General features: G+C 43.1%; 1 protein-coding gene across 1 annotated transcript; it reads right to left on the bottom strand.

Annotated features, from left to right (window-relative positions):
• Positions 1-2368: 2368 nt before the first annotated feature.
• Positions 2369-33332, bottom strand: COL8A1 (collagen type VIII alpha 1 chain). The gene is made up of 3 exons (XM_088533951.1): positions 33244-33332; positions 5932-6265; positions 2369-4317 (listed from the first exon to the last, which is right to left on the bottom strand). The coding sequence occupies exons 2-3, from the start codon at positions 6260-6262 to the stop codon at positions 2408-2410; spliced, it is 2241 nt and encodes a 746-aa protein (XP_088390077.1). The 5' UTR covers positions 6263-6265; positions 33244-33332; the 3' UTR covers positions 2369-2407.
• Positions 33333-60948: the final 27616 nt, after the last annotated feature.

Raw genomic sequence — 60948 nt, 5'->3', positions numbered from 1 at the left:
GCTTGTTTTTGCAAGGCCACTTCTGTGTGCGTGTCCGGGCCCGTTATTAGTGGTGTGTGACGTAAATACACTGTTGTTAGATGTGTTATCATGTTTCCGAGCAAACTTTTGCAGCGAGCAGGGCAAATGGGACTGAAAATCTTTCAGTCCAGGTAGGCCGAGCTGTGCCAGGAGAAGAAACATCACTCCAGTAAAAGCAGAGTTGGGATGTGTATTTGTGAGTAAAACCAAGAGCATCCTCTTGATATATCAATATCCTCTTGATAGCAATGCTTTTTAACCTTACCTGTCTTACTGGCAATATTCAGGAGAATGTGAAGAGACTTTTAAAAGAGGAAATGGTGTGTGATGCCAGACTTTAGATGGGGACCAAGCGAGAGATGCTGCTCGTCCTACTTTGATGTTTTGTTTCCTTTCCCCTTGCGCTGTGAAAGCGAGATGGGGAGAAGCTGCTTAGCCATCGGCTTAGAGACGAGGGTGACGTGTGAAAAGCCGCCTGCCGCGAGAGGGTATTCAGCCCCCGCGCAGCGTGGAGGCAGCGCCTCGCTTGGAGGGGAGGCCAGGCCCACGCGCACCCCGGCGGGTAGCGGGGTAGCTCCCTGACAGCTACCAGTGCTGCTTTGACGCCAGCTTCTCGCTAGGGGTGGAAAACAAGCAGAGGAAAACCAGGAAAAGCTGTTTTCAAACTGTGGGGCAAGCCAGGGACACAGCGCACAGCTCCTTGCTGGTGCAGCCAACAGCACCTTTGGGGAGCACCAACACTTGGGACGTCTCCGCAGGCTCCCTCCACCCCATCCCGCACTCCTTTTCAGTGTTTACTGGATTCAAAGGTTCCCCTGATCTTTCAGCCATTCTGTTCAGTGAAGAGAGGATTTTTTTAAAGATATTTAATAAGATATTTTCTTCAAATCAGTACAAAAATTTTAAATACAAAATTATTTGCTTTCGACATATCTCATATATTCTGGAAACATACTGAAGTCACCAATGTCTGGTAAGCTGTCCATTCCTGCCAACGTTCCATAAAATTTCTGAGATTGAGCACCACATTATATCACTGGAGTCCTTAGTCAATGTTAGACTGCATTAAACTCTGCATTTAAATAATGGTAATGCCAGTTAAATCCAATTTTAGTTTTGCATGAAAAATTCTAGTTCATTTTGAATCAAAAGCGGTAGCGTTAGCTAAGACACTGAAGAAGTGATGAGTACTTAACTTTTTCAACTAACATAACAGTGTGTGATGTGCAGCACTGTACAGGGAAACACAGAAAAATACACTGTTATTTTTATTTTTTAAATTAATCTTAACACTTTTGAGGTGAGATTAGCACCATTGATGAACAGATAGTTCTTGCATAAAAGTAGCTTTCCCCACATATAGACAAGTTTGAGGCCTGCAGATTCTCTTAGACAAATCAGTAACATACAAAATATGGATCAGAAACCATCTTTTTCATGAAATAAAGTTCTTGGGTAAATTTGGATGACCAGCGTTGCTGACAGAGATGAGCATTAATCTCAAGTGACAAATTAGTTAATTAGCAAACAGCTACTACTGTTTTGCTACTTGCTGAAGAGTAAAAAGTGACTTAAATTTTGGCTAAGTTGCAGAATACGCGTATCCTCTTAGAGGGAAAGTAGACTGCAGATGCTTAGCACAAGTCCAGACAGCCAACCAAATTTACACCACTTTGCTGTGTTGCCATGTGTTGGCCAAAGTGCCTTAATCACATGGCATAAAGGGAATAGGAATCCCTTAGAATTTTGTCTCTCATCTACCTCATCTATTTCAACTTTCTAAATGCACAGGAGGCATCAACATTATTTTCATACAGGTATTGTTCAGGAGAAAACTGCAGGAATATTTTATATAGGGGGAAAGGAATTAAGGATCTCCAGCTAAGAGAACCTTTGCTTGTCAGGCAGTCCTGCTGTAAAAAATATAACAAATGAAAAGCCACTCAAATTGCTCCCTGTAATTTGAGGCTGACTTGCTCTATTTTAAGTTACTGTTGTCATCTTAATAAGCATGATCAATGCATCAGTCAGATACACAACAGGAGTGAGTGACTTACACTGATTTGAACCTTAGTACTGTATTACTGTGAATGAAATGGAGTAAGCATGGTATCACAGAAATATATAACGTACTGCTAATATGTCCCCATTGGGTACAAAACGACTGTTTATGAACCTGATACACATCTTTAAATATGTTCACCCACCATGTTTTTTTTTATAACTAGCTGTGCATAATGTTAAACTTTGTATTTATTCTTTTTGTACAAGATGGTCCGAAATGGTCATTAAATGCATCTTTCATGGTATAAAAGATTGAAGCAGAGAAGAAAGATTTTGATTTTTTTTTCCTTTCGGTCTGATTTTTGTTTTGTTTTGTTCTGTTTTACATGAAATACAATAAATATCCTGAAAAAGACGAGTGAACGTACTGCCCCGCGTAGAGTCCCGCTGCCTGCTCGGAGGGCATCTGCACGTAAACTTTGTCGCCAGGCACGAGCTGGACGACGGCGCTGCCCGAAGCCTGGTCCAGGAAGCCCTTCTTGTACTCGTCATAGGTGTACATGAGCGGCTCGTTGTTCTTGAACAGGGCCACCCACACGCTGGCCCCTTTGCAGTGCACGTGGTAGGCGAAGTAGTAGATGCCGGGGATCTCGCACGTGAAGATGCCCGTCTGCGGGTTGTAGTTCTGCCGCCCGTTGTAGAGGAGCTTGTCGAACTTGACGGGCACGCCGACCCGTGGGAAGGGGGTCAGCAGCTCCGCCGTGAAGGCCGGCATCTCGTAGACAACGCCGACGCCGGGCTTGCCCTTCTTGCCCGCGTAGCCGTAGGGCGGCTTCACGCCGTCCACGCCAGGACCCACCTCGGGCATGTACTGTCCCACGGCCGGCGGCGTAGGCGGGATGACCACGGGGGGACCGGGCGGACCGGGAGGCCCGGGGGGTCCCTGCAAGCCAGGCTGCCCCGGGGGGCCGAGCGCGCCGGGCTTGCCCGGGGGCCCCTGCAGCCCCGCGGCGCCGGGCTTGCCCACGCCGGGGAAGCCGGGCGGGCCGGGCAGGCCGGGCTCGCCCTTGGCCCCCGGCAGCCCCGGCGGGCCGATGGGGCCGCTGGGTCCCGCGATGCCCGGGATGCCCGAGGGCCCCTGGAGGCCCTGGGCGCCGGGGAGCCCCGGCTCGCCCTTGGGCCCCACCAGCCCCGGGACGCCCGGCAGCCCCGGCAGGCCCTTGTGACCGGCTTCGCCTTTGGGCCCCGTGGGGCCTGGCAGCCCCCGCAGGCCCGGGGGCCCCACTTCCCCGGGGAAACCCGGCTTGCCAGGGAAGCCTTGCAGACCTGGTTCCCCCTTGGGCCCCACGGGTCCCGGAGGCCCCACGGCGCCGCCTTCCCCTTTGGGGCCGGGGAAGCCGGCGGCACCCGGGGGGCCCATGATGCCCGGCAATCCCGGCTGCCCCGGCTCGCCTGGAGGGCCTCCCATGCCTGGGGGCCCCACGTGTCCTTTCTCGCCCTTGGGCCCCAGGGGGCCAGGCAGGCCACCCATGCCGCGGTCGCCCTTGGGCCCGGGAAAGCCCGGTTTGCCCACGCCAGGCAGGCCGGGGGGCCCTGGCAGTCCCGGCAAGCCCTGCTCCCCTTTGCCGCCGGGGAAGCCGGGTTGGCCAGGGATGCCGTCCTGGCCTGGCTTCCCGACCCCCGGCAAGCCCGGGGGGCCTTGGATCCCTGGCACCCCTGGGGGCCCCTGCAGCCCCAGCTCCCCTGGGGGGCCGGGTTTACCGATGGGTCCCTGGGGGCCTGGAAACCCGACCATCCCTGGCTTCCCGACCCCTGGCAGTCCCACCGGGCCTGGTGGTCCGGGAAGTCCAGGGGGGCCTTTCAAGCCAGGTAAACCTGGTATCCCGACGCCTTTTTCTCCTTTTGGGCCTGGGATGCCAGGGGCTCCCGGAGGCCCCTTCATCCCAGGCTCGCCCTTCGCTCCTGGTTGTCCTGGCAGGCCTGGAGCACCTGCTTTTCCTATGCCAGGAAGTCCATGAGGTCCCGGTGGTCCTTGGGGCCCAGGTATGCCCATGGGCCCCACCTCTCCCTTAGGTCCCATCTCCCCCCTCTGCCCCGGAGGTCCCATGACTCCTGGTTTCCCGGGCATGCCAGGCAAACCTGGCTTCCCAATTCCAGGGTATCCTTGCGGACCCGGTTTTCCTTTGGCTCCTGGCACTCCGTGGCCTGGAAGTCCTGGTGGCCCTGGTGGCCCTCTTGGTCCAGGCTCACCAGGGGGACCTTGCTCGCCTCTCAAACCGAGCATCGGCATCTCTGGGAATGGGGAAGAAAAGGAGAAAGAAAAGAAAGGTGGGGAGAGACAAAAGGTTATTGTAATGTCATCTTCTGAAAAAACACAAAGGCAGTTTTAAATGAACTGTGCTGCTCGTGATACCTCCTGGTTTTGTGGGAGCTGGGAACGCAGAGCTGGCCAGCAGCATGCTCTTGGTGTTTCAGAGAAAGAGGCTCTTCTTACAGTTTTGCATACCCCAAATTTACATGCACAGTTTTGTTTCCATGAAATAATTATTTGCATCATCTTTGCTTACTTCCTGTAGTGTAAAGCCATTTACCACCGTGCATTTACCACATTCTACCACTGTATTCCACAGGCCAGTTTTCAAGACAGCTTCTAGTAAGTGAAGAAATGCAAAAAACAAAAAACAAAAAAAACCCCACCCAACCAGCAAACCAACCAACCATCCAGGAAGCAAAATCCTGAGCTGAGGGACATTCTGCTTTTTGTCCTATATCATATAATCTACTCTTAAAATTTTAGAAGGACAAAGAAACTGATTGATGTCCTCCTGTTACAGGAGGAGTTCTGACATAGAAGTGCTTTGGATGGAGGGGCTTATGTTAGGCTGATCAATTAAATAAGGTTCTGTCAGCAAGATGGTTATATGCAGGTTCGACTGCATTTTTTACCAAGGCCTACTTCATATAAAAATGATAGTGGAAACCTGCAGCCTTTACCCAACATTGCTAAGCTACCAGAATGCTTTTATGCAAATCCACACTTTTATGTGTGTTGGTGAATATTTAGCATTTTGGGTCAGGGTAGTGGAGCTGCTGCTGGGGAGCAGTTGTTTTGGGGGTTAGCAGGTTGCCTTTCTAACTGCAGGTTTCTGTGCTAAGTGGAAAGTCTGGTTCTTCCAGCTCCACTTGGTCCATTTTAGCAAGAAATGCGGGGTTTGGGGGAAGGGGATAGCTGAGGTTTCAGAGCCAGTGAATTAACTGCTCTTTGTGAGGCAGAAACCTCCCCTCTCTGCCCATTTTGTGTTTTATGCACATTGAAAACCTCTTTTGCTGGCAGGATGGGCGGGTTTGATGTGTTCAGAAGCTCCAAAAATAGGCCTTGAATTCTTCCCTTTCCCACTGAGGCCAGCGGAGGCTTCGGTTACTCCAAACCCTAAAAAGGGCAAAGAGTTAATCAAGCCCAAGGTCACAGAGACCTCTCTGTCCCTGCCAGGATTTTAGGCCTGGGAGCATCCCTTTTGGACTTTTTTGTTGCTTTCTTCAAGATTCTAGTAATTTTCAAACCACCTTTACTGAATACCGAAAACATGTGTGAATGCAGACTTGTGCAGTAATACCCTGTAGGAATGTCTCAGTTACTCCTATATAGAGCCTACAGAAAGCTAACTTCATACTCAAAAGAACACTTCTTGTGTTTTTTCTCCAAGTCACAGAGTTGGGACAACACTATAATATTTCCATAAACTCCAAGGTAAACTCTCAAGGCTTTTAATATTTATTTTGTGCCTGGTTGCTGCAGTGCTGCAGTTGGTGCTCTGTCAAGTTGCCAGCAGCCCTGCTCCATGCTGCTTATTTACCCAGGGCAAACGGGGTGGCAGGGAGATGCACATGAGAGCGCAGTGCTGGCACTGGCCTTGCCAAACCTACCTTTTTCTTTCTTTGGAGCCATGTCCTTGCCGAGCAGAGGCATCTGTGGGACCTCCTTCATGTACTGAGGCAGATGGGGATACTCCTTCCCGTACTGCATGTGCGGCACCTCCTTGCCCAGGTGCTGCATTGGGATGCCTTCCTTGCCCAGCGGCATGTGAGGTACTTGTTGTCCGAGGGCTTGGTACTGGGGCACCTGGGGTGGCAGCTGCTTGATCCCATAATAGACACCGCCCTGGATGGATCTCACCAGCTCCAAGTAAAGGGTGACAGCCACCGCCAGCAGCTGCACAGGGGCTAGCAGCACAGCCATGACCTGAAAAAAAAACCAAAAACAACAACAACAAAAAAACCCCACAGTTGGCAGAAGAGGTTTAAAGGTCTTTGCACTGTGCATTTCCCATGCTGACCAATGTGGCCTCCCCATATTCTGCAGGAAACCGTGCCCAAAACTCCAAGCACTCTCTCTAGTTTATTTTATGCATCATCCTTGTGGCTATCCATCCTGCAGACCGCCCTGCGTCTGTGTTGTAGACTCTTACCCGGGTACTACCATTACCACAAGGGTCCTTATCCACATTGAATTTTATATTGAATCTGGTTCCTCTTTTATGGTTGCTACCTCTACAGCTTGTTTCCACTGTGCTGCGCATCTTGGTAAAAATAGAAGCTGCACTGCAGAAACTGGGTGTCAGGGACTAGAAATTCAGAGCAGGCTGGGCCGGGCTGCTTGCCGGGCACGCTGGGAAGAGTGGGGAGGAAACATGTATCTTAGCAGTGTGAATAGCAGGGTTTGGGCAGGGATCTCTTAAAAGGATTTTTTTTGGGCTAAGGGAAGTAAATGATCAACCCCATCTCTGCCATGCGTTTCCTAGCACTGCAAGCTCAGGTTCTGCAGCCTAAATTTCTTCTCTCCGGCTGTGCTTCAGTGCCACTAGAGCATTCAGTGAGGGGACAGGGCCGCCTAGGGGCTACACGGTCCATCATGGCCTCTGGGCAGGATCAGCCATCCCTGGGGTTTCTGAGAGACGCTTGCTGCGGGCTCCTTGGCGGCAGGGCCTTTTTATTTCTCTGCCTTAGCACGATTGAAGCTCCTGCCTTCTTGTCCCATGTAGCCTTCACATTGCTTTCTGCACTACTGGCATTAATGACAGGTAAGCAGTAAATCAGCTCCTGGGAACTGCCTAACCAAGTGCAGGTCTGGGGGCAGCCTGAGGCAGCAGCAGTCACTGCCTGCCCCTCACGGTCCATGCCCATGCTTGGCACAGCAGACAAATCCCACTCTTCCAGAGTGCACAAGTCAGGTACCACTCGTTTGCTGCCATGTAAAGATACTTTAAATCAATGCTGTGCATGGGAGGCCTCCACACACACCCCTTGGCACAGCCTTCCCAAATGGCTCATCAAGATTTGGCCCCAGCAGCTGCTGAGGGGTAAGCAGGGGCCTGCTGAACAAAGTGTCTTTTACTACCTGCTATATATTATAAACCCCAGCCTGCTCCAGGGCACAGTTGCAGGCAACGAAAGAGCCTGTTAGCCTCTGGCAGAGCAGAGTATATTTAGCCTCCTGCTCCCTCCATCTTGTTTCTGTTGCTTCCAGAGGTGTCTTGTAGGAGGTTTCCTTCCTGTCTCCTGTCCTGGTGGAGGCCAAGCCCAGTGTGATCCCACCTGCCCAGAGGCACCAGCTTCTGAGCAGGGTGTATGCAGAGAGCCTAGGAGCCTGAAGCTCGAGGTGGTTGTGCTCCACCTCAGGGTGATGCAGGCAGTGGTGGCACCCACAGCATGGTCAAGGGTGGTGGTGAGCGTTGCTCTCCCCATGAAGACTTCAACCGTGTGTCCTGGAGGAGCACGTGGGCACTCTGCGACATGGGAGAGGTATGTGGCATTTAGGGAAAGGAAGCCTCACTATGGATGGGGGGTGGGTAACTACCCTCCTTATAGCTGTGTGGTGTGGGGGACTTCTCCTGGAAGGGCTTCCATGTATGTCAGGAGGGTGGGATTTTGGAGAGGGACATCTATCTGGCAGCAGAGCAGCACCGAGCCTTCCCGAGCGCCTTAGGTGAGGCAGCAGGGCTCCAGGGATCAACCCCAGGGCTGTCGACTCACACTTTCCTCACTAGTCACTATGCAGTTTGGCTCAAACCCTGGGAGTTTTGCTGGGGAGTTTAGCAGAGAAGCCTTTCCCTGAGCGATTCCTGCTGTTGCTAACTGGATGGCACTGCTGGCTTTCATTTAGGGTTCCCCCCTGTGTTTTCCTATAGCTCCTCCTAGAGTTTCAAATCCTCAATACACTTTGCCTCCACGGAACACTTGGTAAAATACCTTCTCTTTTCTTAAAACGCTTTGCTTTCATTTTCTTCTGTGAAATTTATTTAATCTCTCAACAGAAATTAATGTATGATTATTAGCGGAGGTGTAAATGGACACTAAATTAAAATTGTATAGGAAATGGTAATTCTGAGATATTTTCCTATTTTTGCCTTTCAAAATATTTTTAAAATAACTACAACAACAACAAAAAAACAAACCCAGATTCAGTAATCTTATCATTGATGATGATGATAATATTGATTAGACAGAAGATGAAATACTGTTTTAACAGCAGAAATATGAGTGAGCAAACACTAGATGGGGCAGCTGTTACACACTTAAATTACGACTTCTGCTCTTGGGAATTGTAAGGTCTGCGCTGTAACTAGCTGCTATGTGGCCAGGAAAAACCAGAGCCCAGACGTAGAGGAATTCGTAAGTGCACAGAAAACTCAAGCTCAGTTGCTCATCCTTGCTCAGCAAAGCTGTTAAGTGCTTCATCTCCACCGAGTTCAATGCATACTTCAGCTCTAAGCTCTGGGATGGAGTAGTTCTGGTTAAAAGCTGATGGCAGCTGCTTGCAAGAGGAAAGGACCTGTGGCTCAGCTGAGGGGTGGTATTTTGTTATCTTTCTGTCCCTGTGTCTTCCTTGATTTTAGGCTATCCCCACTTTCTCTTCTGTCAGCCTTCCATTCCTTTACTTGCCATAACAGGCAATTGGCCATATCTTTGACTATCAGTACTTGGATAGGGTAGTGCTTGTCTCAGTTTGCAGGGAAAATCCCAGCTACTGAAGAATTTGCAGCTCTGCATCTGTTCTAAATGAAAAGCCTTCTCTGTGTGGAGAGAGAAATGCAGTGTAAACCTAAAAAAATGTTAGAAGTCATTGGGTAATTTGGGATTATTATTGAAACCTAGAAGTACAAAGGACAGGGTGGATTTTGAAGAATGAGGTGATTAAATAAATGCCTTGGCTGCTTGGCTCTTCTGGTGGCCAGTTACTCTTTTAGAAAAGAAAGCTTAAATGGAATAAGTGGAAAAAGAAATAGATAAAATTCCTTTAGATTTTGTTTTCTCTTTGCTTTTATTACAGAATGGGTCTTGTGTGCAATTGGGAGCTGTTTAAAATAACTGAAAAAATTCCTATGGAGAGACATTAGCCTGTCCACAGTTCAGGGTGAACTTAACCTCCAAATGATGGTGATTGAACTTGTCTTGGCTGCCAAACATAATGCAACCCACCTGCAATTCAGCCGACGTGACCATGGAGCACACTAGATGTTTTTGTGTGGAAATTTTGAGGGGAAATTGGGCAAGACTTTTAAGAGATAGGAAGGTTCCAGAAAATGAGATGATCTCACTGCATCTGTGTTTTTCTTTATTTTTTTTGACTCATCATAACAAAAAACAGCATGGCCTTGAAGTTACAAATTTGTTCAAATCTACTGATTCTTGTCCTAGCTGGTGCCTGTGATGAGCTCTGGTGGAAGGTGTGGGGCTAGCTACCAGATACTGTGGCATAGGCTTGGCCTTCAGTGTTGCAGCTCGTGGCTTGTTTCATCCTAGCTAGCTCCTCTAGGAAGTTATCTGTGTATGCAGAGGAGGAAGCTGACGTGTTTTTGTCTTGCAGGTTGTTTCTGAAAGCTTAGGTGTGTAGCTGTAGTTCGAAAGCCTCTCTTGAAGGCTGCCAGCATCTCTAATTGCCTAGGATCTACTGGAACTATTCCTCTTTGGTTTTGAAAGAAGCTTGTAGAAGCCTTCCAATTTAGGATCTAGAGCATGCATAAATAGCAAAAACAGACTCTCAAGTGCTGACAGTACTAAAGGAAAATACCAGAAGGATAGAAATCTGTGCTAAATATGCAGCCAGAGTGTAAGACTTCCCATGCCTTTCACTCTCGTCTCAGCAATGTAGGAATCATCTCCAAACACATTTTTGCTATACAATCCAGTGAGCTTTCAAAGGTATCTGTCAGCAGAGCAGTAAGTCAGCGTCAGGATGGGATTTTCCTGGTTTTCTGTCAGAAAGGGGTATGTGTCTGTTTATGGCAGGTATATCAATGCATTCATGCATCTCTTTTTTTCCAGATGTGGGGAAAACAAAACTTTATCTCAGCTTGTAATGTCTGAGGAAAGACAGGAGAAGTTGCCTTGACTTACTGCTTCCGAGATGGTGTAAACCTCTTGGGGTAGCAAATGCAGTGTGACATGTTTTACTCTGATCATTCAGATTTGCTCTGATTGTTCAGTAAACACTTTGACACTTTGCTTCACCTAGGCTGAGGCAAGCAATTTGAGGATAGAGGGGGGCAAAAAAAAACATCCTACAGCACAGTGCTCAGCTGGTTGTGTGTGAATGCATGTGGTTTGCTCTCTGGGTGAGAGAGACTGCTGGTCTCTGGAAAAAAAAAATGCAGTTTTACGTGTGAAGCTCAAGTGAGAATATTTCTCAATCATTTTTTTCTGGCATAGCTTTTCTCCCAAGAAAATAAGGAAGGATCTCCCTCTGGCTATTTGCAGTTGTCAGTAGAAACTGCAGACAAAACAAAATGTACCAGTGGTCATAACACTTAGATTAGTGTGAAGGAATAATGGTTGTTTAAAACTAACTGTGTAAAGAAGGTATGGAAACTGGGATGTCTGCCCCTGTGGATCTTGGAATCACAGGTGGTCTTGCAAAGAGTGGAAGCGAGGCTTTGATTAACTAGGTGTTACAGGGAAGTAATTGCTCTTCAATCAGTTTGCATTAAGTGATATTTGCCCTGCCTGAGAAATTCAAATATATTCTCCCTGAGACTAACCCTAAAGGCATAATTAACTGCATCTTGACTTTTTTATTTTTGTAGTCAGTGACTTGCTGTGTTTCCTACAGAGGCATGTGTCATGGAGAACAGGTCTTGGTGACCTGAACTCCACTGCCCTGGAGTGCTTTCCATGGGAGCTACCTACATTTGTGGGGACTAGTTTCCCATGGCACAGAGGGGATTTGCTAATGCTCAGGTTTCAGCATGGAAAAATGACTATTGCAAAACCCGTGGAACAAATCATAGCAACTCTGCAGAGGCTGTGTCTAGCAGGCAGCTGCTAAAACTGTTTGGTGCAAAAAGCTAAATGATGATGTGGAATATTGCTTGTGGCTTTAGACACACAGGAGCCCTCAGTAGTCATTTCCCTTTGCTGTCCCCAGGCTCACAGGCATGTGGCAGCACAAGCTGAGTGCAAAAAAAAAAAGCGCCTGGAGGAGGAAGGCTGTTAGGAAAATGACCAATTTGCTCTTTCCATTCTTTGTATTACTTGAACAAGCTTGATAACAAATTAACCTACACTATTTCTGTTTTGTATAGGTATCGTTCTCCAACCCCCCATACGATATACATTCAAGCATGCATTTACATGCATCTGTTGCAGGTTTTTGTGCTCTAAAGAGCAAGAGATCCACCTCTAGACATTCGTAATGCACTTTCCATTTTTAAAGTATGTAAGCCAGTTAACTTTTTTTCAAAGAAATTTAGTACAGGCTGATAGGAGCAGCTGTAGAGGAGGAGTCTTGGATGAAGGTGGTGTTAATTCATGTATTGCCACTTCACCCCGGTGAGTAGCTGGAGTGACTCCCATGGGCAGGGGGGATGTCTTCATATATGAAAAGTCAAACATGTGCCTTGCTTCATTCTTGCAAGCATTACAGCAATGCATGAACTACATGGGTGGTGATCTTCCTAGTAGCACAGAGTTGCTCAGTTGTCAAAGACACAATTTCAAAAATTAATTTTGTTTAAAATTAATCTCTGCGTCGCTGATCTCCTTTGAGGACTAATTTGTCAGTCACTGAGGACCTTCTGAAGGGACCTGAGGAGTCTCTGTGCTGCATGGAGACTGACCATTTGGGGGGAATTCCTATTTTCAGAGGGGTGGAAAAAACCCAACCTTCTAGACAAATAATTTTGTATTTTCTCAGTGTCCTGGTTGCCCTTTAAGGCATACATGGCCATTGAATGTGAAACATTTTTTTTCCCAGTGACAAAATCTTGTTTGGCAAAGACAGACATATGTTTTCAAATTTGCAATCAAAATAAACTTAGTTAGGAATTATCTTTTTGAAAGCTCAGTGCTAACCATGTTAGCTTTATGTGAAGACAGGAAAATACAACTGGACAAATATCCTGTTCAAGTTAAGCCCTTTCATAATACAAAACAAGGCTAACTGCATTGATTTAATTTTATTTTCCTCGGGAATGAATGCAAGGATGGTGAAGGAGAGCAGTGTCTGTGCTGGGGTGTTTTCATGCTTTCAAGAAAACATGGTTGTTCTGGGCCTGGCTTTTACCTGACCAATTTTGAGGTCCTTCATCATTTTCCCTTTTGCCATGCCTACAATTACATTGAAGATAATACTTGTTTCTTTAGCAGGCAGATAGTTTGCCTTACTAGTTCTGTAATGCTCCATATATGCAGTAGGAAAGAGGTCATGGCAAACTAAGAGTGATGTTAAAGGTAACCCTGTGGTGTCTCTTGTGGGACTCTTCCACAGAAACCAAGCTTTGTTTTTGTGTTTTTTTTTTTTTTCTTTTTCCACTCTCTTCTTTCTTTACTGTCTTCTCCAAGGAAACAAAGTAGTGTTGAAAGTCTGTGTTCAATTTGGATTACCAAGAAATAGCTATTATTCAGTACGTTAAAAGTAAATTAAATCATATTTTGCTCCAGGTCTGACAACTGTAACTGATTATCATGTGGTATTTAGTAAATCTAAGACAGTCATAACAAGGATTGTCACAATAAACATTTTTTAAATGTACCCATGCATAAACCTGCTGCTAATGGGGAATATTCAACATGTGGTGAATGTCCATTTCTAATTTTTTAAAATTCAAAATGGTGCCTGAAGTGACTTTCCTAGAGAAGTGTGAAAACATGTAAAATAGGTGGCATAATCTTAGGAAAGAAAGATGAACAATAAGCTAACTGTGGCTTCAGTGATATTTATATGGTCTTTTCTTGCAATGCTGGGGGTTATCGCTGTTCCATTTTGGAAATGAATTTACACATGGATAGAGTAGGGACAGTTGCTTTGTTTTTCCTCCAATGACATTTTTTGGGTGCTCACATTGGATAGTAAATGAGCAATCCTTATGAAAATGAAATCCTTAGTTTCCTCTGCATCTTGCTTCCAGGATGCATAAGTATTCTAATACTTATGCATATACCTCTGCCTCTATGTGTATGTGAACATATTTGTCTGCATACCCTTAGGTATGTGTACATATATATGAAAACACCAAGAACTGGAGGCGACCATGATGAGAAAGGAAGAATTAGGCTGTGCAGACTGAGTTACACTATCTTTAGTCTTCACATCCAGGCTGCTGGATGCACAGCTAGGTGCGTGTGGCCAGGCTTCCCCATCTCTCTGGGCATGGTGAGTTTGGCACCTCCAGGCTCCGAGTCCCAGGCTGTGGGCCCTACCAGTTAAACAAAAACATGGAGCTTGAGGTCCGGGATGGCATTCAGATGTTTGGCTTGAGCTGACCCTACTAATGGGCTTCCAATGGCCTCCCAAAGGTCTCTGAGCACCTGGCCCAGGAGCTGTTTGCTGGAGAATGCCTGAAGGCTGTGGGTGGTGGCACCGCAGGGAGCTGTGACAGGGTGAGCAGGCTGGGCAGAGCCAGCCCGGTGCCTGCAGTCCCCAGGGCCATGAGGTGCCATGAACTCAAACTGGTGTTTGGCCTCAGGGCGAGGAGGAGGGACCAGCCTGGTAGGGAGGCTGTTGGCAGAAGAGCCCGCAACTTTGATTACGGGACTAGAACTGACTGTAGGTGGCATTTGGCAAATATCTGCCCCCGCATCTGCCTGGTCTCTGCCTGCAGCATGCACTTTTCCTCTGCCTGATGCTCTTTAATGGGCAGCTGCCTTTACTGGAGGTCCTTGAAGGACTGGCCGCTAACTCCCCATTTGGCTGCATGAGGCCCGTAAAGCTGGATCTGATAACCCGGGACACACAAAGCGATCAAAGCGTGGTGCTGTCTGCCTGCTTATCAGCGCGTAATCCCGCCTCTGGCAGCGGGCCCGGCGCTGGCAGCCGAGGCCGTCGCGCGCGCGCGTTTCCTTAACGCACGAGCTGAGGGCTCCTTCTCCAAAGCCACGTTGCTACTGCATCGTGCAGGAAAAGCTCCTGGGACATGGTCACTGACACGGGCAGAGGGGTTTGCCTTATCGGATGTAATGGGCTTGCTGTCCTTGTGGGCATGGTTTTGTAGTTAAGCAGCACCAGGAGTAGCACTCCTGGGAGTGTGGTGTCAGTTCTGTTGGCTGTGTGTGTGTGAGAGGGGAGAATCCTCCTGGCTATATATAACTTTTTGTAATGACAATGATTTATCTTCCTTCAACATCTCTAATTATCATCTGTCTATTTATTGGAATGAATATTAGGTGGTGAGTACAGTTCTCTGTGACTATAACTTAAAGAGGGTGGTGGTGGCTGTTTTTCCAACTCCCCTCAGACTAGCTGGGCTCTGCTTGGTGCCAAATCTGAAGAGACTAAGCAAAAGTTGCCGGAATCTGGCTTTGTGCTTCATTATCTTGAGACGAAGAAAGTTAATGTTGTACTGCAGAGCTGCTGGGTACCTCTGTAGGTTAATGCCAGCAGAAGAGCGTGGTGCAGCAGCACAAAGTCCTGTGACACTCGCTCTGGTGTTTATCAGTCCCTGCTGTGGGTGGGATGGACAACTGGTTTAAAAGGGCTAAGTTCTAGACTCTAGTATCAGTGATGAAATAGCTCTATGTGTCTGAGAAGTCCCTGTAATTCCCTTCCTCTTCCCTCTTTTCAGCTGTGTGCACATCCTGATGCAGTTAAGTGCTCTATAGAGGTCTACAGAGAAGCAGTAACAAGGTGTCGAGACCTTCAAATCTCATGAAAAGTTTGGTTTTGGGCACCCAAACCTTTGCTTGAAGTCTGTTACATGTGGCCGCTCATGGTCACTGTATTTCAGACTTGCACCCTGGGCAGCATTTGCTTTAACAGTCCTGGGAACTCTTCAGTGATAAAGCAAGGAATCTGGGCAGGAAGCTGAAGTACTTGGCGAGATCTTCACTTGAAAAAAATGTTATTCTCTATTATTCCAGTTGCAATCCTTAAGCTTTGCTTTCTTGCCATAAAACTTGCTTGATTGCCTTTTTCTGAAGCTGGCAAAGCCCAGTGTTGTTTGCTCATTTTCTCACTTTGATGGTGCACAAAATGTATTTCCTTAGGTCTTGCTCTCACATTGCTTCATGACTTTTTTCCCCTCAAATAAAAGTGAAAACTTGGAGAATGCTTTAGAGATTAACTGTTACTACCAATATTTCTGCTCCCTTGGCTTTGATAACCTGCTTTCTGTTGACAGGCTCTTCTCCCTTATTTTTCTTTTGCTGTGTTCTGACTTTACAGCTCCTCAGAACCAAAGCCCAGTTCAAGGGCGACACAAAAACAATTTAAAATTTCTGAAATGTTTTTCTTGAAGGAGGGGGGAGGGAAAAAAACACATAAGCCTAAACCTCTGAGAAGGTTTTTTTGGAAGGGTATCTGTCATTAGAAAGATTCCTGCCCTTTGCATACTTTCCCTACGTTTTGGAAGGAATTATCTTGCTTTAAAAGGTTAAGCATACCAGACTACTCCAACCAGATGGACATTGGGGAAGAACATTTTAAAATTAATTAGCATCAGTTATTTTGCCATTTTATTGCCAAATATTACAGATATTTCATATTTGCTACGATGTGCTGATCTGGGTCGTGACCTGATACTGTTCCTTTCACACAGACCAAGCAGTTGCTATTTCATGATGCTGTTTCCTACAAATGTGATGTTTTCTTGCTATTCATCTTTATGACAAAGCAGCAACAGAATCAAATGCACATTCAGCTAAGCTATTTAGAAACTGGACTTTAAATTTTCATAAGGGTAGTTGAGAAGAAGGACCCAGGGCAATGCAGGCCAGGCAGCCTGCTCTCCATGCTTGCATGAGGAGCGGCTGAGAAAGCTGGGCTGGTTTAGCCTGGAGAAGAGAAGGCTTGGAGGGGACCTTAGCAATGTGTGTAAATGGCTTAAGGGAGAGATTCAAGAGGATGGATTCAGACTCTTTTCAGTGGTGTCCAGCAACATGACGAGAGCAACAGCCACAAACTGAAGCCAAGGAAGTTCTGTCTGAGTCTGAGGAAAAAAATTCTGGACTCTGAGGGGACAGAGCACTGGCACAGGTTGCCCAGAGACTCCTCCTCTGGCAATACTCAAAACTCTTGGTGCTGTTTGATCTGGGGGCAAGATTATGGGCTGACAAACTGCAAGTTGCTGGACTTTGACAGTGGATCTACAGGTATAAATCTCTCCTGCTGTGGGTGAAGTCACCCCACAAAGATATAGCATGCTGCTCTACGCTGCCCCCAGGGGTGAACTGCATGCATCCTGTGTCATCTCAGGCCTGCATACAGAGACTGTCTCTATCCATCTTGCATGGCAAGTAAAAAAGGTGGTACTCAAATACTCTCAATGACACAACCACTTGACTAGTGAAAAGTCAAATGGACAAGGAGTGAAATTGTTGAAAACGTTGGTACTTGTTAACAGGTACAGACTCTTCCCAGGTCAGGCTTCTTCAGTCTACAGATACAGAAATAAAAGTAGCTTGAAACCATCAGACAACTTTCAAGCCGAGTTTTGAAACATGCCACAGAGGTCTGAGTCGCTAAATGCTAAGAGCAAATGTTTAGCTTGCCTCTGCAAACCACAGCAGAGAAAAAGAATAGTTCTGAAGCATACTTTCAATAAAATAAATGCTTATCTTGGATCTATGCAAATATACATTGTCATTTAAAAGTCTGTGCAAACTGAAAAATAAATCAAGTTTGGGTTTAAGGATTATTTTTTCCAGAAGTTTTGACTTGAATTCCTTTTGGGTTTAATCCCAAAAATGCTCTGACACAGAACCTCTTCCTATATGAGATTTTCCTATATGTGAGACTTCCTTGGTGATCTAATGGGCTTTGGTTAGAAGCAGCTGGAATTGCTGTATCCTTCACCTTGGAATAACCCAAACAAGAGCTGAAGGAAGTCAAAGTTGAGAACTGACCAGTTAATACTACCATACTACCACCCAAGTTTCCCGGATCTGCTTCAAGAGAAGCAGAATGCCAAATTGTGTTTAGAATTAGCCATTTGAACCCATGATCGTTGGTAAATGTGAGAAGAAGAAATATAAAGGACATGAAATGGTCAGGGCTCAGCTCTCCTTATTAATTTTCTTACAGTGCTTGCAGCAGGAGTTGTCACTTGCATTTCTGTGGCATCCCAGCCACAATAAAGGACTGCTCCAGTGGTGATGAGTTGAAGAGCTGGTTGCTGCACAGCTCTTAAATTGCATCTCTTGCACCTGCCTACAGCAGGGAGAGGGGACAGCCAAGAGGTGCTTGAGCTGCCTCTCATCAAGGGAGGGCTTAACCTGTGCTTCCACAGCCTGGATAAGTGACTGCTCCAGCCGCTGAGCTCTTTGAAAGGGAAAAAAAAATGACACCCACCTTCAAAAAGAGGATTTCAGACTCTAAGAACGTAAATCTACAGGAGAGCTGGGATTTAGGATGATCTGCAGTGTTCAGCTTTTCCTATTTGGCTGCCTTGGGCAGCTCCCCAAACAGTGGCTCTTGCGAATCCCCCTCTGAGGCACTTAACTCTCCTTGGATGCCGAGACTCCATACGTGCACGTAATTCAGGCATGTGGACTGCATTAGGGGGCCACATGCACACATCCCTTCATGGATTAAGATCTGAAAGAGTCTGTATCCTCTGTTATCAGTCAATTAAGACCTCTCTTTTTCCCTTCCAGTTCTCCTTTTTATTTTAAAATCCAAAAAAAAAAAAAAAAACCCACACTCACACATATCATATTTAATTTTCCCTCTATCTGTTTGGAGGAGTGGTTGAGGCAGGTGCCAGCTATTTCCAGGGTGATACAGCTAAGGCAGGAGTGGCTACCTTCATAAGATGCGGAGTTACAGAACCTGGTTCACTGCAGTGAAATCATGTTCTTCCCTGCAAGCTTTCACCACCTGGTTCTCGCTAGTGAGTTCACGACTGTATATAGTCCATGCTGTAGCCAAATCAAAAGAAAATCCCCCAAGCAGAGATTTGGCTAGGAAGGGAAAGAGCATCTTGTTTCTTCAAGAAGAGAATGGGTATTAACAGTGTTTATACTGATGCCTGCTTGTTTTGTGAAATGGTGCACCTATTTTAATTCTCAGTTAATTTAGTGCTAGGTTGAGAAACTTCTTTTCAGACTTTAGCAGAAAGCATGTATTCTTAATAAAATATTTCTGCTGGGCTTTGTGAAAGATTCCTTTAACCACACTAAGCAAAGAGACCATTCACAGTATGTAATTACAACCCATGAGCTCAGAGTTTGTTTAGACAGACCTTTTTATTTAGGGCTGAGCTGTATTCCCTGGAAATTGCTGCAAAATTCTCAGATTAAATATGAGGGTGCTCAGATCCTGCAGGACTGAGCTCCTTTAAGAGACTGCCCTCAAGAGCTGTGCTGCTGAAGTCATCCAGGGACTGATGCCTCCAGCACCTACAAGTGTTTGCAGCTTTGAGCTCCAAGCCCTTTTGAGGTCTTGTTTGGCAGGTGCAAGTGTTTGGGGCAGGCTGCAGTTTAGGCTGTGCTTAGGGTAGGGGCACTTTATTAAGGCAATGTGCTTCCAACTAAGCAGCAACCCCAGCAGCCCATTTGAGTGTTGTACACACGTGCATGGCCATGCACACAAACAGAACACACTGTAACAAATAAATAACTTTAAAAAAATCAAACTCCAAAGTCAGCTCTGCTGGAATTGCTGCTTCTCTGAGCAGCCTCTGCTGGCGTAGCACGTTACACTGCTGGCCAACAGGACCACGGAGCCAGGGGAAGACGTGCCTCAAAAAAAAGCTCGGAGAAGAGCAGAGGGAAACGTGCGAAAATTAACTGTGATACCAGAGATTTAACAGCAGTCTGGTCAGCACGGAGTTGTAATCTAGTTTCTTTTCTCGTTGATTTAAGCTGTAATAATAAGCAGGGAGTGACTATGATGCCCCCCAAAAACCAAGAGTTTGTATAACCTGTGAGATTGTATTTGGCAACTTGAAGTGCTTTGTTTTGACATCTTTTCCATTAGTGGTTGTTGAAACCAGTGTTATTGAGGGGAGGAGTAAGACAGATTATTGAGGAGCTTTTATCTGTTCATTTAAAAAATTAGTAGGCAAAATACAGGAAACTACTGCCATGTGGCAATGCCCCTCCTTTTAAATGCAGATTTGGAAGAATGTATTTAGAATAGTAGCTATAGAAAGAAAATTATCACCTTCCTCTTTTTGTTTTACCCCCCAAATCATCACTAGTAGCCCAACTCATTGAGAAATTTCTAAAAATGAAAGCATGCAGTATTTTTCATTTTTCGCCAATTTTGTCTCTTGCTTATTTATGTGGAATTTTAAGTCTGGGATTACCTGTTAATGTTTGCTTGTATAAATATCGTAAATCACCTTTGGGAACTACTTTAAATTCTGCCTCCGACTTTCCTTTCTTAAAGTTCCTTATTTTACTTCTTTATGACTAACAGCTATATCTTGTTTTATCCTGTCTTATACTCAAATTTATTCCCGTAATGATGCAGAGTCTCTTAACAGTAGTCAGTTGAAAACAATTTAGATCTCTGATATTAAGGTGATGATTGTGTACCATAATATCTTTGATTTGGAATGAAAGCCTTAAATGTGACCCACAAAATATGCTCATCTTTGAAGGACTAATACATTTCAAATCATCTGGAGTAAGAGAAATTTGTGCATTCGTCCTTTCCCTTCCACTTGAAGTAATCAGGATATTGGGACCATACAACACTGGCATGGCATTCATAACATATTGGTAGTTCTTACAGAAAAGAAGAAAAAGCTACTTAGTTTTTTACTTAGAAATGCCAAGTTATTGACATGATACTGTTGAAGAATTTTCCTGGCTAGTACTTCCTTGACATCTTCCAGCCTTTGGGCTGGAGAAAGCTAAAAATGGTTGTCTAAGCTTAACATTTTTATGAATCATTCTGACTCTGTAGAGTTTGTTTAGTAATTCTTTTTGCAAAGATCTGTGACACAAAATACAGCAAATACATATGAATAAATAGATAAGAAGGTAAATTTTATGTGGTAATGACCAAATTCGAAAAACTAGTATCCCATTAGTTCTTGTGTATTAATTACACCGCTAAATATTTTTTAAAGTTTTTTAAGAATATTTCCTAGACTTCAGTAATTCAGGCTTTCACAATTGTTATTTTAAAAAAACAGTTGGAACAGATTTTTCTCAAGTGGCTCAATTACATCCATCTGACTATCAGCAACATTAGAAGCATGTGAAATTCAGTAATTGGGGAGCTGGTCACTGGTGCAGATGAGTAATTTGACATATGCAGATACTGCCATTAATTTTTCATGAGAACCATGTAAGAGAACCTGTGTATTGTTTTCTAATTATTAACTGTCTGGGTTTGAGTCATAAAATATTTATATACCCAGACAGTAGACCATCGTAATCAAGCAAAAACACAATGAGATTTAGCTCAATTAATAACTGTAGAATTTGGCTGAGCGTTATTACATTCTTGGCAGTAGGAAAAACTGGACTTTCCAACAGCAAGTGCCAATGCAAAATGCATTGGCAAGGAACAAATGTCAGCTTAGATCTATGAAATTCCCTTCTTCAGGCAGTAAAAGTGGAATTAGTCTGGTTTGCATTAGCATAAAAATACCCAAACTCTGGTATACTACTGTGTAGCTAAGTAAACAGGTATCCTTTAGTGGCCCAAATTCTGTCCTTGGTTTTGGTAACACATTGTCTGCAGCGGAGCTAATTTGGATTTATAGCCACAACAAACACTGTGGCTGTGCCCTGATTCTTCTGTGTGCTCCATTTATTGATACTAATATTATTCAGCTCACAGCAGCTAAATGTGTGCTGTGAAGTGAGCAGCCGTGGTTGTTACAGAGCCTGTTTTACTACATTAGAGACCGGTGGGTCTCTAATCATGATATTTAGTAGGATGTCACAAATGAATGACTTTGCTCTGCCTCTCTATTTTAGGAAAGAAAGATTTCCTAAGATAGATGAGCTGGAAGATAAGTGAGGGAGTTGCTTTCCTTTAACTTTTGTTTTAAGCGTGATGCTCATTTTTCTTCCTATCATTCTTTTCATCTGCTATCCCAAATTATTCTTCTAATTTGGGCTGCAGATCTGATGAGAGCAGACATGATTTCACATATCTGGTATCATTTTTTTAGTTGGTGACAAAAATCCCCCTTATTTACGTGAAGGCTGCCTTTGGATATCTCTGATATGCAGCCACACAGGCAGGAAGAGGGAGGAATCTATGAAGTAAATCTGCCAGATTAAAAATACATACTTAGGTTTGGACTTTTGTTTTCCAAGAAGCTCCCAAGAAACCATGCATATGGATCCCATTTCCTGCCGAAGTTTGCTTGAAACACTTGTGAAGTCAGCGTGTCGCGCTTCAAAGCTCCTCGGTTAAGCTAGGAGCCGGGCCGCAAACACTCTGCTCCTGTGGTGGGATGTGGCCTCACCGATGCCGTCGGGCAACCCTCCCTCCTCACGTCTGAGGACGAGCCCCCTTGCTCCACTCTCTTGGAGGGCCCTGAGGACGAGCCCCCCTCGCCCCGCTCTCTTGGAGGGCCCTGAGGACGAGCCCCCCTCACCCCGCTCTCTTGGAGGGCCCTGAGGACGAGCCCCCCTCGCCCCGCTCTCTTGGAGGGCCCTGAGGACGAGCCCCCTCGCCCCGCTCTCTTGGAGGGCCCTGAGGACGAGCTCCCTGGCCCCGCTCCTTTGGAGGGCCCTGAGGAGAAGCCCCCCCGCCCCATTCTCTTGGAGGGCCCTGAGGACGAGCCCCCTCGCCCCGCTCTCTTGGAGGGCCCTGAGGACGAGCTCCCCTCGCCCCGCTCTCTTGGAGGGCCCTGAGGACGAGCCCCCCTCGCCCCGCTTTCTTGGAGGGCCCTGAGGACGAGCTCCCCTCGCCCCGCTCTCTTGGAGGGCCCTGAGGACGAGCTCCCTCACCCCGCTCCCTTGGAGGGCCCTGAGGACGAGCCCCCTGGCCCCGCTTTCTTGGAGGGCCCTGAGGACGAGCCCCCTTGCCCCGCTCTCTTGGAGGGCCCTGAGGACGAGCCCCCTCGCCCCGCTCTCTTGGAGGGCCCTGAGGACAAGCCCCCCTCGCCCTGCTCTCTTGGAGGGCCCTGAGGACAAGCCCCCCTCGCCCCGCTCTCTTGGAGGGCCCTGAGGACGAGCCCCCCTCGCCCTGCTCTCTTGGAGGGCCCTGAGGACAAGCCCCCCTCGCCCCGCTCTCTTGGAGGGCCCTGAGGACGAGCTCCCTCGCCCCGCTCTCTTGGAGGGCCCTGAGGACGAGCTCCCTCACCCCGCTCCCTTGGAGGGCCCTGAGGACGAGCTCCCTCGCCCCGCTCTCTTGGAGGGCCCTGAGGACGAGCCCCCTCGCCCCGCTCTCTTGGAGGGCCCTGAGGACGAGCTCCCTCGCCCCGCTCCCTTGGAGGGCCCTGAGGACGAGCTCCCTCGCCCCGCTCTCTTGGAGGGCCCTGAGGACGAGCCCCCCTCGCCCTGCTCTCTTGGAGGGCCCTGAGGACAAGCCCCCCTCGCCCCGCTCTCTTGGAGGGCCCTGAGGACGAGCCCTCTCGCCCCGCTCCCTTGGAGGGCCCTGCGGGCCGAGCGGCAGTGCCGCCATCGGCGCTGCTGGATGTCTTGGGGCTTGGTTGTGTGTTGGTGTTTCTCTTGCTGTTGTCATGTGCAGGGAGATAGCTGGGTTGCAGAAGGCCACCCGTACATGTGAAGCTCATTGAATGCTATTCTCTAACAGAAGCATTATTTTGTAAAGGGGGGGTAAAAAGAAAAAGTATACATGTAAGCGCATACATGTGTTTTTGGTATTTGGACCTATTTAATTGTATCATTAGCTTGGCCAAATAGCATGACATGGGTAAGTGTGATTGTGGCTTTCTTATAATTTAACCAAAGTGATCACATGTATTGTGTGCTGGCTACACGCACTATTAAGCTTGATCTTTGTACAATCAAAGAAAAAAATAGTGTAAAAAACCCAGCATGGGAAGACCCAGGGCTTCTAAATATGTTAAACTCATTACAAAAGACGCTTGAAACTTAGTCTTGCTAATGCTTGGTGATGACGCCTCATTGACTAAAAGCAGTGGTCCTAAATATTTGCAAAGAATTGCAGTGGTGCCATATGCCTTTTCTTCTAAGTAGAATATAGATGATTCCTTGGGAATCGTCTATAGTCAGAAGGCTACTGCATACTCAAATGTGCATCTTTGACCGTGTCCAGCCACGTGCTGCCAAACCACACACATTAAAAAGGAGCTGAAGTGGCAGTGTCTAGGTCCAGAAAAAACAAAACACTTCAGATACAATGCTACCTGGTTTGATGTCAAAGCTTGGATGCCCCTGCAGTGTGTTGCGATATAGAGATTGCCCTACTTTGCCTCTCTGCCACAGCTTCTCATGGCTAAAATGGGGTTAAGCCCCCTTATTTAATTCCAAGGGGTCTTGCAAGAAGTACACTGTGCATTTTATTGAGAGGGATAGAATAAGAAGTAATCCATCTTCTCTTATCTTTCTCATGTTTGTGAATGGGTATTATGCTAATTTAGGGAGAGAAAACACTTTTATTGGCATCAGTTCTTTTGTCTTCTGCATCTGTCTCTGTGAACCTTTAACTTAAAATAAAATCACACAGAGACCACAAGTCAGTCTCAATGGCCAGACACATTTATTCGGGTTCTTTTCAGAGCTAGGAGAGCTGAAAGAATAAGGTTTCATCAAAATGTATTTGTCAAGAAGATGAGCACTCAAGATAAACACCACAGCTGATGCCAGAAAAGAAATTAAAACAGGACATTCTCTGCACGTGGTTTCTTTAAGCAAAATCAGATGGATTTGCCTCTCAGGACACCAGGATGGGAGCTGCTTTTTCATGCTAGATGCTATATTTTCTCTGCCTTTTTTTTCTGACTTTAATTTTATATCTGTGATAGTGTCTGAAGTGATTATTCATATTGCTCATCCCACTTCATCCCTGCTAATCAGAAAGTTATTTGCAGGTCAGAGGAAGGTGTAAGCTAGCCACAGTTTTTCTGAGATCTTCAGGGTAGTAGACAAATTCTCTATGCAGTTGTTTCTTCTGTATTTATTGCCTACTCTGAATAAATGCAGTGCAATAAATGTATTTAAACCTACAAACAAGCATCCCCCCTCCTTTGCCTTTAATTCCATCAGCTTTCCTGCACGTTTGTGTTTCCAGTCTCCGATGCTTGTGAGTGAAGGAGCTCGAAAGCAGCGGGAAGGCTGGTGTTTGTGTGGCTGTGTGAAGGAAATATTTTTGTTCCTAAGGACGAATTGCTCTTTTTGCAGCTGTGATCTGACACGTTTTTCTCATTAGCACCACGGCCACACGCTGGTGCCCTCTTAGGCTCAAAGCAAATGGCCCCTGTATGGGGCAGCTTGGGACCGTGGGCTCTTATGGCCACGGCTGGTTTTGTAAATCCTGCTGCAGCCCTACTAGGTGTCCTACTGCAAATGGACTTGGTATTTAAAGCCAGCCCTAAATAATGTTTCTGGTAGGAGTCCGGATGCCGTCACTGAAACTCTTCAGACAGAGGAGCAGCTATTTACGCATCCTCATTTGTGATGAGAATGATAAACGCCTGTTAGCAGATAGGGGTAAGAAATGGAGCCCGTCGCCTCTCAGAGGGGCTTGTAGGGACAAGCGTTTCTCACCCCCATGGACACATTTAAGTGCTGACAAGAGCCACCCTCTGGGAGCGGATCCGCTGGCGTGGGAGACGTGCCGGGTTTTCCTGGGAAGCGCCGTGTCGGGACGCGCGTCCTGAGGGAGCTGCCCCGTAGGTGGCGCGAGCGACCCACTCTAGCGCTCGGCACCGGCCTCCCCAGTACGGATTCTTTAATTATTAATAATATTATTTTAAGCAAAATGGTAAAAACATCAGAGTCCTTTATAGAGGTGCTACTGGTCAGGGCAACGCTTCCACCCAGCGTTTACTGGGGCACGTTCTTGCAGGAGCCACGAGCACCCGGCATGTCACAGTGAACTATAAGGATTTTTTTATGGTAAAGACATAGTTTTTTATCTTAACGGTGTCCATTAGAGCCCTTTGGGAGTGCCCTCTCATCTCTAGCTGTTGCAGACATCGACAGGTCAAGCTTGCAAACAGCTTATTTATGGTATTGACCATGGCAAAGCTGACATGATTTGAGCATTAACAGATTTCACTCCTTTCTGGCATCCTGTCTTTTAATATTTGATTATTTTTTTCCCGAAAAACTTTCCCTGGTTCAGCAAAGGCCATGAAGTCTATTTTCTAGCTGTCCTAACAGTCTGCCATGTTGGAATGTGCTTTGCTCTGAGTGCACAGAAACCTGCACAGATTTTTCTGCTGCTTGGTAGAAAGGGTGAAGAGCAGCCCTTTGATCTTAATCTTTGCATACTTAGGGAAGAAAGAGAGTGCCTTTTCAGGGTGTCTGCAGTTGATACGCCGTTATACCTCACACGGAGGGGCCAGGTTCATTCCCATCTAGGTTTAATCACACATGAAACAGTGTTGATATTCCACATGTGGCCGCAATAGGAGGAGGTAACACATGGCTGCAACTCCAGGGATTTACTCTGCTCTGCTCAGCATTGCTACGCCTGAGAGTAAAATCCTCTGTAGGTAGCTAAAACTGAAAAGGGAAGGGAAGTCGAAGGAGGACTGTCTGTACAGACCCTCTGGTCTCTAGTTACTCACAACAACTGAATAACTGTATGGCTATTTATTTATTACATTTTTAAGCCAGATGGAATAGACACTTGTTTTCAGGTGCTGTAAAGAGAACCCGATGAAGGAACTCAAGAACAAATATGTTTTTGTAACTCGAGATAGAGAAATAGGTGTCTCGAGAAGGCCAAGTAGGAGAGTTAGATAAAGTGCAGAGAAAGTGCAACTAAACCAGGGGAATTGAAGAGTTGTCTTAGAAGGAAAGGCTGATAAGGCTGTGGTGTTTCACTTTGGAGAGAAGAATCCCGAGGGCTGATGTGCCTGAGGTCTGAAAAATCCTCAGGGGGATACAAATGGTGCACACAGCACTGTTTTAATTAAGTGTTGCAATACAGAGCTAGGGGCATATGTGAAAATAGCAGAGGATTGTATTAAAATAGGTACAACAAAGTACTACTTTAAGTAGGTGTATGGTGAATTAAAACCTGCTGCCAGAGGCAGCTGTGGCATCTCCTAAGTCTCCTGCTGTGGATACTGGTGCCCAGTGGATATGAACCACAGAAGGCCTTGCATGCACTCCTGAAACACCATCTCCTTTTGTAACGTTCAGAGAGGGACTACTGGGTTCATGCACCATTGATCTGACTCAGGAAGGTATTCCTTATGTTCCTATGTTCCTAAAGCTTCTTTTCTGATGCTGCTATTCCCCTGCTATTTCTCCTTGGTGTTGCTTGGTGTCACCTGTTTGTTTAGCAGGTGACTATTTATTCTGCCAAACCTACCACGGCCCACTTTGTGGATACTGCTTGATAGTGCTGTTTGTTCCTGCCGTACTTGACAGGAAGGCTCCTGAATCCCATTTTTGTCCTTCAAGGCTAGGTCTCTCACTCAGGAAAGAGTTGTTCTGTTCCTTGGAGTTATTCTGTTATTTGGAGGCCAAGTAATGTGGTGTTTGATTGATCTGCAGTCCTGATATAGACCCAGACATCTGTACATTAATAGTCTCTGAGTAAGGTCTTGTGGATTGAAACTGTTGCGGTGAATCTCTGTAGAGTGGAAGCACTAATCTTGTATGTGTGCATAAGAACCATGGCATAGGATTGAAAGAATAGTCTCTACCTTTGGCGCTTTCATCCTACAGGCATGAGACCTGTAGATATGGTTTGTGTTACATGGGTGAAGCAAAAATTTTGGATATGCTCAAGAGCTATGGCAAGGAGATGTGCTACAGCTAAAGCCTGGTAAAGGGGGAAAAAAAGCCATTTTGGTCTTCACAGCAGACATACCTGTTTTTGTGATACATTCTCCACTGTTTTGGTTCTTTTAGTTTCACAGCACCTGTAGCAGGTAAACTGCCTGGGCTTAAAGGACAAGATGGGCCCAGTATCTCACACTGTAGTGTAGATCACTGTATCTCACTGTGTAGTTGGAGACACTGCCAGATGTGCCATGGGGAGTTAGAGCTGCCTGGAAAATCCCACTAGGCACCTCTTGGCACCTGCAGGAACCCCCATGGGCTTGAGCGCTTGTTCCTCATAATTCACACAGCAAACTCCTTATGTGCTGTCACTTTGAGATGGGCCAGGGGCTGCAAGGACAGGAACTTGAAGTAAAAGCCCCTTGGGAAGGTTAGAAGAACTCCCCTTAGAAAAATTTAGCTCAAACTTGATCTATTTTTACTATTTAATCCTATTCACCCTCTTAAGATGTCTTTGAATATTCCAAGCCCGGGGAGATCCATCCTCAGAGAAGATTAATGCGGAAGTAGCCCACTGGGTTTCTTGCTTTGGCAGCACAAGTCTGAAAAATTGGAAGTAATGATTTTGCAAGAAAGCATTGGTTGCACTCACTTCCTATGTACTTAAGTAATAAGAATGTTTTTTTAGATATGCAAGGTTATATACCTGCATAGAGAGGGCTCCACTTGCTTGAAAGTTAGTTGAGTTGAGGAAATAAAATAGTCACCGTCACTGTTTCACAGAGCTACACCCTTCCTAAAGGAGATGTTATAGTAATATCCAGAGGAGAGAATGAACTCATACAGACAGGAACTGTAATAAAAATCATCATAAAAATCAGACCCCTGAAAGTCTCCTTGGGTTCAGCTGCAGACTGCAGGAGATTCCTCATAAAAGCATTTGACACTTTAACGTGACTATGCATTGGATGGGAAAAGGGCGATGTCACCTGTGAAGAGTTAACGTTTTGGGCCTGTTCCTCATCAAACTAAACCCAAAGCTGCGTTTTCAGCAACAAAACTGCAGGCCACTTGGATTAACTGAAACTGGGTAAACCTTTTAAACTGTCAAATGTCAGGTGAAAAAATACCAGGGCAGCTGGGGCCGGGTGAGTGTTAAACCTTGTTCAGATGGCGTGTCCCCAAGTAATCAGGGAGCGCCAAGCACAGCTTCTCGTGTTCTTTTAGGATGAGCAGAGGTGCCAAGTGTGCAGAATTGGAAACTGTGAGGGTTTTTTCCTTTGCTTGATGTTGTGCAGACAGCAGAGACAAAATACCAAAAATGCTTGAAATCCTTGTGACCTTTCATTGCAAACTGTGAACTTTGTCCACTAACCTCCAGTTTCTATTTACACTGTCAGCAGAGACTCCTTGCTCTATTGCCTTTTCTTTCCCCTTCCCGTTTATCGTGTCTCGAGTGACAGCTCCACAAACACTGCACGGGAGGGGGGACCTGAGCGCGTTCCAGGACCGCTGCGCGTTCAAACCGCTGAGTCTCCGTGTTGTGGGCTGCTCGGAAATGCCCGTAACGCGAGCAGAGAGGCCCTGGCCTTGCTGTTTGCACACAAAGCAGGCATTCTGCAGCGAGCTTTCCCCTCGCCGTCGCCTGGCCGGGCTCACAGTCCCACGCCGCGTGCCAGCACCGCAGGGCTGCAAAGCTGCCCCATCTGCACCGTCCCCCATTTGCACCAGCAGTACGCGCAGGCCACTGTGGAGTAAACGCTCCAAAAATGCATTTGGTAAATGCTATGTCAGCTTCTCATCTAAATATCCCCGACTGCTGCCCCATGCTCCACTGTTCAGCCACCCTTTGTCCGTCACGAGTGGCCGGCCTACTGCGGGAACAAGTATGGGGGGCAGCTCAGATGTGTGTGCCAGAAATTGTTCCTGTGGCAGCTTGCTGTGAATTGTGATGTTTCACACTGTTGGCACAAGATGCCCTGATTTAAGAAGGGTAAGGATATCCTTAAGCCGTCTCTCAAGCAAACACCAACAACTGCACTGAAGTCCTTTGAAAGTAAACAAGAGGTTGAACTACATAAGAATTTGTTGGCTGGTGATTGATTTACTAACCTGATACATTCATGAACTATCATCAGGTGGCCAATTCTTCTGACTATATCTTAAATTTTACATCATTCTCCAATAGCAGTCCCTGAATTTTACAAGGCAAAGATGTTAACAAAGGTCCTGAACTCTTTGTGGTGTAGAAAATGGTATAGAAAAGCAGCATTTCCTGAGAGACTTCTGCAAAGTAAATACACCGGTATTTCCTAAAGAAACCCAGTGATTCCATAATGAATGATTACTTTGATAAATTAGGTTCATAAGGCTTTTTAGAGGAGACTATTCACTTCATACTACTTTTCTTTGGACATAGAAGATGTGGAAAAATGGATGGAAGACATTTGCCAAGCAATGACTGCAACAACATGCACTATATGTTGCTGTTACTGAATTATCTGTCAACAAACTACAAGCTTCAGAGCTTCCCAAGACCCACTTGTCTGTGCTGCACAAATATGAGGATTTATGCTTAATTCAAAGTCCATAAAAATGCTACTGTTTGGTGCAACAGTTTCCCAAACAGTTGCTCATGTCTTCCATGAAATTCCAGCCATCCGTATAAAAATCTGCTGCCTATTTTAGAAAATCTGTCTGTTCAGCCTAAGGAACTCATGAGGGCAAATCTATCTTGTTCTCTTCCTGCATTTCTCAGTACTAAAGCTTTCTGTGTCAATTATTGCTACCAAAACCCCAAACAAGCCCCTCTTCAAAACACAAGCTAAACCAACCATCTGGTTTACTCACAGTAATGCTCCGCTTGGTTAAAGAAGCCGCATTCAGCAACAGGAAAGTGAGTTTCTGAGCTACTGAAAAGCACTGTTACATTTGGAAAGAATTTTTCTTTTTGTAATTTCCCTTTAATTTCCTCCCATCCAGAACTGCTGAAAGGAATCTAAGGAAGTTTTGCAAGAATGGCTAAAGCAGTTAGGCAACTGGCTCCTGTTTAAAATCAGTGAATGGGTAAATGCTAGATAAGGTAGTTCTATGAAGACATAAATGATCTGAGGCTCAAGTTCCATTAAAAATCACCTAGTCCTTCTACCTTCCCTATCAGAGAGGAAAGAGGAAGGCTGGCAAACTAATCCTTATGATCAGAGAAGCAGGGATTGAATGGAGGGAAGTAAAGCATGGGAAGATGTGGAGAAAACAGAGGACAGAGGAGACAACTGTGCTGGTGAAGTTTGCATACTGAGAGATATAAAGTGTAGTTCAACATGAGAAAAAAAGGGAGAGAAAGAATATCAGACTATATAAATTGAAATATTACTTTCAGAGACTTAAGTTTTCTTTTGATTTGAGACAAGACCTCACATAAAATTGTCGTATCACCACACTAAGCCCCTATGAACTCAGCACAATATTTTTTTTCACTCTATTTGTTGATCAGCTTAGTGTGTCTGAAGTTAAACTCTTCACCCTTTCTGAATAGTTCTCTCTTTGTTCATTTCAATTGTCTTTTTTCAATCTAAAGATATTATTAAAATACCACATTTGGGTGGGTAGTGGCGGCCATGACACTGGAATAAAGTGCAGAAAAGCCAAAGCAATCTGAGGCAAGCTAGACATTCTGAGTACATTTCTAAAATACCTTATTGCTTAAATAAAATAAACTTAAATCCTTTAGCCTAGCAATTACTTTCAGATGTCTGATTGTTTATTCTTAAAGAACTGTCGCATCGGCCATTGGGAACTGACCAGCCTCACTTCAATATCTTCACAAGTTTCCTTTGAATATCCACTCCCTGCCTTCCATTGGAAACTACACACTCATCTTCATTGTCTCTTGTATTTATCTTAGTATGCTGTGTTTTATTTTATTGGAGGAAAATCTTAGCAGAACTGTTTGCGGCAGGATTTAGTTACAGGAAACCCAAAAGCTCAGCCTCAGTTTCGGCGGAGACAATTAGGTTGTTGACTTTGGTCGGTGCTCAGGACTTCTATTGGACCCAAATGCCTTTCAAGTGGCTCTGTGAGTTGATGCCCAAGTCTGAAAATTTTCTGGATTCTTGCTACAGATACAGGGCTTTGTTTCCTTTTTCATTTGAGGGATATTTCTAACCCGATCTGAATGCTTGGCTGAAATGCTTCTCCCTTCACTGAGTAAATAAAATACATAAAATAAATAGGAAATAACATAAAGAAAGGAAATCACATATTTTCCACAACTTTCCACACTTTTAGCCTTTATATATATATATATATATATATATAGTTCTCTGTGTCTTGATATCTGTGAGTTGCTGAGGACTGTGTATTTTTCTCAAAGCAATTTCATCGGGCATAAAAAATGCTAAATAATGGCTCTGTAATGGCTAGTTCAATTGCTGCTTTTAACTGTCTGCTAAGTGTATTTAGCAGCTCATGTTACTGTCTCATCTGCTGTAGGTAAAGGATGCTAAAAAACACATGATACTTTTTAAAAGCAATCCGTATGATTATATAACACAGGAAGATATTTATGGGAAGGTCTGAAGAAATTACTAATACAAAAAGCAACGTTCTCATGCGCTGTTTTAATCCACTACTGTAGAACTTCAACGGCAAAGTTATCAGAGTCCACTACCACTCTTGGATGGATTTTTTATTGCTGGGTGGATTGAGCTCTAAAACTTTCTTATGGATGCTCAGGGAGAATTTAAACGCTAGCTGGAAGGCATTTTGCTCTGCGTTGCCGTTTTGTGGACTAGAGCCCTTGGCTCCCTTCCTCGTGCTGTCGCTCCCCTCTAGAGCGTCCAGGCCTGAGCAGGCCGGGCTGGCCCACCCCGGTGCGGCGCGCGGCTCCGAGGCCTCCGAGGCGCACGGCTCTGAGGCCGGCGGCTGCCAGGCCCCCCTGGGCCTTGCAGTTGTTGCGGCCCGAGGAAGCCTGGAGGTTTCACCGAGCGGCGGATCCGTCACCGCTGGCTTTCTGCAGCTACGGAGCGGGTTTTGTTGGACTCTGCCCGTTTCACTTCAGCACTGAATTCTACAGGGTTGCTGTAACTAACAGAGAAGTGCGCTCCGTGTAGCTCATCCTCACCGGGCACTCAGAATGCCTGGGAGAATTCGCATCGACTCGCTGTCAACATGTGGAGTCTCTTAATTAGCTATCTAAAAACAACCCAGAATGCAGGACACTACTGTAATGCAGCTTGTTAAGCAATAATGCATTTTTTCTTCCAAAAGTCACACTCGGAAACAGACAATAGTCATAGGCATAAGAGGACTGTGGATACTATGAGCTAATGTCTACTTGTCAGAAACTTTTCCGTTAAGGCTTGAAGTGATGTTTAACATATTCTTCCTGTGATTGAGCTAAACTAAACATAGCATTAAACATGGATTTCCCAATGAATGTTAGTGTGCTTTACTTTTACATGCGCATGTTTGTGTGAACAGACATATGTGTTGATACATATTTGGGATATCAAAAAGTAGCTCAAAATCACAGATTGCTATATTCTAAGTATATAAGGGTTTTGGCATCGTTTTTCTAATGAAGCCTGTCATTTATCTTTCCTGATTGTAAAAATAGATTCAAAACAAGGTTCTTCAAACAAACGTGAAATACCAAAATTACATGTTTTCTCCTACTAAACAATGGCAAATGACTGAAAGTGTGGGTTTTCTAAATTACCTGGGGGGAAAAAAAATGCTGCTGACAAGGAGCACCCAATAGTATGTACCAAATATTCTTTCATGGGAAAATCAAATGCTCTGGTATATAGCAAACACTTGAACAACTTATCCAATCCTGCACCAGTGATAGCTTTAAGACAAGCTCCACTTTAACCGTTTGCACTTCGGTTTTGCCATTAAGGATCTCAGAGTAGGTATACTTACATTTAGCTTTCAGGAGAGGGCAGAAGGAGGACAGTTTGCTTGCTTTTCACTTTGAGAGGCCTAGATTTCCTGCTTGCGTTAGTCCTTTGGATATTTCCTTGATCTTCAGTTCGTCCCTAGAGGGGAAGAAAAAAAAAAGAGATTATAACAAATGCATGGGCACACTATTGCTATTATCCTATTTTGCAGAAATATTACAGAATATTAGCCAAGGTTTTCAGATATAAGTGGCTTAACTTAGTCTCTTAATTCTATGTTCAGACTCCTTGTTCAAGGTCTGCTGCTCAGCAGTGTGAAAACCTGGCAACTCGTCCACTTGGAGGGGCCTTCTCAGCTGGTCAACACTCGTGAAAACCCATGTAGTGGTTCGAAGATGGACCAAAAATCTGATGGCTAGGTACTTCGGTTTGGCAATCCTGAAACAATTGGGCTCTACATCAAAAACTGTGTTTAGATTTCAAGAAAGGCTCTTGAGCCTTGTCGCCTCCGCTTCAGCTGAGGTGCCGTGGGCCCCTCTCCGCACAGCAGCTACAGGATGGGAGGTTTGAGGTGCTGCTAAAAAGCTTCTGCTCCCTCTCATCTTTCTTCACATGCGTTGCCCCATGAACACACACAGAGCCTTTCTGCAACGAGCCACATGAAGTCTGGTTTGGCTTGTGGCTTTGTTGGGCTGTCCCAAGCGTCCGGGCTCGGGCCTGCACCAGCCCTGCACAACCCTGCTCCCCGCCATGGCCACCGGCCAGGCCAACCTTGCAGAGGACATTTGGGGTGGGAGGAAAGCTGGAAAGAAATATTATCCTCGTGTCTCCATGAGGACACCACAGGAAAAAACTTGAAAGAAGGAAAACAAGAAGGAAGAAGGTGAGTGGTTCCATGTTATTTTTAAAGGGAATGCAGGCTATGTGTTACAAATAGCCAAGGGAAAAAGTGAGAGAGAAAAACAATTTCACACCCCATTATCAAGGGATAGGAGATACTGCCCAAGCGCTGCAGATTATTTGTAATTGGTTTCATCCAGTTCATCTGAGTTGGATAAAGAAATGTGTGTTTGGCGTCTTTCCTGCGTGGCCCCTGAAGCCTGGAGAGCGGAAACTGCCAGTGCCTCGTCCGCGGTCTCATTGCCATTTGCTTCCCAGCCTCAGGAGGAGCAGCTTTGGACGGTTTATCCTGCCGGTACGTCCTCTCCTTTAAACGCAATAATTCAGATCACATCTACGCCCTTTCAGCTCTTCTGGAGGTGACTCTGGGCCCCAAAGCCCAGCTCTGGATGCAAACTTCTCTATGGCTCGCATGGGTTTGGGGTTTGGGCTCAGCCTGTTCTCTGAGAGAAGGAAAAATCTCAAATTTGGAGCTAGCTTTGAATAGGAAGGGGATGTGAGGGGACAGAAGCTGCTCTCCGGTGCTCAAGAAGAGAGGGATTTGATGTTTCTGCCATCACGGCCCATTGCTGCCCAGGGCAGCAGCAGGGATGGGGCAGCCATCACAGCTGCCCTTTCTGCCCGCAGCTGCAGCCAGGTTGCTCTGACTTGTCCTAGCCCTGCACTGATTCCTGTTCCTCCAAAGCCAGGCTGAGCCCTCCCTGACAGTGCAGAAGGAACAGAGATGTGTGTGGACCCTCATAATGGACAAGGATTTTACCAGAGCTTCAAATACAGTAAATTGTCGTGCACTCTCCTCTCTCTCCGACCCTGTTGGCTGCAGGTATCAGCTGGTGAGAAAACACTATTTAGTCTTTTCAATTTACAGGCAGAAAGGCAGAAAATCCCCATATTTACACTCCTAACAAAACCAGCATGGCCTCCCAATTCAGTTTGCTAATCAGAAAAATATTAGCTCTATTTTAGGCATGTACTTAAGTTCCACTGATTCCACATCCAGCAGAAATGCAAATGACTCCTGTGGAGTGAGTTCTGTGTTGAACTGGATCTACTTAGTAAAATATTTTGATCTGGTTTGGGGGAGAAACAAGGAATCTGGTCAGTTGCTGCAAATGCTTATGTAGCAAATTCACTGTGATATTCTTTGGACTGTTTTCTAATAAATTTTTTAAATTTTTGTGAGAGAATTACTGTGGAATAGAAGTCTGGGTGTGGAGAAAAGTCACAGGAATGTGTACACATAATTAGGTCTTTCAGAAGTAGCACACCACATAGGATTTCCTAAACTGTACCAGGAAACATTGACATCCTGGAACTGACATTTGCAGTTTCAAATGCCAGCTTTCCAAGCATAATTAGCATCCTTGTAAATGTGTCACTTAAAATTGGGGCTTGCTCTGGACAAGCTGGTCCATCAGTTTTAAATAGCTTTTTGCCACTTATTATTTCCTTTTCCAGTATTGCATGAAATGACATCTACGATATTTAAAGTGAAGTAGTAGTAAAGTGAACTAAGGGAGCTTGCTTTTTAAAAGAATTTCCTATATTTACAGAATCACGGAATAGTTGGGGTTGGGAGAGAGCGTTCTGGAGACCATCTGGTCCGACCCACCCTGCTCATGCAGGGTCGCCTAGAGCAGGTCACTCAGGACCACGTCAAGCCGAGTTTTGACTATCTCCAAGGCTCTCCTCTAGACACACACCAAACCGTAGGTAGAAGATATGAAAATTACTCATGACAGATGAGTCACATTATTATTCTGTTTTAAGCCATGAGAAAAATGAGACACAAGGGGCAGGAATCAGAACAGATCAAAACCTTTAGTGCTTTATGATCCAAACCCACAACCGTCTATTGAGATGCATAATGTTCTTTTTTCACATAATGTGTGAAAAAAAACATGAAGAAGTTGTACTGCAAATGCTGGCAGCACACGATGTTGCAGTTATTCTCAAGATTTTGAGATGTTTGAATCAAAACCAGGACTTTAAACAACACTGTGGAAAAAACATTTTTATATTCTTTTGAAAAAAAAAGAAATGACAATTGCTTAAGAATGAGCGCGGCAAGTTTCTACCAGTGACTGATAATAAAAACAGAAACAGGTAGTGTAATGACATCACCTCTCTTCTTACTCTTTTCCAAGATAATAAATACAGAATCATTCAGATCAGACTCCTGTTAGGGTTGTTAGATTTCCGGACTGTTAAAAATAACCTGCGCGTTCTGCTGTCTGAAAAAAAATTATTCTGAGCATCATGTATGGGTATTTTACTACTGCAGCTAATGTGGCTAAGTTGGTCTGGATATCGAACATTATCTTCCTATTTAGAGGTCAGTAAAGGGCATCAGTCACGCTGGGGACATTGACACTTGGTTACTGCTTGCTCTTAGGTTCCAGAAGAAACAATTTCTCTATCTGTTGCCAGCAGGTAAAAATGTCTGCAGTTTCGGTCACTGGGTGAAGTAAGCATCCTGTCTCCTCACACTTAAGTGTTCTTTCTTCTCGTTCCCTCCTTTTGATCTAGCAGCCAAACAATGAGCCCAAGTCTGCAAGGCACTAAGTATTTTACATGAGTCTGACGGCAACCTCAAGCCAGGAGAAAGGATCTGCTTCTTGCAGCATCCACTCGACGTAGGCAGGGCCTTCAGTCAACGTGAGTGATAAAATTTCTTCCCTGCATGTGTAATGGGTGCTTCACACGTGGACCTCATGGGTGCTTCAGACTGCCAGGTCCTGCTTCAGCAAAGGACTTAACGTGTGCTTGGATCCCCAACATGTTTTGGTGACAGGGCTTTCCTTGGCTAGGGTAGCTTAAGTGCAGCTATCGATGTGCTGGGAGCTGTGCGTGAGTGCTGGCCTGGAGATGCACTGAGCTTCTCATCACGCCAGGGAATTGGGTGGCAAGTACCAGCTCTGCTCAGAGGCCCTCGTCTGTCACGGGTAGCAGCAGGGCTGAGAGCAGATCCAGGATGGAGCTGCCAACTCCGCTGCTCTCCCAGCTGCTTATGGGAGCCCTGTTCCTACCCACTCCTACTTAAAACCTGCCATTTCCTCATGTGAAGGCAAAAGCAATTGCTCACAGTGCTGCACCATGCTGGCCTGGGCTGGTTTCACGCCTCTTTTTCATGCTGTGTAGCAGAGTTTAAGCACAGAAGCTGAACATATGATTTATGGTGGATCAAGATGGAAGATTAAGGATTAAAATTTCAGAGCTAAATGGGTGGTCTTATCCAGACAATTACCGTAGACTTTATTGAGAGAATTACCTGACTCAATAATTCGGAAACATCACAAGGCTTTGATTAGCTGTAAAAGTGCTACCATAAGCCAATGAAAGCAAGCCCTCCTTTCTCTCCATCTTTAATTTTCCTCATCATGCCTGAGGAATTCCTCTAACATCTTTACAAATTCAGTATTCCAGAGGTGCTCTATGGGTACCAAACACATGTCCTGTCACTTCAGTAACCTTGTTCTCTGTGACTGAGCGATCAGAGGTTATCAAGGTGTGATTGCAACTTGCTTGCAAATAGATGGACGAGTTCCATTTTGCTTAGTCCATGAAAACTCAGTGAAACCATTTATGCTCACCTGGCATCCCTCAACATGTGGGATACTTGCATTGGCCTAAACATAGATACTGGGTAACAGCAGGTGATTTCTTCAGTGATACTGGAACTATCACAAGCTTTGTCTTCTGTTAATAGTGCCTTTGAATGTGCTAACCTTCTCAGTTTTTTTTTCAGCCAACGCAATTCCTACGAAATCCTCTACTCAGAAGAAGTTGGTAGGAGCACACTGAACTGCAATTAAAGAGTGGGCCTCAAAGTGCCAAAAAGATTACATGGAGGTGTTACTGGTCCAGACTGAAATTTTGCCAGGACTTTAGGATAGAATTAGGTATTACTGTGTGTTCCTCTTTGGTATGTTTCTACACCATAAACTTGGACAGAATTTCAAATTCGCAATGAAATCTAAGCCCTAAAAAGACTACAGAATTTCTTGCTTGAAAATTTTCCTGATTCCGACTAATACATACAAAGATTTGCTAGTGCCAGCCAACACTAGTGCTCGGAGAGGTACCTCCGAAAAGGAAAAGTTGGGTATAAAGGGCATGGTGTAATTTTAGTAGGGTTATTCATGCATGCCTCTTGAAAAAAGGAAAAAAAAAAAAAAAGAAGCTTTCCAGCTCGTTACTGCAGCCAATATCAACAAATCAATTCCTTACCCATCCTGGAATTTTTTATCGGTTTAGTCTCATGTTATAAGGAAAAAATGCAGCAAAATGCACAATTTTGATATAATCTCATAAAAAGTCAGTGCATATAGCTTGCTAGCATCAGTGTGCAATGTCAACATTGTTCTACTTACCACAGGCATAGGTAGTTTTTCCTACCCTGATCAGCATCAACCAATTCTTACTGCTGTTCACTTGTTTGGCTAAATGACCCAGACCAGACACTTTAATGTGATTTTTCTTAAAGGACAAAGCCATAGCACTACACTAACTACTGGGCAGCATTTGCAAAGGAATTGTACTAAATATCATGAATATAATCACTCTGAATTATGAGAGAAAATGTAATTTTCTGCCTCGTCTTCTAGCACTGAAAAACTGCACCCTGGGTTAAACACAGGGCAGAGAAGAACCTTGACTGTCACACAGTAGTTTGTGTGGGGAAAAAATCATAGCCTCTGTTGCTAATACACAGATAACCCAGCATTAGACATTGTACATCTTTGGTCTCTGGCAGAGAAAGCTTAGAAAAGATGAAATTTCCAGGCAGTTTCTGGGTTGGCTTTCTAGCATCTTGCACCATAAAGAAAAGGCAAAACTCTCCCTTTTGGTCTTTAGAGCTCAGAGTTGATGAAGTGACCAAATGTGTATCGCATTTGCTTTTGGGAGTAATTAAGTGGTGGTACTCATGTACCCTACATTACATACATGCTTAGATTCTTTGCTCAAACATAGGCTTAAAGTAAATGAGTGAACATGGCCCCGTACTAGGCAGAGAGCAAAATATCGATTACATGAAAGTACATGTTTTTGTTTGTCAGCATCGTTTCTTCTCTCAAGGCAAATCAAGGCAACTAAATGTTACGAATTGTCTCGAATAGATGTGTATTTTCTGCTCAGGCTGTCATAAGGAAATGAAAAGGAACTTTGTCCACCATTATTGATCAGAAAGCAGAAATGTTATATCTGTATACTTCATTACAGAGTGGAAATACTTCTACGCTTACAGAGGAAAAAGTACTGGGAATAGCTTTAAAATGCTACCCTTGTGTCTGAAATGCCTCTGTGCCCTGTAAAATATGACCCCCCTTATCTCCCTTAGGCATTTGTGCTATTTGTTGCCAATTCCTTTTAAGGCGAGATTTTAGGAGTTTCCCATCCCATGCCATCAGGAGAATTCCTCTCCATGCTATTAGAGCGCAGGATGAAAGCTTTCACAGGGGCTTATTTGGTCACCACTGCAGTAGCATCTAAACATTCCCATACGTGAGTTCAACACCTTGTGAGGTCCCGTTTTGTGGCGGGGAAGCTGAAGCCCAGAGGGACCAACCCCTCTGCCCAGGGTCCCTCAGGAGGTGGCAGGAACAGAAGGGCAAAGCAAAGGGATATCCCCTACCTCTGGGTACTGCCCGCGCCACCGGCTCTGCCCACGGAGCAGGAAGCCTTGTCCAGGGTCAACAGCCCAAATGCTTTGAAAGGCATTTTAAAGGACAACTTTGTGCGTTTGAGGAAATAGTGATTTTTGCTTCTCTTGAGCCTCTGGTCCCAGCAAGATCCAGGGTGCCCTTGCCTCCCTACCCCAAAAAGTCTTTCCCACACTTTTCTGGGCACTGGATTGTTTTTGTCTGGAGAATGCAATTAGCTACTGAAAGCCTATAGTACACGCAGGGTTTCTTCCAAGTCTTGCATTTCTCTTCCAAAGCTTCATGTGCCTGTATCAGTAGTATTTACAGAGGAGACTTTACAAGGCTCCCAGCTGTACTGCTATGCAAATTGCAGGCTTTACAGACACAGCAGCTGTGAGACGAAGTGCCCAACAAATCAGAAGTGATGCTCAGACCTGTCAGGCGGGAGTAGTAAAATAAACATTTCAAAGGCCATTGAACATGTATGATTAATAAAATGGGCTGATAAAAACGAGACTGTTAGCTAATGACTCTAAATGAAGCATTTAAGGACTTCCTCAAATATTTACACAGGAAGAGACGGCTCAAGCACTGCAAAATACAATAAGTTCTTTGACTTAGTTGAACTCCCACAGACAGTGTAGGAGCAGAGAGAAAGTTTGGATGGAAATATAACTAAGAGGAGATTCTGGAAACAATTCAGCCATAAAAAGCAGCGGGAGTCCTGGCTTTGATGGATGAGACAATTCTATAAAGAATAAAAAGATGTACTAAGGCTAATGCTAAGGAAAAATACCTCCATCTGATCTGGGCAGAAACATGTTGGTGATGAGAATGTTCCTAAACATAATCCTAAAGCTTCTGAAAGTACAAAAGAGCATAGAAAGAACAGATTGATTTCCTAAATAAAGGTGATTTGTAAAACACTGGCAATGCTCTGACCAGCAGATTGGAAATAATCTCGGGTATAAGTTAGACCTATCACTTAAGAATAATTAAGAAAAAGTTTATAATATTCTTAGATTGTTCATTTAATTTTAATTTTTTATAAATCTGGAGCTGAGTCTAATGTCGCCTTTTCTGAAGTGCAAAGAAAGCTTCTGATAGAGCAGAAGGTAGGGCAGATTTACTACATCCCGACTGTTCTCTATACAGGGGACACCTGAATGTGGTGATATATTCTCCGCAAAAATCAAAATAAAAAACCTTCTCTATGCTGCAATCTGTACCGCAGTTGGTAGTAAAATCTAATGTCCCTGGATATGGGAGAAAATTTCTAATGGGTAAACCTTCTTTCCCTGGCATTTTAATCTGAATTCATTTGAAATTGTGTGCTCCGTCAGTTGCAAAACCATTTTCTAGGTAACTTTCATGTATCTTCAGAATGACATCAGGGTGACTCTAAAGGAAAAGTGATTTATTGCTTCCAAGATGGATCTACCCTTACTTGGTGCAGAGATTTTACATGTGGCAGAAAACAAGTCTGACTTTTATTTCATGGCTTAAACTATTGTGAATTTAACAGTCTTAAATACGTTCACTGGTATCCAAGTTAGGAGAAGGAAGGGAATTACTAGGGACTTAAATATGATTATTAATTTTCTGTGGGAGGACCTCAGATACCATGTCCAGAAGCAGTAGTCTAAAACTATATAACTGATGGGAATTAAACAGAATCTTTGACTTTTGGAAACTGGAAAAATACCAGCCTTTTTCCTCCTCAAAAAATGATGAATGTAAATGAAAATATAAAGTAGATTATCTTCCACTGAAGCTGGTTAATGACTCTGTTTTTTATCTAATAATAGTACAAGGTTGACTGGGATAAGTGTTAGGTCTGTTAAATATTAAAAAGACATTCCAAATCTTGGCAGGACAGCTGGCAGGCTGAGTAGATGATGCTTAAGAGGTTAAAATGGTTATGATAACAATAAAACAAAAGATGTGATTATTTAATTCAAAATTCACTCAAATAGAATGAGGTTTGATGAGGGAAGATGGGTCAAATTGCAGATCAGATCAATAGAAATAACTGTTAGTAATTTCAAACAAAATTCCACACCTAGTAACATCCTATCTTTGTATCACTACTTCCACATAAATTTCTCCTGGGGAAAGAGGCACGGAATTCCTGGCTATAATGGGATGAGTCTGACAAAGGATGGGGAGAATTACATGTGCTTTCACTTCCAAAAATGAAAAGACAGAATGATTCTTTCATTTTAAAACAAGCACTTATTTGGAGAAAGATAGGATAGAAATCCTATGGGTGTCTCTTCCTAAAGAAAAATCTTCATTAATTAGAAGCATGACTTCTTGCAAAGGTCATCATTCAGTGAGCATCAATGCCTCTAGCAGAGACCCTGAGCTGTAATGGTTTTAAGAATCCATGAACCATCTACATGGTAGAGCCTGCACTGTCTATATGGTAGAGCCTGTTCTGAGACGGAAGAAACAAAGGTGGGATATATTGAGCAGGACACAAAAACACACAGCCTAGGATACACAGCTTACGAAAACATGAAAAATAGCCATTTTGGAGCAACCACATTTCACAGAAGCCATATCAGACAGAGGGCAAGTCATTCAAGAGCACTGTGCTAATGTTTCTCCAGCTGCAAAACTGTATTAGCATCCACCTACCCCACAGTGGAAGCTGGAAGAGGATAACTTAATTAACATGTGTAGTTATTTCCAGCTCTTGGGTTGGAAACTGCAACAGAGGCCCAAAATGCTTGTTGGTGGTGTTATTTCTGTACCCAGATGATTTGTTCACATGTTTTCAACACGTCGGGATAGAAACCTACTGGCCACAACACAGTATTGGCCAGTCCACCAAATGAGAAGCTCAATGGCATAAACAATAGTTCTAATTGGCAGGGTGCTTTGGAAGATCCACCCATCCTGAGGTTTTATTGCAGCTCTTGAGCCATATAAAAATCCAAATCAGCTTCGATTTATGATTCTATTAGCCGCAAAGCCACTAAAGAGCAGACAGCAAGAGTCTGGAGTGGAGCCGGGGGTTCGTTCCAGCAGCGTGCAGTCGCATTTGTGCAGATGTCACAACCTCCACCTTGCACTCAAGGCTGAGGGTGAGCCAGCGGAAAGCACATTTTTAATATACTGGGTAATAAGGCAAATGCTGATATTTGGAACTACCCGCAAAGACACCTGCTGATAGCTGGCATTAAAGGCGATGACACCTGCTAGACACATTGCAAGAGGAGAGGTGAAATCCAGTCCTCGGTTGCCATTGGCTTCAGACAGGCCAGAATTTCTCCTAGAATGATTAATGGGCTCTATGTGTCTCTACAAGGTTATGGGTAGGTTATAAGACTTTTATTCACAGGCTGAGCTTCAGAACGTCAACTAAAAGGGATGCTGAGATGCCAAAGGGAAATGCAGATAACACCCTTGCTTCCCTATCATGTTCTCTCACAGTGTGAGAACACAACACAAATTGGGTTCAGCATGGGACCAGCACTATTCTGATAAGGCAACAGGAGAAAATTTGATCAGTGCTTAACCCAGAAAAATACCACTTCCCTTCTCTCCCTCAGAGAACATCATTAAAGCACAACGAGCTGCAATTAATAACTCGTAGAAAACCTAGATGGACCATGGATTAGATGGATGGGTCAAAAAATTATTGATGTCAGAGTTCCATGTTATCCCACACACAAGTCATAACACAGATTATTCAGTGGAGCTGATGGTTGGTGAAAACCCCTTTTGAATGCTTAAATAGTTGGTAACTTTTATTGCCAAGTCACTGTCCAAGAACCTGGAGAAGGAAGAGTTCTCGTGCATTCACTCCGTGCAGTAAATGAACTGCCCACTCTTCCTAAAATTGCTGCAAAACCACGAGCTTCAGCTGAGATCAGAAATTTGTCTAAAACAAACTCTGAAGAGAAACATTTATTCTTCTTTATTTATCTTTATTTATTTAGCCCAATGTCTCTTGCCTCCTCTGTATTTTAGTATTATCGGTCTCCTGTAAGTGTCTACTTTTTTTTTCGTTGAAATTATATCAAAAAAGTTGAAACTTTTAATAAGCTGCCAATAAGCTCTCTGCAGCTGAGTCTGCTAAAATACCCATGATTATTCTCTGAAGGGAGTAAATTTGCATGTAGGTTTTTCAGTATGCTGAGAGAATGTTTCTGCTGAAGTCATTCTTTCCACTAAACTCCCAGGGTGCTTGTACAAGAGGCTGCTCTGACAGATGAACTTTCACAAGCTGCAAAAATTCAGACTCGTTGTGTGCTTCCAGTTTATATATCGCCAGCTCAACACACAGACACACTGAGGCTTTTATGCAAAGCCTGGGCAAGGGCCTCGCACTTTGTTTCAGACCGTTAGCTTGCAGCAATAGCAATACTCTCAATATCCTCCGAGCATGACCGTGGCCTCTAGGCTCTCCCTGTCCCTCGGGCTGGAGACAGAAAGATTCTGGGGAAACCACAGCATCTGCACTGCTTAACTTTCACCGAAATCGTGGCTTTAGGAGAGTGATAGACAGCACCACCGCACTTTCAAGGCACTTTGAGAGTTATTGCAGAGATGTGTAAACCAGCTTGTGTCCACATGGGGGATGGAAAGCAAGTTGACTCTGAAAAAAAAGTCCCCTGCAATGAATGCTGGAAAGTGATCCTGTCATCTCAGGGAGGGTGGTAGGCAGTGATCCCCCTTCGCTTGTATTGAGGGAATTGCAATTGTGTTGCCATTTTGTGAGACAAACAAAACTCTCGCATCACCCACTGAAATATGCCAAAGACACAGAGGTTGTGTTTGAACCTGTGGGTGTCTGGCTGGGGTACCAATGCACTTACACATGGAGAAATCCCATGAGAGGAATCATTCAAAGTCTATGAAGATATGAAAAATATGATAAAAATGATGTTTGTAGTGCTGTTTTTCTGTTGTTGATTGTTTTCTTTTGTTTTCCTGAATATATAAAGAGTTAACATTTAGGACAAACCCTCTAAACCTAGTAGGATCTAGTTGCTTAACCCCCTGTCCAAAGCTTGGCTGTTCATCCAGGGTTTGTTTCAGCAAGGTGCCTCCTGGAGGCCTTGGAGTTTCAGAGGTGCTTAAAACAGCTGTGCAGTCTCAATATGCAATTGCAGCTTAGTGCATTTCCCACGATAGTTTTCAGATGTTATGTTTGGAGGGATCATTCATAAAGTGTCTGCTCTCATTCGGATCATGCTCACTGGCTTTATTTTTTTACTGTTTTGTGAATACTACTCAATACCTGCTCTGGAGTAGATCCCTAGAACCACAAAAACGAACAGAAGAAGCCCATGACTTTTGTTGTCCTGCCCTAATATAACTGGGGGTAGAAGACATGCAGGCGTTAGTAGGTGGCTGTGTTTTAAAGCAGGCTGTAACTGCAAGCGGGTCATGCATTACATGGCATGCACAGGTAGCACCGGACATCTGCTCTGATCTGATGCAATCATGTCACATGTCGGAATGTCTTTTAGGTTTCAATAAGTACACTGTTTAATTTGTCCTGCTTTATAGTCTTTTATTCCTAAATCTACCTCTAGATCCTGTAATACTCTTAACATATCTGCAAATCTACTACAGTAGCTACTTTATTTAAATAACAAGACTCTCCCTTTAGTGAGGAATTAAGCAACTTTTGTTGGCAGTAGTCTGGTAGGGTGCTTAATTCTGAAAAGGTTGTGCAAACCCCAGGATAAACTATTGAAAGAATGTTTCAGAAAGTCAGAACTGAAGGTTTGCTCTGTTGCAGAGCAAATAAACTTGCATTAGCTGCTCAAAGCAGACTTCATTGTTCAGTGGCTCTGAGGCAGCTCTTGCTGTGCCAGCAGAAATGCTCACGATCCAGTTTGAAATACTCTTTGGTTTTTTCAGTACATAAAAGTTGTATCAGTAGAGCATTCTACAGTATTTTAAGCAAGTCCCTCTTTACCTCAGAGAGTTATCAGAATTACTTACACTATTTTTGTGGTGGATATTGGGACTTACAATGAACTGCAACCTTGTAAGTTGAAAACTTTTGGTAAACAGGGGTTTTAGGAGGGACAAACCAGCCATCTCTTAGGAAACTATTGAAAAAATGTGTTGATTTCCCATGCTATGATGATTATTTGGATTAGAGTTGCTAGCATCTACTGCTAATCTTCTGAGATATTTCTTTGAACTGGCATGCTTTGGCATTAGCTCTTGATACCAATGATACTAAATTTTTACAACACACTTTAAAGAATTTTGGTCCACAAATTCAATGTGTATGTGCAATGTATTTCACAGCCTGCAAGATATCCAGCCTGGAGCATGACTTAACAGGGTCTCTTCTTCCATCTACCTCCAGCATCTTGTTATGCTGCAACAAGGTGACAGATTGCCAAAGGAAAAGGCAATATGATCTTTGTGCAGTAAAGGTAAGAACACATGTAGGACTGTGGGGCCTATGTGATGGAAGTGAAGGCAGATCCACGGCCCAGGAAGGGTGCGTCCCAAACCAAAAGGCTATTGTAGAAACTAAAGGCCACAGATGGCTAAGAAGCAGTGACAGGGAGGAATGCTGTGAAAAAAACACCTGAAAATGCTTAGGAGGAAAAAAAAAGAAAAAGGGATACAGCAATGGGAAGAGAAAACTTTGAGGATTAGTGAATTACAGAAGAAAGTTATACAGGTTGAATATTATTATGAAGACTTTTTCTTTGCTGATAATAGGATGTGTTAAAACAAGCCTCTCAAGGAAAATATTGGAAGTCCCATGCCTACAGTAAAAAGAACAGTCTGCAAGACTATTGGGAAGTGACATGGGGAGGTTATCCCTAATTTTCTTGGATGATCTGCCTGGTGTTTCACACTTCTACAAAGTGCTTATCACAGCCAATATTGTACTAATGTACTTTAGTGCCATACAAGTGTTAGCTTATACCTAGGGTAAGCATTAATACATTTTGTTAATACCCTTTCAGCATCAGAAAAACAAAGGAAAATTGAAATAATTGTTTGACTGAAGGTTGTCAGTAAGTCACTGACAGGTCTCATGACTTGTTATTGCTCAGCCCTCTGTGGAAACAAGTATCTCCTCACTCAGGGATGTCTGCAGCCCAGTCTTGTTCCCACTCAGTTGGTGGAAAAAGTCCAATTCATGTCAATTCATTCTGTAACTTGGATTAGCTCATGACTAGACACTAAGCAATAAATTATTTTTTTGGTACTGTTAATTCTGTACAAACAGCTTAAAAGTTGAATCAAAAAATATGTTTAATGTAAAGTGAGGGCAAACAACTGCATATATATATCAGCTTAGTATATATGAAAAAAGGCCTCAGCTTTCTCGTTTTCAAAGAATTTAAGTAAATTCCTTATTTTTTGATATGCTGATCTATCTTCATTTTACCAGCATTTAAGTGATAACCTGCGTTAGTAACAATATGCATACTATTTAGGACATGTGATGTTCAAAGTACATGTTTATTCTATGTCCAGTTTCCCATTAATTTAGTTTAAATGAAAAACCTCACATCCTAGTTCTCCTTTTCAATCCTTTTCAAAAAACTAAGGGCTGTCTTTGACAAGTTGGTGCTATCAGATATCAGAGAACTTAGAAGTGTTTGCCATTGGTATAGAATTATTAAAGCCTATCTCATCTATCTCCTATCTCTCCTATCATCTTCAAGTTCTCAACAGTGTCTAGTAATATGTTTTGTCAAGAGTATCTTGCAATATGTTTGATTCACCAGAGGTGAAAACAGGATGGCGAAAGCAAGCAAGTATGCCTGATATCAGTTAGTTAAACCTCACGAGTATTAAGTCACCTCAAAATGTTTGTCTGGTAGAAAACTGGCCTCTTGTTGGGTGAACTAAGGCCAGCTTGGTTCACTACCAAAATGTGAATCTGGAACTGACAGGGATTTTGCAGATGTGCGTAATAAAAATCCCTTGAGTTTTACAATGATCAGCTTTAGGGGCAAGTGGGAAGAATGTAAACAGCATTGTTAAACAACAAGTGAAGTTATTCACTTACTCTCATTACTACTAAAATCAGTCTTCTTGGTTTGACAGAGTGCTGATTTTCTAATTATTTTGTCTAAATAAAGATTAAATTATTTTTAAAAATGACATAGAATACACAAATCCAGGACATTTCTGAACGATCTTCATGCTTATAAACAAATAAAAGGAAGTGATATCATACATGAGATTAATAGCTGAGGACAGAAGTTTTTGTGTGTGCAAAAATTTTAATTTTGAAACTTTCAGGGGAAAATGAGGTATAAACTGAAAGAAAAAAAAATGTATGAGTTGGAGCAAAGAATGGTGAAAATATCAAGCATATATTGAAGAAATTAAGAATATATTTTTATGCTCTGTTTCTGAAAAGGATTATATAATTGTAAATTTGGGCTTTGGGAGGTTATCATAAAAGAATGATGTAGTTAAAAGAGAACAGTGTCTCTTTTTCTTGCCTCTCTGTTTATGTAGGCTGATATCCAAATCTGTCAAAGATGAAGTCCTCTTAGCAGAGCTTTTCCAGGTGTTTTCTGTCTACTGGAAGTTAACATACGGGCTGATTCAGAGATGCAACGACTACAATAGAATTACTGATGTTTGAATTCATTTATGCTTCTGTTCTCTGGTATTCAGTTAAGCCACAGAGCATCTTTTGGGCTCATTCACATCCTCATCTGCCCTTCTAATGAGAGTGATGTACATTACATGTCAACACAGACTAACTTATCTGGCTCATTTTTTTCTGTCTTGGAATGCATGACTTAAAATAGATGCCATTTTAATAGTTGGCTTTCATTTGGAGACACATCTGCTGATGCCTGATGGAAACACTCAGTTTAGTTTTAGTTTCTTGCGTCCACTTTCTCCAGTTTAAAATAAAGAGGACTTTGCATGATTAAGATTTCAGTCTTTTATTAATGGCTCTGTAGTGCTATAACATCCAGAGCAAATAATGATGCTGTTGCAAACAGAAAATTGCAGTTAGCTCCTTGAAAGTGGTCAACTTTTGTCTCATATTCCTAACTTACCTTTAACTCTAAATAAAATTATACCTGACTACTTAGTTTTGAAAAGTAGCCACAATTCAATCTGAGATATTTTAAAGCAATCTTAATTCTTTTATAAATGACTTCTGGCAGTTCAAATGAAAAATCAGTTACAAACTGAGGCCTTAAATTGAAAATAAATTTGTTTTCATGAAAATATCTGTAAGAATAAAAACCACAGTGTTTAAATTTAAAGATGCACCGAAGAACAAAATTGTGCAAACTGGACCAAAGCAGGTTCTTTTCATTTGCTTCTCCTGAGAGTGATGCTGGTATGCTCTGCAATGCTTAGTGTAACAGAAAACACCTTCATCCTGTAGTGCAATATTACAGATCTACATGAAAAACCTTCTGAGAAAACTTAAGCGCCCTTTCAAACAACTTTGTGGCATTTCAGAGGTTTATCACAGGCTTACCTATAATCTGATATTTGAAAATGCACATCAAGGAAAGCCCACAGTAAAACTAAACTAAAGTTTCTTAAGTAACCCTGTAAATATGATACTATTTAGCAACTTCAATCAGTTTTATTATCAATATTGTGGCAAATGGTCAGAAACGGAGATTAGTCAACAGAAAAAAATATAATTTTGAGTTTAAAAAATGGTGAAAGCTATGATGTGTGAAGGGAAATGTGTGTTTTTGACAGGTTGATGCCTACAAAAATATAAAAATAAATGCTAAAATAGAGATAGGGTCAAATACCAAGTAAACAGGTCACACGTAGAGCATCTGAGTCTTTTGTTTTTCTAGCCGCTCTTCTAAAAATGTCCTGGATCATTATTCAAAGAAGTGCTGCCTACCATGCTGGAAAATAAAGTCAATGGGTTACCAGAACCCTGAGATATCTTATAAGGGACTTCGAATATTTAAGCTATTGAGTGGCAAGAAAAAAAATGGTGATGCTTGAAACTAGCACAGAGAAACATGACACCTCAGCTGCAAGTGCATTTGTTTGTGTATCAGTCATGAGACAAACTCCTCTCAGCAACCTCAAACGAATGTTGAATTGCTACTTGCATCCTTTTGAGCAAAGTGGCCCTTTTGTGTGCATCTCAGACAGTGCTGTTCTGCAGCCCACACAATGATTACTTGTCTGCTTCATGTTTATGAACGCCTTTAACAAAATCCCCTGAGCTTAACTGGGGAACTTTGGTCAATGTTTTCAAAATGTCTAAAGCTTGGCGCCTTGTAAGGAAACTTTCAGAGTCTCAGGATCTTGTTAGAGACCTGAGTAGGAATTGCAGCTGCTCAGCAGTATTGCCTCAGTATGAATTTAAGCACCTTGGTTGAGGCACCTAGTATTTACACCGTAGGTCTTTGGACTAGATGTTGCAGCTCTAAGCTACAGAGTTTCTATCAGGTTCATACTATTAAGATGAATTTTTAGGGTACATTCAGGATTTGTTACGTTGACAAGAACAGTAGTACTTTATGGACATGTTATACATGGATAAGACAAGTTTGGTTTGCAAACTTGTATTTTTCACTCTGGCTGACTTCACTGGAAATTGCAGGTGCTCCTTATCTGTCAGGAATGAGTTCATCCATTACAACAAATGTATTAATGATGTCCCACAATGTCATGTTTCGTGTCAGTAGGAGGAATAACTGGTAATGCCCCCAGCCCCAGGCTGCTGACTTGGAGGTTTTCTCGTGTTAGGACTGCAGCTGCCTTGTGGACAAGGCTGGCACCGAGATCAGAGTGAGAGTATTTCTTTGGTTTATTCATCTTATTTTCCCTTGACTGGCTGACAAAAAAAGAGAGGGGAAAAAGAAAAAAGAAAGAAGAAGAAAAAAATCCCTGCTTGCAGCGATTCCATAGAAATCCAAAGCAAATCATTGATACCCACATGTAGGTGCGATCAGCTCTTCACCAGTCAAACAGTGTCAGAAGTCGGATTTACAAGGGTTGCTTTTTACAAGGTCAAATCTATATTAACTATTTTATGGATCAGCATTAGGCAACAAACTGTGCTGCTGAGTCATTTATGGAAAGAGTGATGTCTCGTGGAAGGGAAAGCTTGACTTCAGCTTTCAGGTCTGAAGCCAGCAAAAAGGGGCAGGATATTTGAATGTGAAAAATGAAAAGTAGAATTCACATGAGTGTGACTAGCTGCCAGAATCCAAGCACATTCTTAACATGGAAGTGCAAGGATGGAAATACATAGCACTAATTTCTATTTCATTCAGGTTTCAAAGTTGCTGTCTCTTTTTGGACATATTTTGATATCTTTTTTGATTTTATCCCACAAAGTTGTCTTCCTTGTACTAGCATTCTCTCAAATCAAGTCACAAAGGAAGGAGGAATCAGCACGTTGGAAGAACCTTTCTTAAGAATTTAAATTCTAGGCATAGGCTCTTATTTTCATTCTTGTTAATCAAACTTAAAGCCCCACTAGTCTGCTAATCAATTATTTTCCTTTTTTCCCTTGTTCTAGCAGTTAAGTGGCTGAACCATAGGAAAAAGCTCTCAAATGAAGATACCTATGAAGTTTAGGTGCTTCTAGGCATAGGTTGCAGCTGATTGATGGTTACAGGATTGCAGTTTCAGTCAAAAAGAAAAACGTACTTCTGCTCCAGCTAAGTCTTATTTTAATTTCTCGCAAGCAGAGGAACACATTTTCACAAGATAAACTGAGAATTCTATTCCCAATGCTTATGCAAATGTAATTACCTACTACTGCCTTTCAAAAAATAAAATCAAAGGTCATTTTTCATGTTTTACTGGGTGAAGAAGCATCTTACTTCTCCTATGGAGTCTGTACATGGACAGATAGCAAGGAATAGCTAGAGCACTGGATCCTCCTTTCCAAGCCAACCTGACAGCAGTTGCTCTGTGTGTCAGCACCCTGATTGCTGCCTGGAGTTAGGCCTGGCTTCACTCGCTTTAGCCTTAAGAGAGAATTTGCAGCTATTTTCCGCGGGTTTATAAAAGCCTGTTTTGCTTACTAACATAAAAGGTATTTAATGCCTTGGAACTTGAACAGCATTTGAAAAACACTCAGAAATCGCTTTTGAGACAGAATGTGATGACAAAAATGAAAAAGAAGTCTAGGAAAACAAAGATGCAGAAAGGAACTTACATATTATAGATGATACTGTGGTGATATAAGACAGTTGCTAGCTCCTTCCATGCAAATCTAAGCCTTGGTGTATCTGGTTTCCATTAAGCCTTCCCACAGCTGATTTTCTCCAGTAGGTCATGGCTGTCTTCTAGTCACTAAAAACGACTGAGAAAGCTGAAGTGGCAGGATTGTTTGACACCTTGTGTTTGCATTTGTCTGCAAATATGGGTTTTAATTTAAAAGGTATGAATTCCTTTGTCCTGTTTTTGTTTCTGAAGGTTTATGATGCAGGTTACATAGCTCTTTGCAGAGAATGTTTAAGTCTGTACTTTTCTGTTGGTGAATGAAAGCTGAGAAAGTCATACAGTCTCTTGAGTACATCTAGATCTTAATGAAAAATATTGTATAACTGAAAAGTTGGCAATGCTATAGCAAGAATTTTGTTTTCTCCACTGTGCAGCTCTCTTCATAACTGGCACATCTATGCATAACTGCATAGCGGAGCAGCTAGAGCCCTCAAAGGGCTATTTTGGAACTGGAGATGGCTTGCGACATCTTTCTTCCAGCTGGTAAGTGCCTTTGATTTCTGCTATATCTCTATACCCTTTTTTTTTTTTTCCTGACACTCTCAAGGAGACAGGGAGAACAGAAATAAGAATTGTTGAACCAGAAGAAATGCTGAAGCTTTTGAAGTGATTTTATGTTTTTAATTAGAGTGTAATTCTTCTAGAGAAAATGTAATAATGAGTGCATATATGCTTTTATATATGCTTTTAATGGTTTGCAGTTTTGTGTAGGTAACATTTTCTGTCTTATCCCATTCTGTGGAGAGTGAGGATTTTTCTTTTCTTTTAATTCTGGGAGATGCATGCAATATCTCTGTGTCTATAAAATCAATTTACTTAGTTACCAGGAACTTAAATGTGTATGAATGAAAGAGAAAGAAAGCCCAGAGGTATTTGTTAGAGTTAAAAAAAAAAAAAAAAAACTTTCCTCTTCTCTGTGATATATATACACATACAAACATATGCATGCATGCGTGCACTTTTTTTCTGTATATCCTTACACAGAATTACAGTTGAGATGTCATGGAGGTATGACTTAAAGCCCTGTCTCATGGAACCATGGGATTACACTAGAATTTCTCATCTTATTTAGTAAATATGTTTACATCTAGTAAATCTAACCCTCATGAGGTTTCCCTGGTTTTCTGGACTATAGGGGTGAACGGACTAAACACAGAGAGGCCTGTTATAACAGAAAAAACCTTAATGTGATGCCATCTGTCCTCTTCCTTTTTCTTGTTTAATAACAAGAAATCCTGTGAGGAGGAATAAAACATGCATCATAATGATGATGTCCCTTTTCTTTAAAAGGCCATAGTTCCCTCTTTCTGTTTTTCATCCTCTCTGCTCTATGGACTGAAATCACATTCTTGAAAATAACCTCGTATGGGAAATTACCATGGATGCAAGTTAAGGTGTCCATACCTGACTCTGTGTGTCCTGAGGAAAGCTGCTGTATTTAAGTAAGTAGGAGTTTTGTCTGAGGACAGAATGGAAGGCTGGGCCCAATCAGGATGGCTTTCATATCTTGCTGATGTGTGAGGTCTCAATACAAACAAGTAGAAATTACGAAGCTCGAAATGTGTCTGCAATGGATGCTGTTGGGGGATTCTGAATTACAAATGGAACCTCACCTGGAATTAAAGAAGGTATGTATTGCTGTAAAAGGCAATACTGCTTATGGAAGCTGGAAGAACAGTTTTTATGTATCCTCTTTTCCCATATTATGGCTAAACTACCTGGTGATAATTTGTTTATTTCTGAATTTGTGGACTTGAGTATTTTTAAGAGTATTCTTCTATTTTATAAGACACTATTATTAACTGATCTTGCTTAGTTCTTAAGAACTGTGTGAGTGGAACTGAATAAAATGGCATCACAGAATCTGATCTTTTATAAGATTTAATAATCCTACCACATAGATTGTAAGATAAACTTTCAGGCTTTTACTACATGTGTAGCACTTGCCTGGCAAGTCTTCCTTTAGCAATAAAGAGATTATTTCTTCATCTTTCCTTTCAAGTAAATTTAATGCGTGGTCTGGCTTCTGTTTTCCTTTCCATGGGATATGTGTGGCTCTGAATGATGAGTGCAGTTGTCTGTCACTTGGTAGATTGCAAAGCCAGAGTGTTTTAAGCCATCTGGCAGATCGGAATGCCTCAGTAAATGGGAGGTTGTAAGGGAGGAAAACCAAATGAGAGGTAGAAAAAGATACTAGCTCTTTTAAAAAGGCAGGCTCTTATCCTACCTCAAATTCTGTGTTTGTGTTAGCATCTGGCTTGTACCCAGGTAATACGTGTCATGGTGGGGATGGAGAAAATATTCAAAGGACTTGTTAATCAAAGCTTTAATTGTAACATGATATATGTATGGAGAACTCACTGAATCTCACTGCTGAAGATGAGTTAGCAGCAGCTAGCCTAGGTAGCCCAGAAGAGCATAAACAGTGGAGAGGATCTGAATAATCACTATTCCCCCAAACCGACCCGGTGGGGCACACCTGCCTCCGTGGCATGGCATCGGGTGCAGCTGGTACACGGGGAGGGATGTGGTGTCAGCAGCAGTGTGGTGTATCCACTGAATACACCACATCCAGTGCCACTCCGGAGTGGCAATCTGCTGTTCCATTCAACTTCTCTAAGTCTGCCTTTCTTGGGAGTAGGACTTTTTACCACTGACTGGATTTATTCTATTGCTTTATTTATTTCTTCATTTGGCCTCACCACCTGTCATACTTAAACTAGCTGAAAAAATAGTCAAATGGTGTAAAAAATACATTTAGGAATATTCATCTGATTTTTTTGTTTGTTTGTTTGTTTTTGGCTGTCTCTGTGCCTCTTTGCTTGAGTTGTAAGCAACATATGTGTTTGGTGGCATGTCCTTTAAAGCAGCCTATTCCAGCTGAATCCTGCTGACAGCAGTCTTTTACATTTGTAATGACAAGTACTGTTCCTTCAAGTAGGATGCGAAATATTCCCTTACTGAGTAAAGAAGAAAATGTCCTTGTAATGCACGTATGCCATAAAGGCTGATCATTTTTGAACACTGACTATCAGCAGCAACTAAAAATGAACACTCTGAGCAACAAGCCTGACTTAAAATATCGGATGTTCTATTTCTGAATCACTTGCTTTGATTGCAAACAGTTTCTAAATAGCCAGAAATAAAATCTAGAACATCTGAAGGGGAAAACTAAAATATGAGCCTTAATCATAAAACATCTGTTTCTAGCCAGAGTGCTTTATGATCAAGGCTCATATATCACATTTTATGTAAGTACTAATATAAAATATTTTATAAATCTATATTTATTTATGAACATCTAAATATCTACATTTCAAACAAGTCTTGAAAATGAGATTTCACTTAAGCACTTCTGAAAACTTCTGCTTTCACCCTAGGGAACCGCAAGAAGTTTCTGTAGGTCATTATGACCTCTTAATAAAGAAAAGATGAAACCTGGGTCAAAACGAAGTTAATCAGTGGACTTAATTAGTTGGTGAGTTCTTCTGTCAAAACTAGTGCATATGGTTAAAAACTTAATCTGGTTTGTGAGCCAATCTTCTTGGTAAGAAGAGGTTTCAAAATGGAATATGAACCCCTAGCTTATTGCTTCTTTTTTTTACCCCTCCACCTCCTTCCAGACTAGGCTATTTCTAGGGCTTCTTCCCTGTCAGCCAGTCTGTCCCTAATTCCTTTCCCCACATCTCTTACGTTCAGTGTAGAGTCTAACCAGAAATGCATGCCTGTTCTGCTAACAGAAGTTAACTTTAGATGAGATCCCCACAGCTGTAGTTGAGTTAGCCAGCAGGAAAATCCTGGCATGGTTTTGCATGACAAGTTAGAGCAATGAAAAGTGATGTAGTTCATTTTATTTTTGCTGTGCGGATTACCCTGGAGTAGAAAGCTTGTTGAAACGGAGTTGTGTTGACTACTGCCATTTGGTGGTATTATTAGTTTAAACTAATTCCTGTGGGGATAGCCTAGTAGAGCAGATGTCCCAGATAAATGGATTGCTCTCTGGGGAATATCTAACTGGTCTTTTTTTTTTGTCTTCTCTCTTTTAATCCTGACCTTTGGTAGATGTGGAGTCAAGGCAGATTGGAACAGTAAGTTCTTAAGCTGTACTGCTTCAGTGCTTTTCCACTGAGATTCTCTTCCTACCTCAATGAATAGTGAGGAATCAGGATAGGATCCCAAGGTTCTTTTACTCTATCATCCAACTGGACTCTCCAAGTTGCTATGTGAGCAGTGAAACTAATGAATTCCGATTTCTTCTTCTGGATTTGCATTCTTTACTTTCCCGAGGCAAAAATGAATGACTAACAGATGAGTCTTGTCTGCCTTTCCCTCTGTGGGGATGCCAAGTTTGGTCTCTACCCACAGCTCATCCACTGATTTTCACAAACTTGTGCAAGAGCATAATTCTCTTCTCTTCTCTTCTTGAACGAGGTCTAGAATTTAGTTTAAAACTGCTTAAAGACTCAAAAGTTATTTTGGGATGGTGGTGGAGGGTGTAGGTGAATAGAGAAAGAACTCGCATATATTAATATAAGCATCGCATATTTTTAAAAAATAAAAATATTAAAGAATATAAGCTCCACATACGGTGGTTCTTGAGTGTAACACTTTCTACGGCATTAGTGTGATTAGCGACTTCTGGATACAAAGTCCTGAATCCAGACAGAAGGCTGAGAATACTAGGAATGCCATCTAAAACCAGCGAAAACAAAGGCTCGGCCAAGCAGTGCACAAACCATCAGCCTCCCCTAGCATTTTTGGTAGGGTGGCGAGAAATTACAAATCTTCCTGTTGGAAATGTGTGCATACTGTTTGAATCACACCTAGGTGCAGAAACGTTCCAGATCTACTCCAGAGCTGCCAAAGCTTTTGCTATCTGTCTTAGGGGATCGATCTTCTCATTTTTCTCCAATCCATGAAGTCTTGATTTAGTTTGCACATACCATACAGTGATTTAGCATTTTATATCAGTAAGTTAAAAACATTTTTTAATTACAAATTAACATCTCTGTATCACTTGTTCCTTTAAACCTTTTCACTGAATTGAAATAGTTATTATCACTTGAGCGTTGTATATATAAGAAGATTTCTGCAGTAAATCAGATGATTTGTCTATCTTTTCCTTTGCTTCTCAGAATAAATTCCTAGTAACTTTGAAGTAATGACAGTATATGCTTGAGCAGAAAAAAAAGGTTAGCAAATACAATGTGTGTAGCCAGCAGCCGCTCTATGAATCTGCTTTTGAAAGGCTGCCTTAGGTAAGGGTTTATGTGGTCCTGGTTCTGATCCAGGCCTTACAAGCAATGATGCCTTGAGGCACAGGACATGAGTAAAGGCAGTGTTTCTTGTGACCAAAAATCAAGTTCTAACACAAAACCTTCTAACTGTGGGAACAAGAGACACTCAAAATCAAACAGTGCTCCTCAAAAAAGTTCAGGTTCCTATCTCATAGGACCTAGTCCACCCCTCTGTTTCACAGAGACCCTGAACTTTGAATTCCTACGCTATTTTTCACTCAGAAAGAGGGGATGAAATGAAAAGTTAGAATCATGAGGGAAAGATCTTGAACACTCCAAAAGAGTTCATTTTGAGGAGTGGATAGCATTTAATCAGTTTTTGCAACCTTTTCTCTTTTCTTTGGTGTTAATGTATGAATGCCTAATGATTACACCTGCAAAAAGAAAAACATAGATCTATGATGCCTGTAGAATTCTTAGGGTTTATTCCCTCCACTTTTTCTAGTTTATGAACTAGAAAACTAGTTATGAACTTGGAAACATTAATTAATTCTGTTGCTTTTTGCCTTTGGTATATGTGTAATGTCCTCAAGAACAATTCCTGTATTTTAAGCTGGGTAATTGAAGGCACATCCTATATGTGGACTAAGAGCAGTTATGAGCTACACGTCTGCTAGCTCAGTTAGTGTTTATTTCCTGGTATCCTACTATTATTGCATCTTTAGCCATTTATCTTTTTCTTTTCCAAGATGTGACTCACTGAAGTATGTTTCTAGCTTCACCGCAATCTTTGCAGTACAAATCAGAAACAGAACATGTCTGGGTTTTACTTCAAACTTCATCTCATAAACATTGTGCAAGTACCCCATGTAAACACCCTAATTGAGTTAGCTTTAAAACTCATGATAGATTTATGCTTTAATATAGTTAAGCTCTTACAGATGCCAATAAAGTGATCTGTTTCATCAGCAAGTGAAAATGAAATCTGGGTAGAAATACATGCTAAAATTTTCTAAGATTCATGTCCATTTAAAAAAAAAATCTGTGACTGGTATCCCAACCAAGGGAGTAAAAAACAATGTCTAGGCTGCACCTATCATGTTATTAAGAAGACACTTGCATTCTTTCAGGGAGCACTTGTCACAGAACTGCACTGTCCTCTTTTTGGCTGCATCCTCTATGTGGCTACATATAACCAGAGTAGCGTCGTTTTGTTTAAATGTTTGTCCTTGCTCAAGGGTGGGATGTGATGCTGGCATGTTTGCAAAGCCCAGTAGGATCTGATAGAGGTGACCTGGAAGATCTGTTTAGAATGTAAAGCCTTTTAGCTTAGAGGCTGTTACACTGTTATATGTGTTTACAGTCTACAGTGCTAACTATCTCCTAGCATTCCATGCAATAAATTGTCTCCCTCAAGGAATATAGCGCACGTGTGCATATACGTATGCCTGTCCCTTTTGTTGCCTTCTCTAATTGTTTCTAATCCTCTCTAATATTCAGCAATGGAGGTAGAAAGATAAGCTTGTTACTTTTCTTTTTTTTTCCTTTGTCTGAACATGATGTCTGGCAAGGAAGTGACTTAAAACAAAAATGCGTTGGCAAGCCCAGTGACCTGTATAAGGGGAGTGAATGAGATAAATCAGCTAAAGAATTAATTGCAGGAAATAGATTACAAAACAATGAAACCTCCACATTGCTGCTTTAGTGGTTTCTTACTGCACTGGACTCTTTCCATGAGATGCTCGTAAGGAAAGCAGAAGCTTAGTCCCCCTAGCAAACCAATAAATGTTGCATAAGCTCTTCTATGATAGTCCATATTTGTTTTAGGAGAAGCATTTCATTTGAAATATTCAGCAAACATAAGAATGGCGGCGTGAGGAGAGGGCTGCTCTAAGAAACCACACACTCCCCCTCCAAGATGTAGGACAACTATGAAAATTTGACATGAAATTACAGGATAAATCTGTGCTCTTTAAAAGAGAAAGAGGAAAAGATTGCGATGTAGCTTTGTGAGCGCAGGTTTGGTGTTCTGGTCTAGCTGGTAGACACTTTCTCCTGAGGAACATTCATGCTGAATAGACAGCAGAAGTGGGAGTAAGAAGATCATGCAGTTAACCACACTCATATTTAGGCAAAATGCTTTATTCTGCAGGGGCAGGTGGTGTTAAACATGCTACCATTCTTGTTAAAACCCCCTGGACAGTATTCCTGCATACTTTCATGAGCTTTGGGAAATTAGTGGAAGCAGATGCACAATTAAAGTCCTCTTTCTGTGTGTGTGTGGGGAAAGGCCAGTGTTTCCTTCTCATTGTTGGAGAAACTGGTGTTCCTGAAAGCATGAATGGGGCTGGAGCAGAAGTGGAGATGGCGAACAACAAGTTGCACGGTGTATTTATTTTGTGAGAGAGTTAAATTAATTCGCATTTCTTGCACTAAAACTCGGCTGTGATCTCCACAATCAGAACTTGTCCTTGGCAGTGCTGTCATCAACCATGTAACACCCAAAGGGTGACTGTGGTTTGTTGCTGTATATAGTGCTGGGAGAGGACTCATCTTAAGAGCGTTACAAATGACAGTGAGTTTTCATCAGCTTTCATAGCTTCTCCTGCCTGACAAAATTGCGCCTCTGGTGGGCTGGTTTCTGGGATGTAGGACAGCTAACAGAGCTGAGAAATAAATGATATGGAATCTTAACTGGAGCTTAAATGGAGATGTTTTATATCAAGCCAGCATCTGTTGGCAGACACATAGTCACAAGTGCTGAGCCACCGAGATTTTCAGTTGTTCTGTTTAACGTAGACCCCCGGGGCATGTTAAAGAAGGTGGTTTGCACGCACATGAATATGGAAGCATGTGGTTCCCAGAGTTACTCACAATTCAGTTAGAGGGCACTCGCCTTGCAAGTGTTCTGGCTGATGAATAGATTCCTGTGCTGGCTGGATAGGGAATAAAGCAGTCTGCGATCTGGCTCTGCACTGAGTCTCTCCAGGAACAACATAATTACATTATAGAGAATCTATTTTTACACTTAAAAATACGGTTTGTTTATAACACTCACACAATCTCATCCTTCCTCACTGGACTATTTCAAGTCAATGTCGTCAACGAGTTTGGAAGCTGTTGCAAAGTGTATGCAAGACACCTGATGTGCTCATTCATGGGAATTTGGGCTTAGGAGGCTTTTGTTCCTCTCTTCTTATCAAAGTTGTACGTTAGGCTGTGAGATAATCCACCCTGACAAAAGGAAGAATTGCCATCCCTCTCTAGTACAAAGGAAAATAAGACATCCCCCTCCCACCCTCCCCAAAAATAAAAGGAGCTCCTTGTTCTAAGAGGTGATAGATGGGCTCATAAACGGGCTTCATCTGCCCTGGGTGTGCTAGCGTGTGCGTGGGCTACCTCTAGGCAGTTTGGTCTTGCCCACCCACATCTCTGTTTACAAACTGCTCAACTTGGATTATAGTATGTTTATTTTTTCCTTTTAGCTTTCTAAATGAGCAGATACATAATTTATTTGATATCTGTGGGATAGATGGGACTAGACCTAGGAAAAAGAAAGCTTTTCCTGTCTGCAGGTGGGAATAAAGTGGCACAGCAGTGCTTGAAAATCTTCTCCAGTCCAATTACATTTACCTGGCACAAGCTCAGATAAATATCTGAATGTTCCTATGCATACTTGGTGGGGGGGGGAAGCCCCCAGATGTGTTTCCTGGCCCTATGAGGAGACCTGCGTTTCTATTCGTA

The sequence above is a fragment of the Tinamus guttatus genome, unplaced genomic scaffold (genome assembly GCF_059628265.1).
Source record: "Tinamus guttatus ecotype Peru unplaced genomic scaffold, ASM5962826v1 Tinamus_guttatus_pri_ptg000035l, whole genome shotgun sequence".
NCBI classification, from domain to species: Eukaryota; Metazoa; Chordata; class Aves; order Tinamiformes; family Tinamidae; genus Tinamus; species Tinamus guttatus.
Note: the sequence above shows the minus strand (reverse complement) of the source record. Positions and strands in the feature narration are given on the sequence as shown.

What these genes read in the sequence shown, in the direction of transcription:
- COL8A1 (XM_088533951.1), bottom strand. Translation starts at nt 6,262, where the DNA reads ATGGCTGTGCTGCTAGCCCCTGTGCAGCTGCTGGCGGTGGCTGTCACC. An exon ending in AGGTAGGTTTGGCAAGGCCA is followed by an intron (nt 4,318 to 5,931) that starts GTGCCAGCACTG and finishes CCCCATTCCCAG; the next exon opens with AGATGCCGATGCTCGGTTTG.